Raw genomic sequence first — 72,089 nt, forward strand, 5'->3', positions numbered from 1 at the left:
CCTATGGGTCACACATTTAAGCAAAATAATGAGTCCCATGGTACGTCAATGTTCTTAACAAAGTTTTTTACAGACTTGACGCTGAGTGATGCAATGAGACTTAAAACATCAATCAATGGTTGGGTCACTTTGTGTTCTGAGAGGGAGTGTGAGATTTGACCATATTTTCATAGAGCATTAAAGCAATTAATAAATTATGTATATTCAAAAGATGCATGAAATAATAGAGTTAAGATTAAAAAATGAACAAAATTATTTTACATTAATAAAAAGAACAAGAAGATACAACATAACACCATAAACACCAGAAACAGGAAATTAAAGACTTTATCTTAAACAGATAAATAGTTAATTTAAATGGATAGAAAATCATCCACAGACTGTTGAAAGCCTTTTGATGATTAAACTTTTACAACATACAAGAAATATACAAGGTCTTTCATTATTATACATTGCCATAGCTATTTGATTGAACCAAACAAAGAAAAGATGTGAACTGTGCAAAGTGAAGATCGCCATATGTGTGCATACGGAAGTATGATATATCTATGTGGTGAGATGTTGAAGATGATGTATTGGGGTGGGCTCTTTTTCCTCCAGGCATAGTTGGAATTATGCAGTGGAAGGGAAAATTTCAAACTATGCAGTTGGCAAACAGGGCGGATCCACATAGGGGTAAGAGGGGTCAATTGACCCCTACAAGTCTAGAATTCACCATTGAAGACGAAGATGTTGACCCCTGCAAATTATCTACAAACTGTTGTTGTAAGTAAATGTCTTTGTCCTTTTACTTTCATTTATTTTTATATTACTCCATTTACTTAAGTTTACAATATAAATAAAGAAGTACTCTGCATTTGGATTCAAATAAAAATACTAGAAAATCAAATTCCCAAAAAATCAAAATATGAAAAATTGGTTTTAGTGCAAAATACGATTTAGGCTAAAAATGATGGCTCATTAAGTCAATATATACTCATGCTAAATCCCATAAAATGAAGTTTTCTTATTTGATATGTAAGGAATAAAAGCCGCCAAAAATTATCTTGAGAAAATGATTATTCCGAAAAACCATTTTTCATACTTAGCCAATATTTTTACATACAACAATTTTTCATGTATGATATAAATGCATGAAGGGACCTAAGGTCAATCTAGGTAAAAAGCTTAGATGTTCAATCCACAAAAAGTTTTACAAGAATAACCTAACTTTTACGTATTGAAGAAATATTTGCTTGAATGAGCTCCCCTTAAGACAGTACTCATAAGGGTCCAAAGTTTGAGAGCTAGAGCCCAAAAGAAACGCAGATAAAGCCCAAAATCACAACGACGACGGACCTCAAAAATAACATAAATGCCCTAAAATGAGCATGATTACGTTAATATATGCCAGCTCTTACGTCGAATAGGACGAGACGCTTGGGAGGCGAAGAGGATTGCGCTAAATTTTTGGAGTTGATGCAATGCTCTTTGATAATGAACATGAGTATTTGTTATGATTTTATCTATTAACTATGAATTAGAGTATTATTGTTTCATTTTGATGGGTCTATTTTGTATATAAATTTTTTTAACCTTTTACATGTTGACTCCTGGAATGAAAATTCCTGAATCTGCCACTATTGGCAAAAAAGGCAGTGCCGAAACCGCCTCTAGAACGACGACGTTTGGAGTGTTCATGGTAGTTGAGGTTGGAAGTGAAGCCAAGTTTGTGTTGGATGAGGTGGTAGAGTGCAATTCTTGCTGAAGTAAAGCCTTTAGTCACCCCAGCAAATATCACCAAATGTCACCAAGTAATGGTGACTGTTGCCGACTTTTATACGTCTGTGAAAGAGATATATTTTAGAAACACTCACGCAATCCCCTCACCTCTTGAGTTCTCTAAAAAAACCTAGTCACACTCTGGTCCTCTTTCTCCTTACCGACAACCAATCGCAAGGAAGCTAAAGGGGGAGGTGGCCACTGCTCTTCCTCCCCTCTGCCCATTTTCCCCTTCCTCTCCTCATCTCCCATTCTTTTTCTCCCATTCTTTCCCTTCCTCTTATCCCCTCTTCTCCTCTCGTTTCCCAACCCAGATAGTCTAGATCTGTTTGTCTGTTTATTTTATTTGATTATTTTTGCAGTGTTCTAGGTGGCTGGTGTTGTTTTCGTCTCAACAATGGCGACAGTAGTGACCCTGGATTATGTCTCTTCTCAGGAGAGTTGTGATACATGGTTGCTGATGTTTTGTCTATGTTTCAATAGTGGCGGCAGAAGCGATGCTGGTGGTAATTGTTAGGATGTGGTGCTCTTCTCTACTCTGCGCCGACCAAAGAACTATGCTTGGTCATAGGAGTTTTTTTATGTCGGCCTTTGAGTTGAAGTGGAGTGCTTCTCAGGGGTCCTTTTACTATTGTTTATGTGTTCTCCTGCGTGTTCTCTCCTGATTTCTTCTATGGTATGCCTTGTAGTTTGTGTAGATGTCAAAGAACTATGATTTTGCTCATAAAAGGCTTCTTTTGACAGTTGGGATGTTCTGCGGTCCTCTCATGTGGGCCTACTATGTTGGTCTATTGTTGCGGTTCTCGTCGGAGGTCTATGTGTTTGTTTTCATTTTTGATTTGTTCTTTTATTATAATGGTTCAAAGTGACCTGAATCTGACTCTCTTGTTAGGTTATGACATGTGTGGTACTCTTTTCTCTCACGGAGTTTGTTCTATGAGGTTGTCCTAGGAAGGTTTTAACGAAGCCACTGTATCACGTCATTCTTTGTACGTCTTTAATTCTATGAATGAATTCTCTTTCTGAAAAAAAAAAAAAATTTATACAAAACAAAACAAAATAGTGACTGTTACCAATTTTTTTTTTGTAGTCTTTCTGTTTGCCCGTTGTGATTATGCATTATTCCCATCAACTCTTTTCAAATGCTACAACCCACCATAGCCTTGGTTGTGGTAGGATTATTAAAGATTGTACGTCTCTCAGCTGGGAATTCAATCTACTAGCGACCAAGATGATGGATCTTATTTTTCATGTTCATCGTGAATGGGAATCATATGAATCAAGTGATAACTAGTTCGGATTTAAATAAGATCAGATTGGATTGGATTTAAACCTCTAATCTTATATATGATTGAATTAGAAAAATCACAATCCAATCTATATATATTGGATCGAACGCGGATTAACTAAATTATATTGATTTTGAATTGATATGCACATCCTACTGCTAACCTCCGTCAATGTTCATATATCAAATCGAAACTTATTTTGAACACATCAGACATGGAGATTAATAGTTCAATGGTACTAACATTAGTATATGTTAGGCCTGTATATATGTAAGCATTAAGTGACTATCATCATCATGATCAGTATTTCCATTAATGGAAATGCAAACTTAAAATAGTTTATCTAATCACACACACCAAGACTAATTCTGCACGTCTTTTGGCTGGCAGAGCTGGGTCTGGATCACCTACTTACTCAAAGTGTATTGATTCTGTAGGTTTACGAAATCAGATACTGTTGCTGGTATGACGGGCATTTTTCATTCGTATGGCTGTAAAGATCAGTCTATTTTGTTATCATTTAAATAAATTCTGTGCTTTTAGACTAATCAGAGTGTAAAGTAGTGGGCAACAAAATGTTTTTTTTATAGCATACTAATTGCTGCCAAATCGTATCGGGAATGACTGTTGATTATTTGGGGTGCGCACCGCTCGGTTCTGTTCGGTTTCTGTAAAGTTGGACCATGAGGAGAACCATTTCCTTGGCACTTGTTGCTGGATCCACGCATCCCCACTCTTTCTTGCGGCTTTTGTTTTTTTGGTGGTAATCAATTCAAGTTGATTCAAAATTCAAAAATAGGGAAGGAAACAAATGGAGAATACAAGAGTCGAAAATGCCAAATATAGGAGTAAAGCACCATCAACACGGGGAAAGTTAGACTTAAACCAGCACAGTTTAGTATAATAATCTTCTCCATCACAAAATCAAAACAAAATACAACACAAAGCCACCGTCAACATATAAAGGACCGAGACGGCACAATTATGGTTACAAAGGAGGGGATACACACCCACCGCACAGGTCAGAACCGCTGCACATAAAAATCTAAAAAGAGAATTTCCCAAAAAAACAAAAACACATCAGCACCAGAATATTCCTCCAAGGGGAGCTAGGGTTGGGAGTAAAAGTCGCTCCTCTTAGGATTGCGTGGTTATGCGACTTTCTTGCTGCTTAAGTTATGCCCCCAAGCTTCGACAAAAAACAAAAAACAAAAAAGTTATGCCCCAAGTTCCCAACAGGCAATCAATAACCATTTTCCGCACAGATAATAGTTGACTTGAGTGGCTTTTTAAGAGAGAGAGAGAGAGAGAGAGAGAGATGGCAGAAGAATTTCCTATGACGGGTGGAGATGGCCCAAACAGCTATGCCAAAAATTCTAATGCAGCGGTATCTTAATAGTTCATCTATTGCCTTTGAATTTTGAGTGCTGGAAATTTCTTCTTCTCAACAGCTACCTATATATTTCCAACTTTTATTAATTACTGCATTTTTTTAATTATGCTGCTGAAATTTTCTTAGTTTACAAATCAAATAAGGTTTTGGCAGATTATATCATGTAAATTATTTACGGTTATTATATATGCAAAACAATTTTCTATATGCATAATAAAGTTAATGTTAATCATCAAATTTCCTGTAGGCCAAGGCAGCAGATGGTGCAAAGGCAATGTTGGTTGCAGCAATATTCGAAAACCTTGACATTGAAACTCTGCAGTCTCGGCCAACAACATTCCGGATTGCTGATTTAGGTTGCTCTGTTGGACCTAACACATTCATTCAAGTGGACAACATAATTGATGCCGTATCTCAAAAATACCACAAGAAGAGCAAAGTCCAGTCTGCTGGTGAACTCCCAGAGTTTCAAGTATACTTTAGTGATCTGGTGTCAAATGATTTCAACTATCTCTTTTCCACTCTCCCTCGAGATAGGCAATATTTCACTGCAGGAGTTCCGGGCTCTTTCCATGGAAGACTCTTCCCTGAGGCCTCTCTTAATTTTGTTTACTCGGCATATGCTCTGCACTGGCTCTCTAAGATACCAGACGAGCTACGTGACATCAACTCACCTGCATTTAACAAGGGCAGGATTTTGTATGGCAATGCACCGTATGAAGTTGGCCAGGCATATTCAGCTCAGTATGCCAAAGACATTAAGTCTTTTTTTCATGCTCGAGGACAAGAGCTTGCTCCTGGAGGCCTCATGTTGCTTTTGATTCCAGGGCGTCCCCATGGCACGCTTCCAGCACAGAATTCTCTTGCTCCTTATTTTCAACCCTTGGAGTCTACTCTCGCTGATATGGTGAACAAGGCAAGTCGCATTTTGCAATATCAAAATAGGGTAACATTTGTGAAAATATTAATGAATTGATATGTGCAGGGCTTACTAAGCGAAGATAAATTTGACTCTTTCAACTTGCCCGTCTACTGCCCATCTGTGGAGGAGTTGGGGGCACTAATAGAAGAAACTGGGTGCCTTGACATATTGACATTGGAGAGCATAGGTCAGATGCCTTTTAGCTTGCCTAGTGCACAAGGATGCAGAGCTGGGACGGAGAGCATTCTCAGAAAACATCTGGGGGATGAAATTATAGAACCGCTTTTCGATCTATATTCGAAGAATAAAAATATTGCTGCAGGAAGTGCTTCCCTTGTTCATGACGACAGCATGGCGGTTGGATTCTTTGTTCTTGTCAAGCGCAAATTGCTCTGATTAACATTCGAACTAATAAAACCTACTTTACAAGTAACTGAGTAGGATGGAAAAACCTATAAGTGATGGCTTTCCTTAGCCTACAGATCATTTGTTACTGGCTAAGGTTGTTTCTTTATTTTCTGTCTTTTACTTTTTGCATGGATAAGAAATAGAAAAATAAAAAAATCAGATTATCAAAATTTGTTGTGGAGCTACGAAATCTCCAATTCTCCCTTGTTAATGACCTTCTTCAACTAATAATAGTATTCAAACTACTTTTACCACGTCCAACAGCAATGGTGTTGGGTGTATGATGTTGACCTTGTTTGGACCACTTTTGGGGTCCAATTAAGTTAATGACGTGGAAAAGATTCTTGGGCCTTTTCAAGTTTTAGAAACCCAAAATTTGTTCCATCATGCCCATTTTTCCTAAAAAGTGGAATTTGGACCAAGTAGATACTGAGAAGCCAACTCGCATACATTGCAAAACTTGGGCCAAGGCCAAACGTTTTGTCCAAAATCAAACCAAGGAGAAACCCTATGGCGTTGTTGGTTCATGGAAAATGAGGTTTGGGGATGGGAAATTAACTATTTTCCCATATTTGATAAGTTCAGGCATGAGAAATGATTGCCCGGCACATTGGAAAGTATGGGGGAAAATGAAGCTCTCCTCCCAACTTGGGTTTTGTTTTCCCTCATCGTGGGAAAGTTTGGGAAAATGAGTCAATATTAAATGTGCATTTTTCATGACCATTTTGTTCTCACTAACAATTTAGAATTACAATATATCATTAAATGCATTCTTTTTTTATTTGATTTAATATGGATATAATTGAAAAATTATACAAACTTTGGTTTCCATTCTTACTCAAAACAAATATGGAAAAAAATAAAATAAAGTGATATATCCCAGTTACTTTCCCGGCATTATCAAACGTGGAAAAAGAATCTTCCATTTTCTATCCCTGGAGAAATGACATGAAAAGTGATTTCCCCTCAAACCCGTTCCGTGAACCAAACTATATGGTGACAGAGGTGCCCATATACCGAGTATATCAATGACGTCAGAGCTATTAGCCATCAAACTACTTTTTGGCCACTCAAGAAAAAATTGAAAGGACTTGTATACCCCCGTCGAATCATCGAAGTGAACTGGTAATAGAAGGTAGAAACCTAGGCTTCCGTGATTGAGGTAAAAAAATATGGTTGAGGATTGATGACATGTCATATCGCTAAGCCAATAATATGAGGCCATGTGGGCTTCACGAAAATTGAAATGGTTATCAATTACAGGCCCTAAATTAATCAACTTTGAATCTTCATTGATTTGAGAGCTATTATTAGGGCTGACTTGAAAGCTTAAAAACCCAAAAAAAAAAAGGAAAGAGTAAGATAAATTTAGTTCATTCTTTCTTATACGCATACACAAGTGTATGAATAATGAATATTAAGAATAACAACCCAACAGGAGTAAGAATAAGAACCCTTATACATTAATACGATCATATGTAGCAATACATGATCAGAAAGAAACACAGGACATGAGATAATGATTACAAAGATATGTGTATGCCATAAACCCCGATATAGAAATAAATAGTGAAACAATTTAACTAAAAGAAATATTTAAGAATATTCAAGGATAGGTGGTTTTGTGGGGTGGAATGAGAGAAGGGCCGGGTGTGTCCTTGGGGAGGGTTGGGATGGAGGGCAATGTGGGCTTAGGTAGGTCAGCTGGGAGATGGGGAAGAGGTGGAATTTCAGGCAACTTTGGCAACTCAGGCTTTGGCAAAGTTGGGAAATTAGGACGTGGTGGCAATTCAGGCTTTGGAAGCTCAGGGACATGGGGCTCTTCTGCCAACTTGAGACCTTCAGGCTTTGGCAAAGTTGGAACATGGGGTACTGGTGGCAATTTGGGTTTCGGCAATGTTGGCAGCTCTGGCTTTGGCAATGTTGGTAGCTCTGGCTTCGGCAACGTTGGCAGTTCGGGCTTCGGCAACTGTGGCAGCTCGGGCTTCGGCAACTGTGGCAGCTCAGGTTTATGGAGTGGTGGCAGCTCAGGCTTTGGAAGCTCGGGCACTTGAGGCAAGGAAGTCTCGAGAAGAAAGCGAGCCCCGGCAACCATTGTTTTGGAGCTCATATGTGAGAAGGTAAAGAGCAGAAATAGTGGTATGACAGAAGCCGGGAGGCGAAGATAGGCCATATTTTGGACGAGGTATGAAATTCTGAAAGCTTTAGTTCTTGATAAGTTTATGAGTTGTGATTTTGCTTGATCATCTAAACCAGCATTTATAGAAAGAGAAACGTAAAGAGCTAGAATTGAAAAACATGGAGATCTCAAAACGTTTGGTCGAAGGGTATTGGTGTTGTTAGTTCAACTTCTGAACTACTGCATTCATATATATCTACTTCCCTTCTGTACTTGACAAGTAATCAATATTCCTTTTGTTTTTCTACCAAATTTTCAATTTTGTCTTCGATTACTTTTTAGAGTGATTATAGAATACTACGGTAGTAAGGTCACATTTTATAATATAAGTGGATATTTATTGATATTATTCTCTAAAAAGGGAGAAAATAAATCATGTCGTCCACTCATATTATAACACGTGTATAAGATGTACCATGTGAGATTTAATTTTTTAACTAGTGCTGTGGGGAGAACTACTGTCAATGATCCCAAATAAACACAACCAAAAAAATGTATCAAAATAATTCAAACTTGAGGGAGATCTAAATTCAAGAAACTATATCTTCAAAATCACCCAAAATTTCATGAATGACTGAAAAGCAAAAGGGAGAGCCAGCAGTAGATGTTGGGGTTGCTGCCAACCACCAACCTAAGTGAGTTATCTACATTAAGCCCTTAATTTAATTACTTAGATCTAATTAGCCACAGAATAAAGCTCTCAATATTATTCTTTTGTAGGTCCTACATTGCCAAGACAACAGATATACAAAAGCTTATATAGGAAACAATTGTCATATATATGGCTGTCAATTTGTCAAGATATACTTGTGGAAATTAAGTAAAGAAACAAAGAAGATCAATATGTATGCAGAAGTTGAGCTACCAACACCAATACCCTTTGACCTTGATGCTTTTCAAGTCTAGCTCTTTACATTTCTCCATCTATAAATACTGGTTTAGATGCAGAAGCAAAATCACAACTCATAACCTTTAAAACAACTATATATCTTTCATAATCTGATTCATCATCCTTTGTCATTAGCTAGCTAGCTCCAAAAATGGCATGTCTTCGCCTCCCGGCTTTTGTCCTACCACTACTTCTGCTCTTTGCCTTCTCACTTATGAGCACCAAAACAATGGTTGCAGGGGCTCGCTTTCTTCTCGAGACTTCCTTGCCTCAAGTGCCCGAGCTTCCAAAGCCTGAGCTGCCACAATTGCCCAAGCCTGAGCTTCCACATTTGCCAAAGCCTGAGCTGCCACAAGTGCCTAAGCCTGAGCTTCCACAACTTCCTAAGCCTGAGCTTCCACAGTTGCCAAAGCCCGAGCTGCCACCGCTTCCTAAGCCTGAGCTACCGCAGTTTCCAAAGCCTGAGCTACCGCAGTTTCCAAAGCCTGAGCTGCCACCATTGGCTAAACCCGAAATACCATCAGCACCTCATGTCCCAACTTTGCCAAAGGAAGGCCATAAGTTGGCTGAAATACCACATGCCCCAACCTTGCATGAGTTACCTCAACTTCCAAAGCCTGAATTGCCACCACTTCCCGCTTTCCCAACTTTGCCGAAGCCCGAGCTGCCAGCGGTGCCCAATGTCCCTACTTTACCAAAGCCTGAAGTGCCAAAGTTGCCTGAAATTCCACCTCTACCACATCTCCCAGCTGAGCTACCTAAACCCACATTGCCCTCCATCCCAACCCTCCCCAAGGCCACACCCCTCCCTTCACTCATCCCACCTCACAAAACCACCCTTCCTTGATTCCCTTAAAATATTTCGAATTAATTTGTTTCACTATTTATATATATCTTTGTAATCATCATGTCTTCTCCAGTGTTTCTTTCTTATCATGTACTGCAACATTTGAGTATTAATGTATAAGAGTGCTTATAGTTACTTCTGTTGGATGACTATTCTTAATTTATTCTTATACTTTAAATTTCGTCTGATATTATCTTTACTAGCTCATTTAACATAAATATTAAACTTGAAAGTGAAAACAATTTCAAATAGATTTCAGTTTATAGTTTTTGTTTTCACTTTTGTTACTCCTTCCCTCCTCCCCTCTCATCTTCTCCCCACTCTCATTCTCACTTCGATTCTCCCTCATTTCCTTCTATACTCTAGCACAAAAAATGAAAACTAAACACTAAAATTGAAATGGTTATCAAACGGGCCCTAAATTGTTACAACTCGCACTATTAATGTCAATCGTTGGCAAAAACAAAGTACTTAAGACAACTAATCAGTAAGTGTTTGAGCCCCTGCAAGGGTCCCCTGTTCATATTGATTAGATACATATCGTTATGCAAACCGATATTGCACATTCTTTAGAAATCTCCTCCCCTCTCAGTTTCTGTGACTCTTTCCAGTTTGTTGTTTTTAAGTTCTTCGGAAAGCCCTAATTCACTTTATTATGCTCACTGAAAGAGAATGCAGGCAGTGGTAAACAGTAATTTCTTTGAATTTCGTATTGGTAACCCCGAGGACTCGTTTGGTTGTCTAAAAACAACATGGATTGGATTACGCTTAATCTTATTAGACCAAAAGGTTTGACACTATGTTGGATTGGATTATGTCTCATCATACTAACCTATGTAAAAAGCATGTTTTAATTAATCCAGTCCTTTAATCATGTACACATCATTTGATTAGTGTTATCCTCTCCAATCCAACGTAATCCAATACGATATAATTCCCAATCACCGAACATTAGGTGATAGCATAGCAACGAAATGAAGAACAATGAAAGTCAAATCCTGAATTGGTCACCAAACATTAGGTGATAGCATAGCAATGAAATGAAGAACAGTGAAGATCAAATCCTGAATTGGTGCCCGCATCGCCATTTCTACGAATTGTGAACTTTAACATTAAATAGAACTCTATCAAGCGCAAAACACACCACACTACATTATTTTTTCAGTTTTACATTATTTTTTCAGCTCTCTTAAATTTATGCCCCTTTAATACAAACAACTTTTTAAATAACTTATCTGAGGAATAAGATACAACAAGGCCACACATGAAATCAGGACCAAAACAAATGATTTTTTACAGAAATTCTGCCGTGTTTCTCCTTCAAGTTGTCTTCCTTATAATCCAGTGTCCATTTTTCAAATGTACAGTCAACAAAGTCATAATAACCACCATGCACAGAAAGAATACCATTCTTCACTTTCTCTTCTATCCACGGGTACGTGAGAAGGTTCAACAACGAACGGTTGATCGACTCCTGCAAACGGATACCATTCAATATGAGAAATATTTTATGAACCTGGTGCACCATTTTATTATATAAAACAGCCTCTATTAGTTGCAACCCAAATTTATGCCACAACAGGAGAACTTTATCGTGGACTTAGAAAGAATTGGGTTTAATTCCCAGATAGGTACGAGGTCAATGATGACTAAAATAAATTACCTTTCAAAATGAATTCAATATCTGAAGGGATGTCATCAGATGCAATTCTGATTTGTTTTGTTTCAACCTTTAAAAACTAACCCCCCCAAACATAATTTTTCCAAACCGTCAATCAGGAGATTTACTATACAAATAAAACAGAATGCTGATATGAGTTTCAAAATATACGGACTCGAAGGATTCGTCACTTGAAGCAGTGTTGAACTTAGTAATAAGAGTAATTACTTTGAAGTTCATTTGGCTTATGCCAATGAAATGAAGAAAAATACAAATGGTGAACAATTACGTTACGGCAAGCAATTCCAAACACAGAGTTTTTTACTTAAGTTAGAAGGACAAAAGAAATATTAAACAATTAGAAAAGATTAATGTTACCTTCTCACAGTGTTTGCACTGCTGGTCAAAACTGAGCTTGGAGGCAGCAGCCTTTGTCCACAACCTTGCATCCCTCCCAACAACAACCCAATTTTGGATAAAGCTACTGCATAAAAGAGTTTTTAGCAAAGTGAGAAACCATTGCTTGACTGTTTCTTGGACAAAAAAATTTAAAGTCAAACATAGGCAATGACCGCATGCACTACTTGAAAAGTACAGAACAAGAAATTTACTCAACCTTTTCTCTACTTCATCATCCATACTCATAAGAGCACGAATGCCTCCACAGCAGCTGTGACCAACGACCAATATGTTCTCAACCTACAAAATAATTATTGCTTAGAATAGATTTCCAACCGGCTTATCTTCTTCCCACTCTTCTATTAAGAAGCACACTAAACCTCAGAGATTCAACTTTTCCTGATACAGCAAAGACTAGCCACCTTTTTATGCCCGAGGTTGATTGAAAATGAATGGCTATGTCATATGAAGATTTGTTAATGCTGTTCTTTTCCCACAACCCCATTCAGAATTTCATTTCTTACTCTTTAAGAACCTATACTAAAATACTTGGAAGACCCTTTCTTATCAGCAATGTGGGTCTCTAGTGCCTACACATTTCCTACCTCCCTATTGTCACTCAATAAGCAGGGATGTGTAACCAAAAATTTCAAGGGAGCTAGCAAGGAAATAATTGGCTATTTATTTTAAATTTTATTCACAGAATACTTACTTCCAGGGCATTCACAGAAAATTCTAATGCAGCATTTGTTTCTGAGGGTCCACTCTGCAAAAACGGAAAAAAATAAATTGAATAATATTACCTCATTTGATTGGCGAGTGTTCGCTTCTTGTGGCATTAATGTCTAGCCTTCCGTGAAGCAGAGATGAAGACAATAATTCAAATGTATTTATAATATACCTTGAAGGAGGGCACCAAATTCGCAATGTTGCGCACTATAAATGCTTCTCCCGGTTGGAATCCCAAAATGGTTGAAGGGCATACCCTAGAATCTGCACAAGAAATCACCATGAACTGTTCTAGAAACATCAGTACACATACATATTCTCCCTGACACTCAATACCAGATTGAGGCAAACATCAAATGAATCTATCTAGATGTCCTAGATCGCTCAATACATATGGACATACACAGTTAATGACTAAATTTGGGAAGATGGGGCGAAGAAAGGAAAAGTACACATTTATAATACAACCTTTGGTGCTTGACCCTCCGCAAGATTTTGATAATGTTCCAAGTTTTCCCTATTCAAAATGAAAGCCAAATTAGGGAACAGAAGTACTTTACTTTAAGCTGAAGAACCTCAAGACCTGAGTCCTTGGACACTTACATATATTTATGCTTTTTGAAGCTTAGAAACCGACGTTTCATATCTTCAAATAAACAGCTCCCATCATCAGTTTCTACTACGCTCTCTAGTTTGTTGTTTTTAAGTTCTTCAGTGAGCCCTAACGGCTTTCTTGAAGCCTTTGCAGTTAAATCTGAACAATTGCTGCAAATATCAAAAGGAAAACATTTCAGCACCAACCAACTACCTATGAAATTTCGAGTTCTACAGGTTACTTAGCTGATGATTTAAACAAAATTAGAGACATTCTTATCTCTTAGGACCAATCCGAAGGTTGCATGTAGTCGTAATCTTATATTGTAAACATCTCCTATATACAAACCATCAAACAAAGATAATTAGAGTCTTTATGATGCCACACAACAGATCTAAGTAAACCCATCATATTGATCTCACCAATATAGGAGCAGCCTTGAATTTCAGCAAGGTGTGAAAACCAAAACGAAAATCCCTCATTGTACCAGTTAATTTAGCCTTGATTCTGGATTTCTTTTTCTCACAGTAATTTCAAATTTCAAAATTCTCATGGGTAAACGACAGAAATTTAACGTTGTTTGTGCCTTAACAGTACTATGATCACAAAAATAGAACATTCAAACTAAATCCTACTTCGTCTCACTAACATTTTCTTTCTCAAATCAATCAAGATTAGTAAATTTGGAGCTCAAATGGCCACAATTGGAAAGAACATAAAAGGCAAGTCAGAAGATTGGAAATTACAAAGTAAATCAAGAAACCTGAAACATATATATAGATATCAATGCAAATTAAGCGAACTTAACAATATGTTCAGCAGCATAGGTGAGAAATGCAGCAACTTACTTGGAAGCAGTCAATAATCTCGACGGGGTCTGCTCAATCTTCCCTGATTTCATCTTAGAACCAAAGATCTGCAGCAAAAGATTCAAGAAATCAACAAAACCAACGAAATGAAATGCTTGAGAGAGAAAGAGGAAAACAAAAGAGAATTTACTCTTGGAGGGTTCAATGAGATTCTCTGGAGATCCGAGGAGGAGGAATTGGAGGAGGTGCGAAGGGACAAGGGGTCTTTTGAAACAGAGGTTGGCGCAAGAATAGCCATGGAAGAGAGAGAGAGAGAGAGAGAGAGAGAGAGAGAGAGAGAGCTCAAAAGGGAAATGGGGTTTCAGCGACAAAGCATAGAGAGTGCAGAAGAAGAAGAAGGTGTTTAATAGACGTTGGGTTTGGTTGAGTTGGTTGGACAGATCAAGAAACATTTCAGTCTCCCAGAACGACGGAGAAAACGAAGATAAAATAGAAGACAATGCCAATGGACACCCACATCTATCTCTATGCAACAGTAGAAGCTGTTAAAGTTTGATGCTGAACTGTCTTTCGAAAATGTAATGGTGGAGGACAGAAAGACAGTTGGGAGTTAAACAAGACCACCATGTGCCACTTCACTGTATTTTGTTTTTGTTTTCTTTTTTAAATTCTCTAACCCTCTTTTTCCTAATTTGTTTATTTGGAAATAATTTAACAATACTACCTCAACTTTTACTCGAATTTAGGAAGGGACTCGAATTTAGGAAGGGAGACGGGGTATTCTCACACAGACGGTGTCATAGAAGATTGAATCGCGGACCACTAGCATGTTGCATACCAACAACTCTACCACTTTCACCCAAATTTCACCGGCTCAACTTTTTTTGATGACCCGCACATGATTACTATTTTGTTTCCTTTTCTACTAAATTAGCCCCTTGACACATGCTCACGCATATGCCAATTGGTTTTCTTTTTCTTTTTTATTTTTATTTTTAGAATTAAGAAAAAATAACAGGGTAGTTATGTTCCATAAAAGTAGGACCTATTATCTTATTTTGTTTTTAATTTTAATTTTTTTAATATTAAAAAATATGAATTTACGATATTATCCTCATTTAATTAATAATTTCAATTCTTAATGTTTGAATTAACAAAGGGCATTTTCTGGTATTTTGAATGTTTCATCATTCTCTGCCTTTTGCTTTATATATATAGATAAACTGTATTTGGGAAAATTAAATAAAAATTCCTTCTTTTAGTTTTTATCAAAATAATCTTGAAATTTTGAAAGAGCATCCTTCCAAGTTCCAAAAACTTATTTTAGTTTCAATTCTCAAGGTCATTTCATTTAATCGAGTAATCAGGCATCAAATAATCAGGGCTTTGAATTTTGGGAACTTGAAGAAGTCTTGGACAATACTTGGACTTGATTTTCTGTCCTAGCCCAATTAGATCTATGTCTTTGTGGTTCAACTATATTAAATTGAATATAAATATGGAAAATCGATTAAATTTGATGAAGTTTTTGTTTGATTTGGAATTTGATGGATCATGGCAAAGATTTTAAATAAATTTTTTTTTTTTTTCTGTGAAAAGATACTTCATAAACAGCGAAAAGGCAAGGAAATAGGCAAAAAGCCAAAACAACAAACACAGTCAGAAGGCACCAGCTACCCCTAAGACATAGAGGGCAGCCAAACAAACAAACAAAGATTAAAGATACAAGTTAAATGTTTGTTTTTACTTTTTGCTACACTTTTGAAGGCACTAGAGGCTATCAAAGGTCAAGAACGGTCTGCTTTGATTGCTGAGGCACTAGTGACTACGAATGGCTGTGTGGAAAACAGGGCATGAACCTTATTTCTTCTGATCAATGAGATTAGAAGATTGGCGGCAGGTTTTCAGGAGTTGAGTGCTGCTGCCCATGAGGCGGCAAGGGCGGCAAGGATTGGGCTGAGAGCAGTGAACTGCAAAGTTACGCCGCCTCCGGTCTCTGGTTTGATTTTTGATTTCTGATTGCCTCCCTAACCCACCGGGGTAATTTGTTGTTAGAATGAGGAAGATCTTCTTTGCTAGGCTTTGGTTGTAGATTTGTTGTTAGATTGCGGAAGATCTTCTTTGCTAGGCTTTGGTGGTAGTTCAGCTAGATCTTTCTCTCGTTTTGTCTTTGTGCCCTTTTGGGTTTGCCCGTGTTGTTTCTTTGTTCCCACAAGTTACGAAGGTTTCAAGGAAAATTTGATTCCGACCAAAAGAGTGACTATGATAAGGCAAAGAGCCGGAGACATAATCAACATCACTCAAACTTAACGGAAACTCATTTTTCAAATCAATACAAGTTCCCACTTTCCCTTTATTTCATCTTATGATCGTCATTCTCATTTTGGTTAACAAGAACGACAGAATGCCTATTCGCTACTTCATGAGCTTCACAAGACGAGTTTTTGCTCTAAAGAGTACATCTCCTCCACAAATCCACCGGCCTTGTAGTATCTAAGAACATGAAGAATTGCATTCATAGAAAAATATTACACCAAATCCAACACCCTACAAGGCTACAAATCAAATCGAAATCATGCTCCCCGACTAAGAGAACAACTCGTTTTCTTTTCAAAACAATTCAGTTCAAACTTTTCCTCCATGAGTCTTGTTGGGACCTTTCTTTCAGTCAATAACTTCACAACTTACAATTAACTACTTAACCCAACTGAATCATTGCATGTCACCCCCATCTGAATGACAGGCAATGATACCGTAGTTAGGTCTAAGGGAAATGCAACTACTACAAACATCGATAATGCCGCTGCCATAACCATCCCCACAGCAAGTCAACAATATGAGGAACAATTTCACCGAAATCAATACGCATTTACCTATTTTTCTGCATAACATTGTACCACTAGGTGCTTTGTATCTCTGAATATTGCCACCAAAAATCTGTCTCCAGTTCTAATTTTACCACTGTGCATCCATTATGAAAAGACAAAATGACAAGGATGAACATATCACACACAAGATAACAGAAATATGCTAGCACTACGACTCAGTTCATAAAATCAACACTGCTTTTTTTATTTGGCAAGGAAATCTTACCAAAATAAATAAATAAAACAAGAAAACAAACTAACAACCAACCAACTTATTAAAGTACAAAGTCTACAATATGCACCAAATCAAGCTGGAAATTTAATGACAAATTCTAATAAAAGTTTAATTGCTGCTGAAGTACAGATTAATGGAAATTTCTAAACACTAAGATCTAGAAAACTTTATACCCTCATTGTTAACACCAAAATTCAATTTGAATCCTCAATCTGGTATCAACAATTTGACTATTATGTCGACTTCCATTAACTGACACCAGTGATCATGAAGACAATGAAAATGATGAAATGCTCACAAGAACATCATTTAATTTTTTGTTCGTTTAATAAAACGTTCAGATGCCCTTCAACTATCTAGACATGAAAAAGGCTGCTCAAAGGCATAAAGCCATTTCCAAATAAGCTAAATGTTGCCAGAGATCATTCCTCGCTTGCTATGTATTATACACCTATTGTACATAACAACTGGAGAGGAAAGTGGAAAAAAAATTAAAACTCAACTTCAAATGTCACAATGATGAAAAAAGAAGAAACAATAGTGAAGACAACATTATATATAAGACAAAAGGTACAACAGTAGCCATCAAACTCACAATAATAGGCTCAAGCAAGGAGAAGACCATGCTGCAAGTGCAACACAGTAAATAAGTTTTCCATGTTTCCTAGAACAACAGACACAAATTCAGAATCAAATTGCTGCTAAGCATCCAAGATTATCCTTGTAGAAATAAGATAAAAAGTAGCCAGTATTTTGTTTTAGCAAAGATAGTTACATATCTTTCCACAGAGGAGCACTAAACACAATTGAATGGTTAATCAATTATAGGTGAAAATTCAGAATAACGTAAAAGGGAGATCATGTTTTTTCCACATTCAAATTAGGGCTTGGGAAACTACAGTTAATCCTACTCACTCTTTGACGACTAAGGGAGGGTGTATAATTAGAAACTATAATAAATAATGATTTAAAAATAAAACATAAAATAAATATTAAAAAGAGGGCAGCGAAGCAAATTCTCTCTTTCCATGTGAAACCCCCATCCACAACAAACAAAAAATAACAAAGAAACTGTAGCAGGAAGAGAGTACATCAAATTCAGCCCTCTGCCACACATTAGCAAATAAGGAATGTATATGTATAATGTACGTAGAAGAAACGTATTTTATTAAAAAAAGCTTCCTAAAAGTATATATATAAACCTATCCACAAGATAAAAGCAAAAACAAAAACTTCAGCAAACAAATTAAGAAATTAAACTGCAGCTGTTTTCCAAACTAGGATAATAGTGGAAAGACAAAGACCCCTAAATAGAAAGCCATGGGAATCTCATCGTCTCTCAAAGCTTCTCCACCCCCCAACCTCTCCTCTTTATAATTGTGAAAATTCCTCTAATTCATATCCATCTGAATCACCAGTTTATTGCCGAACTCAAGAGCAGCGTCACCGAAGACTTTTCTGTGTCCTAAGTTGCTTTCCCAATACACACAGATTCTCTTGAGCTTGCTCCTTGTGTTGCTTTCTTCCATTAGCGATTGCTACCTTTTATGCTATAATATTATAGTTGATCCTGAACAATTTGTGGAATATAGGATATGGGTTTTTAAAATACAACTGGGTTGAGCCTAAATTGGTATATAAAGCAATCCAAATCGAGAACTTGATGGATTTCATCCATCAAGTGAGTGAAACAATCGAAGCCCACATGTTACATTCCCATTCTAATTCCAAAGAATATAAAATACTTATAACATATTAACATCAAGAAATGTAATGGTCTCCAAACAAACCCTAAAACCAAGCTTCAACCATGATTCACGAAGAAACCTCTACATTATAGTATACCAAAATTTCTTAACTTCAACACAGGGGAAAAATGAGATTATCACCAGAACTGATTCCCCATGTTAGTCCAAATTTTAGCCATCAATGCTAGCACCGAAAGATAATCTACAGAAATCAGACTAACATTTTTAAAAGCTACAAGCTGAATTAAGTTTACATTGCTGCAGATTATGTAACAGATCCAAAGAGTGAGAGCCATGAAACAAAATGCCTAGAAGCTCTACATCATTCAATACAACATGCATCCATAGAGCAAGTACAACAGCTGAAGCAGCAAAAACCAAAAGGAAAGAGTCTTACCCTTACTTCACTAATTAGCCTTAACCTTGTCATCACCCACAACATTGAGAATGGGCAGACTACTCAAAAACTCATCAAGACCCTCAAAAAACCCAATCCCTTCAATGTTATCCTCCTCCCCGTTTGCAGTCCCATTCCCTTCACTCATTGTCTGAGCTGCAGGCTCTTCCACTTCATTATTACTGAACTCCACATTCAAATCCAACTTCCCCAAAGCAGCTGCACCTCTCTTTCTTGCACTAGAACTTGACTTCTTACTCGACTCCGGCTTCGACAGAGACCCACCACCCAAACTCCCACCATTTCCTACCTTCCCCTGCCCACCCACATTTTGATTACCCTTCCTTATTCTATCCGAAGCCCTCACTGGAGTTTTAGCCACTGAAGCTTTACCTTTTGCTTTCACTGCCCTCCTCTTCCTCCTTTCCGTCTGCCACTCATCGTCAGATTCCTCACTAGAATCCGAAATATCAAGCAACGCCTCATCATCGTCAATATAGACCCTCGGTCCTGAATTAGCGTTCTTAGTTCGTCCAGCAATCTTCTTCTTCCCTTGTATTGGGCAAGCAAACATGGTCGAAAACGGCGTCCACTCAGCTGACCCGCCTGTATCTTTACCATTATCGGCAAACCCCAACGGGAAATACCCCCAGCAGCAGAAGTTGACCTCACCGTCACTCCCCGTCACAGGCGGTGCCTCTATCACCACCGCATTGAACGCCCTCTTGCAATTTTGACACCGAAGCATGCAATCCTCGTAAACGCTCGGATACTCAAAGAGATTATAACAGTAGGGACATGCAGTCCAGAAACTCTCCGTTCGGGGCTCCGATTCCGGTCGAGTCGACTCAGAAGGGGGAGATGCCTCAACGGGCCGAGTTGACTCGGAGGGAGGAGCAGTCGACTCGGTCACATTGTTAAGACTCGGCCTTTCCTCCTCCATCGCCACTCTTCCATCCTTACTCCTAGGGCTTTTCCTCACCGGTTGCTGCTGCTGCGGCTCCGGCTCCTGTGGTGGCTGTTGATGCTGCTGCTGCTGCTGCTGCTGTGGTGGTTGTTGAAGCTGTTGCTGCTGTTGTTGCTGTTGTTGTTGTTGCTGCTGCTGCTGCTCTTGTCTTAATTGATGTAGATGAAATTGATGTTGTGCTCTCTGTACTTCTTGTGATGGTGGTGGTGGAGGCTGGAAATGTAGTGTTTGTGGTTGCGGTGGTGGCGGTGGTGGCGGTTGCGGCGGCTGCGGTGGCTGCTGTTGCACATTATGCATTTGCAAGAATTGCCTCTCGAACAACTGAGTCGACCCGGAGGGGGCCGAGTCGAACCGGTTGAACATGCTCAACTCGTGGTCATAGAGGGCCTTCTTGGAAGGGTTAGAGAGGACGTTCCAGGCCTCGGAGACGAGCCGGAAGGCGTGATCGGCGTAGGGGAAGCGGTTCCGGTGCGGGTTGAGCAGGAGAGCGAGTCGGCGGTACTGAGTCGCAACGAGTTCGAGGTTCTGAGTGTAGTGGGCGAGTTGAAGGATCGCGTACCAGTCGGGCTGCTGGCTGTGGCCGCTGATCCGGGAGTCGCCGGCGAGAAGCGTGTCGGCAACGGCGATTATTTGCTCGGTGGCCTCCAATCTCGGGTCGGACTCTCGGGCTCGGATCGCGAAGCTCTTGGTCCCGTGCAGGTCACGTGTCGTCAGTAGCTTGACTGCCGTGCTCAGCCACCGCTCCGCTTCCGCTCTGCTTGTGTTGAAATGGAACTCCATTTCACTCTCTCTCTGTCTCTCTCTCTCTCTCTTCACTCTATCTCTCTCTCTCTCTCTTCTCTTTCCTTTTCAGCTCTCTTTGGTTTGGGTGGAGTTAGGACAGAGTTGAAGGGTGGGTTTTTTTGTGGTTGACGAAATAGGACCTGGGGTTTGACTGAAATGACGGGGACTGTTCGGTGGATAGGGTGGGAGTATGGGAACTGCAGTGTGGGTATTTTGGAGAGTTTGGAAAACTCTGATCTGATAAATCTGCGATGGACTTTATCTGATTGGGTTTTTTGTGCAGTGAGAGTGACACGTTGTTAATGGCTTCGGGCACTCGTAAAAAGGAAATTTACTATCCAACTGCTACGGTCTTGACTTTCATAAATGTGAAATGGGTCGGGTCATTCACCGCCAGCAGGACCCGTTTCGCAGCTTTAAGGACAAAATATTCACTGTTCATAAAACAGGCTGACATCTCTTATTTATGGATATTGAAATTATTTCAATTCATAGTTTTACTATGCTTACAAACACATAGGTATTGAAAATATTTCAATTCCTAAGTATTTTTGTGTATACTAACATATAAGAAATTTAAAAAAATTATGGATTTTACGTTAAAATCTGTAATTAAATACTCTCAAAATCAGGAATGTGATCAATAATTCTAATTCATTCATTCCCTTATTATTAAGTTTTTTGATTCATGGTTTCTTTTTTCTTTTTTTGTCAACCATGATTTCTCTTATTCCTCGTAAGTAAGTAAACATGCTTTGGAATGAGAAAAATATCAATTGGGATGTTTGGGATATTGGAAAAAATGAATTAGAATTGGATTAACTACTCCCCATAATCAATTTAATTCCTCTTTGTTTAGGTGTTATATTACGAACAGTGATGTGTAACCCACATAATGTTTTATTCACGCGTATTAGTAAATAAAGGGAAGGTCCGTAATTAGAATAATTTCAATACACAAGGCTAATTTGGTGTTCATAAGGTCGATTTGGCACGGCTTCTCCATCTAAACCTGTGACACCCCGACCCAATTTTAATTATACATTTAAATTATTTAATTTATTTAACTATGAAATTACAATTTTGCCTTGGGGGTAGGTTTATTTTGGTTACTTTTTAATTCGGTAGGATTTTGGGGAATTGAATGGCATCATTGCGTAGAAAGCGTCAATACAAGTTCGTAGACACGTAGTTGGCTCAAATCAGAGTTGTAGAAGAAATTACAATCAACAGAAGTGCAGTGGCACAACCGTAAATATTTTGAATTCAGATTTTAAAAACCCAATCAGATCTCTCTCTCTCTCTCTCTCTCTCTCTCTCCCCTCACGAACCTCTCTACCTCGCGCGAAGCCCACTCCAGCCGGCCACTGTTTTGGCTGGCAACACCCTCTTCTGACCACCATATGTGACGGGGCCAGCTTCCTCTCTCCGTCCTGCACCACCGCCGACAAAACCCGCAACCACAGCCGCCAGAAAATGCAAAAAAAAGGGCTAGTTTTTACCCAACTTTCTGTCGTTGTATTCGGTGATTCCGGTCACCAAATTTGTCGATCTAGGTACGCTTTCTCATCCTTTGAATGTGAGGATTGATTTTGAAGTTTTGAAACTCGTTTTACGATCCAAAGTGTTGGCCGGTTTTCGGCTCGAGTTACCGACAAGCTCTAGCCACTTTTTGGCCTTGGCCCAAGAACAAAAGTTGCTCTACTAGTTGTCCTGATCACGTAGGTATAGGTATTGTTGGGTGTTTTAAGAATTTTCTGGTCACCGAAATTTTCTTTAAACACCCATGTGCTGCCAACTCATGTGGCGACGCATAGGCCATGTTTGGCTTTGGTTCTAAAATGTTCCCCATGTTGTTCCGAGCACGACGGTATGCTCGGATTTGAATTTGGTTATCGTTTGACGGTCGATCAGATTTACGCATATTAGGTGTTATCCGGGTTTGATATGTTCGGACCATTAGATCGACTTCGTTTCCAAATATGTTGATCTAGGTACCTCTAAGATCGTGTAGAGAATCGAAGTCCCGAATGCTTTGATTCAATGACTCAAAGTTTACGTAAAATAGTGATTGTCTGATTGTTCGATCTCAAGCGATCCGACTGCTTGATTTTGACCAAACTTTCGGATTGGAGATCGGAGGTCGTGGGCCCTGAGGGCCCGGTTGACCACATTTGGCAAGTTTGACCACTCGGTTGACCGAGCGTCTTCTGAGTTATTCCACCATTCGAAACACGTAGTTGGACCTTAGGAACTTCTCGTTAGTCGTTCACACACTTGGAATCCCGGGAAAATCAGGAATTCATTTTAAAGTTCTTGTTCGAAGTATTTTATTTTAATCTAGTTTTCGTACTCTTAAATAGGTACTCCGACCCAACGTATTCAACAGACGGGACCCTCTCAAGGTCAAACAACTTTGGATTATTTGTGAGTTGACTTTGTTTTTAAATAATAATCATTAGTTTCAAAGACGCAAAATTATGCATAATGATTTATTTGATTATTGAGTTTATTATATATTTAATTGCTAAAATATAATATTTTTATGAAAGTATTGGACGTATATTTGGATATTTGCGGATTGTGATTATCTTAAATTGATATATACTATTTTTGGAGAGTACTATATATACTTGGATGTGTGTGGGGTGCATGGGTTTGTTGGAAAGGGATTATGGAATGTGAGTTGGGTTGTGGTTTATGTCAATTTGAAGTGCTATTAGCACTACCCTATGTACCTCCCCGGTTTTGGAATACTTAGATTAGATACTTGGAATTTTGAGATACTTGGATATGTCGGAACCCAGGCATCCTTGATGGGGTGTTTCATAGACCCTTAGCGGGGTTAGTCTGCGTGCGTAGGACTTATCACAGGCGCACGAGTATTGAAGATTCTACTGTGCTTGCTGGTGAGCCCAGTCCCTCTGTTGGACGGCTCGTTCTCTAGCCATATGGTCAATTCAAGATTCTTCCATGTGATCTAGTCAAACAATCCCCCGATTGGATTGTTTCCCCAGTACATATTTAGTAATGGTCGTGTTATATATATATATATATATATACCTTTGTTCTTGTTTATCGGTGAGGATCCTTCCTAACTCGCGGTGTCAACGAGCATGCGTTATGAGTGATAGTGGTTTAAGAAAAAGAGAAGGGTGTTGTGTGAATTTAGGTATTAGTAAACTATTATGGGATACAAATTATATACATATTGGGTTTCAATTGCATGTTTTCTGCATCGTTTTCCAAACGGCAGGTTTAGTATGTTGTTTTAAATTATAACAAAACTTTATTTTTGTCAACTCACAAGTTTTCTGTTTTGCACCCCCTAGGCAGTAACTAGACTTGAACCGAGCGGCCGAGCTAAGACTTGCGCTACCGAACCCTGAACTCCGATAGGATAACTTCTATTTGTTTCAATCTCAATTAAACTTTATTTTTGCTTGTAAACTGAAATTCTTTAGATATGCTTTATTATCACCCATGCTAGGGTTGGATATAAGGTCAAAGGCCTATTATGTAAATTGTGTGTTATTACATTGTGCTTGTTGTTGTTGCGATGATTTTAATGTATTTTTCACATGTTAAAAATTTTGAAAAATGTCCGTTTTTTAGAGGAGACTGCTGAAATTCCGGCAAAAAGTCTCGTCACTCTTTAGTAAGTGTGCCCAGCATTAGATTGATGTTGGAAAAATCACATATTTGTTTACGAATTCCAAGAAATTCGAGGAAGATCCTGTCAAAAACTTTCTACAAAATATAGGAATGTAGAAATGAGAGCAACTTGACGCTTGTCTTTGAGATAAAGGATTAGAGCAGATTACAATGATTTGGTAAAAACGTCAGCAATCTCACTTTGAAAAAAATACATATTTGAACTAGAGTGCTTGGTTAGAAGCTAGCTCCTAAAAAAGTGATATTCCAATGTAATGTGTTTGGTCCTTCCATTGAAAATTGGATTAGAAGCTAAAGACAAAGCACTAATATTGTCACATCATAGAGTAGGAGATTAAAGTGAAAAAAATGCAAATCGTCAAGCAATTGACATATTCAACGAATTTCACTAGTGTTAGGTTTACAATTTCATATATTTTCATGTTAATGAATACTTAACTTATAGTTTAATTCACAAAGGACCCACTAGTGTAGTGGTTTGGATTATTTACTCTTTCAGACAAGGTCCTGAGTTCAAGTCCTAGCATCTGTATGGTGTATGTGAGTTTAGTATAATATCGTCCTTTTCAATAAGAAAGATCCTAAAAAAAAACTTATAGTTTAATTATATGCTGTATTTTCTTCGTTTGATTGATCATCTTAGATTGTATGCATCTAGCTATAGTTGAGAAGTGTGTAGGATAACTAAGAACATAATTTCTAATTGACAACAAGTAGTATGAAATCATAGTTCTCATAGTTTCTAAGTAATATGGATTCATGAGGTAGACATGATGTTTTATATATTTATTTATTCTCACAAAGCTTAATGGAATCTATACTTGTTAACTTAAAGGATAACCAAGATTAAGTTGCAAGCATAGGTAATTGGCTAGTAACCCTAACAAGGTATAATTCTCATTGACTGAGGTTAAGATAAACTTCATTAACTGTTTCAATGGCTATATGCTTGTATCCATGATTGCTTAGTTGCTACATTAGTGGTGGATTTTAGGCCAAAGTTCTCACCATCATTGTATTCATAATAATTCAATTCTTTGTTAGTCGTTACCAGTACTTGTTTACTTTCCTCGCTGAAGTTTGTTTCTGGTTTCAATATATAATCAAAACTCATTTTCGCATCTGTTTATTGGTGTGTTTTCTAGTAGTTCTTGCATATTAGGGCAATACATTACATTAGTTACAACTGTCTTTATAGAATTGTTGTGAAATTATTGTAAGCGCACAATCTGCACAAGTAATATAGAGATAAATGAAGTGTTGTTCTCACAAAAACTATAATTTTCTCTTAATTACCAATTATGATTCATGCAAAAGTTTATTTGAACAGTTGATTAATAAGATTGATTGATTTAACTAAATTAAAATAGTTATGAGAAATAACAATTTAATTAACGATGGAAAATCAAGTTGATGAGACACTAGAGCATCCGATTTCATCATAACCAATTTCACTTAATTCTTATAGCCAATTAACCGTAATTTCTACTCATGTTAACAGTTGGTTTCTCTTAATTCATTCGATATCCCCTCTCGGGCTCAACCAAAAATATTCTTAATTAACAATCTATTCCCTCTCGAGTAACGTATTTAGAAAATCAAGAACCCTATAAGCTCTATGAGAATCTGCAAGAAAATTGCATGAGTCATGTTAGTCCCTCTTGAGCACTCATTCAAGACATGGTATTTGTTAAGAGAAGCAAACACCAAACATCTCTTCTCAGTCTCCGTTTGGATCATCAATTAAATATTAGCTAGATATTTAAGGCATTAAGAACAGTAACAAATACTCAACATGTAATAGTAATCAGAAATTAATATAACTATAAAAATTAAGTATTCATGGCTAGGCTACATCATAGCTCTAACAAGAGAAATTAGTTCATGACAAAAGAAAAGATAAACAAAAGAATTGTTGTCATAAAACTGATTTGGTAGATGGATTTGATCTCTAGATTCTTCACATCAACACCTTCGTAAGCTCCAAAAGCACCGCGACAGCAACTCTTGGCTCTCTCTCTGATATATTTGTGAGTGTATTAAAGTTGTATATGGGAAGATGATGGCTCTGGCTCTTAGGTTAAAGCTTTATATTTATAGGCCAAGGGAATCTTCCAAAAATAAGGAAAATATATTTTATAGAGTATTTAGGAAATATAGGAATAATGGGAATAATGGGAAAGTGTAACACCCCGACCCCAAATTTAACCCTTATTTAATTATTTAATTATTTAATTATTTAAGAGCATTTTGGTCATATTTTTAACCGGAGAGAGTTTGGGGCAGTGACTAGTATTTTTGGATAGGTCGTACTGAGACGAGTTCATAGACACGTAGTGGGCTCGAATCGGAGTTGTAACGAAAGAGATATGGTCAAAAGAAGCTCAGTGGCAAAATCGTAAATATTTCGAAATGAGATTTTTATAAAAACTCAGATTTTTTTTTTTCTCTCTCTCTCTCTCTCTCTCTCTCTCTCTCTCTCTCTCTCTCGCGATCTCTCTCTCTCTCCAGTCGGCCTCTCCTCCCTCTCTTCTCAGAACTCCGGCCACCGGCCGCGGCTGCGGACGGGGCCGGTGTCAAAAGAACCGGCTCGACCTCAGTGTCATGACCCAGCCCATCCCCGCCATCGGCCGCCGCTCCAGCAGCCGGAAAATGGCGATTTTCGCCCGGATGTCGCCGGATCTTCACGGCCGCCGATCTCCCTCCTCCGGTCGCCATTTCTGGCGATCAAGGTATGGAAATTCATCCCTTCTGTATGCTCTAGCTGATGGATGGGTAGGATTAGATCGATTCTTAGCGTAGACAATTCGATTTTCGAATTGAAAATCGGCCGAACTTTGGCTGCCGTGATCGGCCATTTCCGGCCACTTTTTGGGGTAGGTCCAAGAACAAAAGTTGCTCCAAATAGGGTGTTATACCTAGGGTAGGAGTTTGGAGCCCTGGTTTTGAGATTTTCCAGCGAAGCGTTATCGCTTTGGGCACTCACGCGCTGCCAGCGAGTTCGGTGGCGCGTGGGCACTGTAGAAAAAGTTGCAATGTGTTCTGATGAGATCCTTAGGTTGTCACGAGTGCGTAGGATTTCGCGGATCTCAATTCGGACGTCGTTTGACTATCGAACGGATATTCGCATATTGCGCGTTATCCGAATTCGATAGGTTGGGACCGTTGGATGATCCCAAATTTAATATATGTTAATCTAGGTATTTCTAGGATCGTGTAGGAATTCACGGATCGTGAATCGGAGCTCCGGATGTTCCGAATAATAATTTAAAGTTTATATTTTTTTATTAATTGTCAGATCGTGCGATCGTGAACAATCCGACCGTCCGATCTGAACTAAACTCGCAGGACAAGTGTCCTATACCTGGTAGAACCCATAGGGACTTCCAGATCGGAAATTGGAGGTCGTGGGTTCCGCAGGTCCGGTTGACCAGGGTTAGAGTAGTTTGACCCTTGGTTGACCGTGAGTCTCCCGGAATAATCTCACCTTTCTAGGGGGGATTATCGGGTGCTAGATGATTGTGGAGAGTTACACAATATAAGAATTAATTTATATAACTATAACTATATATGGTTGTACAAGGGTACAACAGAGTCTAGAGTGTCAGTTTGGAGTGCTATACGCGCTACTTTAGGTACTTCCTCGGAGGTTGGATTCACTACAAGTACCACCAAGTGAAAGTTAGGTCCCGCGTGGCGTGGGTTATCCGGCGTTGGGACAGGCCCCATACGTGGCGTTGGTTGTACCGGCGTATGGGGAGCTATGTAATATTGTGTTGAGGTCGCACGTGGCGTAGGTTATCCGGCGTGTCGACAGACCCCATACGTGGCGTTGGTTGTACCGGCGTATGGGGAGATTTGTGAGGTGATATTGAGGTCCCGCGTGGCGTAGGTTATCCGGCGTTGGGACAAGCCCCATACGCGGCGTTGGTTGTACCGGCGTATGGGGAGTTATGTGATATGATGTGCAGGTCTTGCGTGGCGTAGGTTATCCGGCGTTGAGACAGACCTCATACGTGGCGTTGGTTGTACCGGCGTATGGGGAGATATTATGATAAGTATGGCATAGTCGCACGTGGCGTAGGTTATCCGGCGTGTTGACAGGCCCCATACGCGGCGTTGGTTGTACCGGCGTATGGGGAGATTATATGAAATCAAGAGAAATGCAACAAGGTATCGCCCAAGTGTGGAATTGAGTTTTATTGGAAGAACTACGTGTGGCTTGATCCCTCAAAGAGGGTACGTAGGCAGCCTAAGGTTATTAGGTGCAGCCGCAGACTAAATGTTAGTCGTAATTTAGATTTGAATTGTTTGCCTTGTTTAAGGCATGAATTACTTTGTTAGCATGTTTGGTAGTTTTCTTGAGAATTATTGGAAGGCCGAAGGCCGTTTGTGTGAATTGCATGAAATTATATTGTGCATGCTGCCAGTTGGGAATATTAAATACGTTTTCATGCAGGTATAATTTTGAGAAATGTCCAAATTATAGGGGAGACTCTGCCAAAATTTCGGCAGGAAGTCTCGATTTTTAGTAAGTGGGCCTGACATCGGGGTGATGTCAGGAATTCCAAAGGGTTCGTCTCGGATTTTGAGAAAATTCGGGGCGGGTCCTTTCAGAAAGTCCTAATTGGAAAAGGAGAAAAGGAGCGGCTGAGGCTCTTCTAATTCTTTTATAAGTCTAAGGCTGGACTTCTCCTATTAGTTGAGAGAAAAAGTAATGTGGCAAAGAAAGCCCAGTCATATAATATTGAATCTCATGATTAATAAAGCCTAGTTGTTACTTCAACAAATGCCAACACTTCATTCTGCGACAACTCCTTCTCTAGTTCCTCAAGTCGTGGCACAAACACTCCACATAAAGAAGAAAGCATGCGGATGCCTAGCTAACATTTGGCTTGGAACCTCCGCCTAGTTTTTCACATACGCACAACAACACATTAGCCCTTTATCAAATGGGATGGCAACAGCTGAAGTCTTGCTAAAGCATCCACCAACACACTCACACAAATCAACACAGCCCAGCCAACACGCCTTCTTCAGCTCCACCAATTAAATACACATGGTTCTTCTCCAATTTCAATAGTTGCAAAATGATTTCAGTTCCAAAATTGATGGTAAACTTCTCTAACTCTATCTTTCTGGTGTTGGTCACTGTGACCAGTTGTGGGTATATCTTGACACTTGCACAGATGCACTCGATAGGTTTGATGAAATGACAGAGTGAGTTTTTGAGATTTCGCTAAGTTGATAATTCCACCCATTTTGCTCCCTTAAGCTTCCAAAATTATTGTTTTTGCTCCATAGCCTTTCTAGGACTGATTGTTTACAAAATCCTCACTAAACACATTAAACTAACCAATTTCACACGAAAACAATGCAATTAGAGATAAATTATATATGCAAAATATGAATCTATCAAACTACCTTAAACCTACCTTTGCTAGTCATTGAGCAAAATTATAAACAAAAATAAAAAGAAAACAAAAAGCTAACTAAACCACTTTCGCAGGAAATCTTGATGGCACTTAGCATGTGCCACAAGCCATTAAACCTCTAAGTGTCCCTAGTAAGAGGAGTTGTGTCTCCTAAGGATTTACCAGTTATGATACCCACGAACGTTTTACCACAAAACAAAGTCGTTAAAGACACCACTTTAAACAAGCTAACATGTGGTGGCAACATCTTAAAAACAACCACACTCGAACGCCATGGAATTATTTCAGCTTGACTCTAATCCTCACTAGATATCAATCTATGATTTTGTCTCGGAATCCTAAGCTTACACTCAAATGTCACATACGTGTATGAAGTTATGTAATGGGTATCAAATATTAACACATATGCTTAGCTTGAAGAATGTCAATTTCTGAAATAATATCTCATGAAAAGAATCGAATACTAAGAACTAGAGTACATACCTCACCACCAAGCAAGATTTCCCAAAAGATCAGTTAGGTCTTTTACTTCGGTTGTAATGAAAGGCTAGGCTCGGGGTAAGAAAGAAAGGAACGAAATAACAAAAACTTCAGACATACCAAAGCATTATTCATGATCACATACATGGCCAACTCTTTTTGAACTTTATATAATACTCAGCATCCAGGAATTGTGCAACTTTCCTACTCTATTTGGAGTGATTTTGAACTTTTATTCTTTTGAATTGCAAAATACTTTTCTTTTCTTTTTCTTGCAATTTTGCACAAACACCTCGGTACAAGCCAATTCTTGGGTATAGAGCTCGACCTTCTTATTTTCATCACTTTGGCACATCCTAAGCTATAAGATATAGCTTAGAAACAGGTTGTATAGGTTATAGATAATAAAGGTGGTGAAAGAAAGGCTAAGTATTTGGTTACAAAGGGGTTAATGGCCCACTTAAAAGGGTAGGATGAAAGGTCTTTTAGTGTGTGAAAATATGCATAGCCTAACATCATCTCTCATGGTCCATCCAACTCGGAAGTGACGTACCTACAAAAATAAGAAAATTCTTTAATATTCAATACAAACATAATGAGAGCAATCTAATTAAGAACAAAATCGAAGAATGTTTAAGAGTAGAAATAATAAAACCCCTCTCAAAGAATGGCTTTTGGCTCAATATCTCACAAGGGTAGTCTCCACTAATATTCCAAAGTCATTTGAATTCGACCATAACAATTTGTCCACCAATATATTACGAGTATGGTATTGTGAAGTGCAAAAATTATAATGCTATAACCAGTGGTGGATCCAGGAATTTTTTAGGGAAGAGGCAAATTTAAAAGGCTAAAAGGTCCATCAAATTATTTAGACAATATCCAATACCCTTGAATTTAAACAATACTAATATCATTCATAATTCGTAGAAAGAATAAAATTACAAACAAATCTTCGATGAACTCGCTTTTAATATATAAAGTGGGAGAGAGTATCTCATATTCTCATATATCTAAAGAGATCTCATCAACTTGCTTTTAATTTGTTTTGCTATGTTTGGAGTTTCTTCAATATAAAGTGACAATAGACTGACAATATTTTGAAAGACGAGGTATAGAGGGTATGCGTTTTTGGTCCCTTAAAGTGAGGCATAAGCCTTGAGACATTGAGAAGTAAATCTTTTGAACTTGAATTATTTTAAAAATGAATATATAAAAAGATATGTTACTCATCTATTTAACACTACAACATGAAGATGACATAACTATTAAAAATAAAAAATAGAGATGACCTTTTTTTTTAAATTAAAAAATTTAGAAAAGAAATGGCCTATTAATAAGTATTATATATGTTATTAAGTGGGCGAGTCTTTTGCTCCAAACCAAACAAAAACTTACGCATATTTATAAGAAGGCCCATCTTTTTGGGCTTTGCCACCACCAAAACCTACCGCTTGGAGAACTAAACTTAAATGAAATGATGTGTTTCATTTAAAGATATCAAAGAAAGAGAATATTGTCGTTCTATCAAAAGAAATTAGGTATAGTAAGTCTTCTTCTTCGCAAAACCTTACGCCTGACTCCATATCCACTGGTTGGCTGTGCCTTTTTTGCGCCTCAGACTCTATGGAATTTTCCAGCGAACGGACGTGCAACTGCACCTCCTTGCACCTCCTCCACTGGCTATAACCCTTTATGGAAACATGTTAGTAAAGCATTCATAATCAAAACATGACATATACATCTCTATTAGCAAGAAAAAGTGATAGCTTTAACTAGAATTCGCATTTCGGTAAAACTGCGACTTTTCAATATCAACCTAAGATAAGTTTTCAGTAACTCTCGCACAAAGTACTGCATGAAATTTGGCAAGCCTTATATACTCAAACAATAGACAAAAATGTGCACAACTTTTATACAAAAAATATTCCACAAAATAGAAATGAACTGCATGAAAGCTGACATTAAAAACAGATAACAGTGCAAATCGCATAAAAACTTTAGTTCTAGACCCTTGTTCAGAAAAATAGCTATAACTTCCAAACGAAAAGTCAAAAAATTACGAGCCTTATATGGTTGGATTCAGTACAAAAAATTTAAGAAGTAGCGCAAGCCAAATCTTCAAATATGATACAGATGAAAACAATTTCAATGAAACATAAACCCCAATGTTTTGCATGACTCGAAAAATACTAAAAACAAATTTTTTTTTAAAATAAAATGAATGTTACCCACCTCATATCTAAACCAAACATTGTCCTAATGTTTAAAAAGAAAATAAAAGCAAGGACAAGGAATAGTAAAAGGAATGAACACGAGAAATACACAAATAAAAATTAAAAAGATAAGGAATGAAAGTACCTAGTTGGGTTGCCTCCTAACAAGCGTTTAGTTTAGAGTCAATAGCCCGACTTTTGGATGCGTTTACTTGGGATTATCGAGGAGGATGGTGGTCTCCTCCTCAAGAAATGAAGCTGCCACATATGATTTTAGTCGATGACCATTAACTTTGAAAGTTGTACCGTCACGATCATTCTTGATTTCAACTGTCCCATAAGAATACACTGTTAACAATGTGAATGGCCCGGACCAACAAGAGTGAAGTTTCCTAGGAAAGAGTTTCAACCGTGAGTTGTAAAGGAGAATGCTTTTACCCACATAAAATTATTTCTTCAAGATATGGTTGTTATGCCATTTCTTTGTACAGCCCTTATATATTTTCGCATTCTCATACAATTCATTCCGCAGTTCCTCTAACTCATTCACTTGCGACTTCCTTCTTTGAGCGTTTTAATAGCCCAAAAAGCTTTATGTACCAATTTCTATATAGTGACATCCCAATTGGCGTCTTGAATGCCGTTCTATAAGCCTATAGTGCATCATCCAATTTCAATGACCAATCTTTCCTAGATGCATTCACCGTCTTTTCCAAGATTTTCTTCAATTCCCTATTCGAAACTTCAACTTGCCCACTAGTTTGCAGATGGTAGGGTGTGAAAACTTTGTGGGTAATGCCATATTTTGCAAGAAGAGACTTAAATTGACGATTACAAAAATGAGTTCCATCACTAATAATTGCACGCGGGACCCCAAACCTTGTGAAAATATTTTTTCATAAAAATTTAACCACAAGCTTGGCATCATTAGTGGGTAAGGCAGCCGCTTCGACCCATTTGGATACATAATCCATTGCAATCAAAATGTACAAATTTTCATACGATCCCGGAAACGGACCCATGAAGTCAATAACCCCAACGTCAAACAATTCTACCTCCAGAATTTTATTCAAGGGCATTTGGTTTCTACTAGAGATATTTCCCGTACGTTGGCAAGGATCACACCTTGCAACAAAGTCTTGAGCATCTTTAAACAAAGTAGGCTAGAAAAACAAAGATTATAGAACCTTGGCTGCAGTCTTGGAAGTACCATAATGGCCTCCACAAGCCAAAGTGTGACAATGCAATAATATGTCAACCATCTCTGTCTCAGGTACACATCTTAGAGTTGGATGTGGAAGTGGTGGTGGTGTCATTTTTTAAAATGAATGATGGTATTTTGGGAATTAAAAAAATTCATTAAAGGTTCATCTCTGCTTTTTTTGAAAGCAGCTTTGAAAAGCAACCAGAGCTTGCTTTTAAAAGCTGCTGTCAAAAGACCACTGCTATTAAAATAATCAGGATATTTTATTTTTACCAAACACCTTAAATTGCTTAACTTTAAAGTGAAGCAAGTCTTTGACCAAAAAAAGCAATCCCAAACGGGGCCTAACACTCAAAGAATAAACTTTTGTAGTAAGGTTAGAAATTTTTGCTGTTAGAAAAGCCATAGCATCGACTTCCAAGACCCCAGCTGGCTGGCTTCGAATTCATTCTCTCACTTGGCTATTGGTAACTGTTGGATGCCATGGTCTCTAATAATTCAAATGCTTCAGTAGCTGTTTTTGCCATTAAAGCTCCTTTAGCTGCTGCTTGTTTGACTCAACTCATTGTAAAAAGTCTAAACTTGAATCCAAGTTGGTACCTCATGGTGAGGACACTTGCGCAATGAATCTTTGAATCGTTCACATGCTTCATATAGAGGCTCCCTATCATGAACAACATAACATCTTGCCCGAATTTTGTAGTTTTGGCTGGAGGGAAAAATTTAGCAATAAATTTTTTGGATAAATTATCCCAAGTACGGATGGAATCTTGTGGTTGTGACAATAACCAAAGCTTGGCCTTAAAGAAGAAAGGAAATAGCCTTAAACAAACTGCATCGTCAGTTACCCCCAATGAACTTGGATATGTCACAAATCTCCAAAAATACCACAAGATGTATATTTGGATCTTTATTCGGCAAACCACAAAATACGGATGCATTTTGTAGCATGGTGATCACTGCTAGTTTGATCTCAAAATTGTTGGTAATGACTGTAGGACATTGGATTGGTGAAGGAGTTGCCACTAGTACGGCAAATTCCCTTAGTGCTCTTTCTGCTTCGTTCACCATAGGTAGGGTTCGTGGTTCCACCAAAGTGTGCTATTTTGTTTCCTATGTTCGGCTTATGAAACGTACGTTCGATTTTTGGGTCAAGTGGTTACGAGAACGTTGCATACACAGATCAAAGTACCTAGAGAAAAAATTCAAATTAAACTCAGAATTAAAATATATTGATATAATAGAAAATAAAACAGTCTTAGGCAGAGGCACCAAAAACTTATTGTGAAATTATTGCAAGCGTACAATCCGCACAAGTAATATAGAGATAAGTGAAATGTTGTTCTCACGAAGACTGTAATTTCCTTTTAATTACCTATTATGATTAATGCAAAAGTTTATTTAAACAGTTGATTAAGAAAATTGATTAATTTAACTAAACTAAAATAGTTATGAAAAATATCAATTTAATTAATGATGAAAAATCAAGTTGATGAGACACTAAAGCATCCAATTTCACCATAACCAATTCCACTTAATTCTTATAGCCAGCTCTCATGATGGAAGCTAAAGTCATTCGTGATGCTCTGACGGCAATAATGGATATAGGGGTTGACAAAGTTGAGGTAGAAACTGATTGTCTACAGCTTATTAAAATGCTTCAAGGCAAAGACAAAATTGAGATGACCTTGGAAAGGTTTATTCATGATATTTGGTTTTTATGCAAGTCTTTCAGTTCAGTAGAGTTTTTGTTCACGGCTATGGTAGTGTAACGAAGCTGCCCATTTGGTTGCTTTCTTTGTATCTCGAGCAGGGGTTGTTCACTGGTGGGATGAGGTGGGCATCGATTGGCTCTTTGATTCTCTAGCTAAAGATGTAAACCTTATTACCATTTGTTATCAATAAAATCTCTCTTATCATTTGGCCAAAAAAAAAAAAAATCTAATTACTACCCATGTTGACAGTTGGTTTCTTCTAATTTATTTGATATCCCCTCTTGAGCTCAACCAAAAATATTCTTAATCTCTCTCGAGCAACGAATTTAGAAAATCAAGAATCCATTAAGAGGTGTGGTGCTAAAATATCTTATTTATAAGCCCACATTTTGTCATAACTTTGTGACGCATGAGCATAATGCCCTATTTTTGCCGTACCCCCATCCCTTTGCTATTTTGGGCTACTTTTGTCTACCATATTAATCTCATAATGTGTCACATTTTGTCTAAGTCTATAAGGTCCATTTTCTATCAATATTTTAAGTCATGTAGGACTAATATTAAAATTCCATAACTTTAATTAATTAATTAATTTAATCTAATTAGTTTAATTGATTTAATGACTTAAATAATTAATTCATTAACCTTATGTTGACCGTGTCAAGTCTCAGGTCAACGGTTTTGACATTTGACTTTGACTTTGTCTTTGACTTTGTCCAAGCCACAAAAATCATTTATTCTCTTTTTAATTCTCGATCCATATCTTTTCAGTGTGTAATCTTATAAGTTCTAATTGGCAAGGTCGTGGGTAAGAATGGTTTCTTCTAAATCGAATGTGAATTATGTCCCTCTATACAATTTTCCCTATTGGCGAAGGCTACTTGTAATTAGTCCTTACAAGGCTTCCACATAACATAAGTGACACCTAGCAGTATATCATGGTTACCCAAGCTAAATAGAATTCATTTAGAGAACCTAGTCAGTTTGTGATTACAATGCAATTCGGTCATTCTCTATTATAATATTGTATGTCATGTTGTTGGGATATGGTTAACTTGTGTCAAATCCCTAACATGACATCTACAGGTTATATGATTCACTTGGATGCAATTGCAAACTTTCTTGTTTCAATTCCCATATTTGGCCAAAGATTTAACGAATCATATCTTTAAAGTATTATCTCTTCCTACTAAGAGTAGAGATTCCTTGTTATACGTTTACATGCCTCTGTGCACATACTGAATATCCTGAGAAACATCTGTAGGTAAAGAAATTTTGGCGAATTAAATTCCGCTAAATGAGAAAATAATTAAGGTTTGGTGGATTAAATTGCCGGCCTCATGATTCACCCACGTGGCATATGACTCATCAAAATTGAACTAGTTGTCAAAGGTGACAAGTGTCGACATCCGGGGGAGTGCATCAAACAATTCAAAGTGAAGACAAAATTAAATGGAAGAATATTCAGTGATTGACTTTGATTTAAATCAAATATTAATCAAGTCAGTCAATTAAAGATAATTTGGTTAAATTGTCTAATTATCGGAATTGATTTTAAATCAAATTAAAATCCCACAAAGTAAGGTTTTAAAGAAGGAAAGCTATTTAGATCAAGCATCCTGCATGAGCCTATGAATAGAAGGCCTCAAGATAAAGGAAAGAAGCTTAGCCATACCAAATACGACCGCCAACTCAGGTACTTTTTCTCTTCCTCTCTCTTTCTTGACCGTTTTGTCTTCCTCAAAACTCAAGCTCTTTTCATCCATCCTAGAAAAATCCAGTCTCCAAACAAGCATTGTACTACCCGTTTGATCAAGATCAATTATCTACAACCCTTGTATCAAACAAAAATTTTCTTTAAAACACTTTGGAGATCAAATCAAAGGATTTCATACAAAGATTGTAATATAGAGATCGTAACCATAAATTTCATTAATACAAAAATTACTTTGTACACGTGTTCTTGTTTCATTTGTCTGAGAATTTTCGTGTTCTTCTTTCCTTAGACCTAAGACATCACGGTTGTTGACAGGATCTGCCCTAAATTTCCCAAAACCCGAGACGAATCCTATGGAATTCCCGACATCACCGATGCCGGGCCCACTTACTAAAGACCGAGACTTTCTGCCGAAATTTTAACAGAGTCTCCCTTATAAATTGAACATTTCCCAAAATTTCAACCTACACAAAAACACATTTAATATCTCAACAGGCAGCACGCACAATATAACTTCATGCAATTCACATAAACGGCCTTCGACTTTCCAATAATTTGCAACGAAACCACTAATAAATTCTAAACACAATTATAAACGCCAAATGCGATTTCCATTATCTGAATTCCCAAATATTAAACGTACAAAATTTAAACCTCCTAACAAGACTGCATCTTATTTTCACCTAAATTTCAGGACCAACAACAAGGTCCGAACCAATCTCCATAAAACAACATGACTAACATTTAGTCTGCAGCTGCACCTCGTAACCTTAGGCTGCTTACATACCCTTACTGAGGGATCAAGCCACACGTAGTTCTTCCCCTAAACCAGATTCCAAGCACATACAATACCTTTATTCATCTATGTTATTCATATAAACTCCCCATACGCCGGTACAACCAACGCCACGTATGAGGTATGTCAACAGGCAGGATAACCTACGCCACGTGCGACCTCACCATATTATCACACTATCTCCGCATACGCCGGTACAACCAACGCCACGTATGGGCTCTGTCAACATGCTGGATAACCTACGCCACGTGCGACCTCACCATATTATCACAATATCTCCCCATACGCCGGTACAACCAACGCTACGTATGGGGTATGTCAACATGCTGGATAACCTACGCCACGTGCGACGTCACCATATTATCATAATATCTCTCCATACGCCAATACAATCAACGCCACGTATGGGGTTTGTCAACATGCTGGATAACCTACGCCACGTGCGACCTCACCATATTATCACAATATCTCCCCATACGCTAGTACAACCAACGCCACGTATAGGGTCTGTCAACAAGCCGAATAACCTACGCCACGTGCGACCTCACCATATTATCACAATATCTCCTCATACGCTGGTACAACCAACGCCACATATGGGGTCTGTCAACATGCCGGATAACCTACGCCACGTGCGACCTCACCATATTATCATAATATCTCCCCATACGCCGGTACAACCAACGCCACGTATAGGGTCTGTCAACATGCCGGACAACCTACGCCACGTGCAACCTCACCATATTATCACAATATCTCCTCATACGCCGGTACAACCAACGCTACGTATGAGGTCTGTCAACACGCCGGATAACCTACGCCACGTGCGACCTCACCATATTATCACATAATCTCCCCATACGCTAGTATTACTAACGCCACGTATGAGGCCTGTCCGCACGCGGGATAACCTACGCCACGTGGGACCTAACAATCACAGGGTAGTACTTATAGTGTAATCAAATTTCGGGGAGGTACCTAGGGTAGTGTGTATATCACTTCAAACTGACATTCTAAACTCTTTGCACACAATTATACCTATATTTAATTATATAAGTTAAACTCTAATATTGTATAAACCTCAACCACATCCCAAGTACCCCACCCATCACCATTACTTTACCAAAAATGCTAAATTAACTATTAATTCTAAAAATGGATTTCCATAAACCAATAAATTCATATGCCTAAAAATTCCATCACCAACCATGCTATTCATTTAAAAATAAGGTCCGAGAGTTTCCTGCGATAATAATTAAACACTCTAAAAATCTCAACCTAGTCAACATGTCTCAACAACACTCAAGACTTGTCACTAGGGTCATTATAATCCTCCTAGGAAGGTAAACTACCTCGGAAGACTCAAGGTCAACCAAGGGTCAAACTACCCACACTTGGTCAAACGGGACCCTGGGGCCCACGACCTCCAAATTCCAATCCAAAAGTTCCTATGGTTTCTACAAGGTATAGGACACTCGTCCTACAAATTTGGTCCAGATCGGACGGTCGGATCGCTTACGATCGCACGATCTGACGGTTATTACAAACATAAAATTTAAATTAGTACATCGGAACATCTGGCGCTCCGATTCACAATCCTAGAAATACCTAGATTAACATAAAATGAAATCAAGACCATCCAACTGTCCCAACCTATCGAACCAGGATAACGCTCAATAGGCAATGTAGGTTCGATAGTCAAACGACGTCCGAATTGATATCTGCGAAATCCTACGCACTCGTGACAGCCTAAGGATCTCAACCAGACAAAGTGCAACTTCACCACCCTCGCCAGGCGCCTCCACATGGGCAGGCAGGGCTGGGTGCCCAAAGCGATTATGTATTGCCAGAAAATCTCAAAACCATGGCTCCAAACTCCTACCCTAGGTATAACACCATATTTGGAGTCACTTTTGTTCTTGGACCTACCCCAAAAACTGACCGAAGGTGGCAGGAATCGCGATCCCAAAATCGGCCGAATCTAAATTCGTAAATCGAATTACCTACGCTAGGAATCGATTGAATCCTACCAAACAGGCAGCTAGAGCATGAAAAGTAGGTGAGAAACCATACCTCATTCATCGGAATCGGTGGCCAGAAGAGGGAGATCGACGTCGGAGAAGTTTGGGCGACACCGGCCGCTTCTTCTCCATTTTTCGACGAAACCGCGGCGGTTGGCGACGAGACCTGGCTGAGGTTGGAAGAGGACAACGGCCCGGTCATTTTGGTACTAGCCCCGTCGTCATCGGTGGCCGGAGGAGAGAACGGTCGGCTGTCGCTGCGCGCGAGAGAGGAGAGAGAGAGAGAGAGAGAGAGAGAGAGAGAGAGAGAGAGAGAGAGTTCTGATTTTTATCAAAACCCTTTTCTCCAAAATTACGGTTATGCCATTGAGGGTATTTTGATCGTATCTCTCTCGTTACAACTCCAATTCGAGCCTACCATGTGTCTACAGACTCATCTCACTGTGCTCTACGCAACAGTACAGCTGAAATTCCCAAATTTCTCCCCGATCAAAAAGTCAACTTAAATCCTAATAAAATATTTTAGGGGTAAAACGATATTTTCTCTCAATAAATTAATATTTACTAATTTATTTAGGACCGAGTCATTACAGATGTCTTGTGTATGGTGCTCCCAAAGACAAACAACTCATACACAAGACAACCGTGATGTCTTAGGTGTAAGGACTAATTTGCATTATCCTAACTTAGAATTCTTTGTTTGACACTTGTGAGTAAAACTTAGAGTATCTTATCACAAGTATCTTATCCAATCAACGCCATCTACTTTATAAAGACTTCACTGGACCAAACTTACAAAAAATTGAACAAGTAAAATAGCAACAATTATAAGAACATCTAACAGACTCCACCCACAGAGCGAAAAAAAACAACTAAAAAATAGGAGCTAACAATTATTCTGCAGAAAACATAAATAAAATAAATCTCAACCCCATATATACTTACCTTGATTAAAAAAAAAAAAGCAAGGGTTCCCAAAATCTAATAAGTCGTTTGTGGGTTTAGACTAGTTTCTCCGAATTGGGTGAAACCCTAGAGAGAGAGAGAGAGAGAGAGAGAGAGAGAAGGAAAAAAAATTATCAGCAAAAGACCAAAGCTAGGGAAGAAACCAATCAAACCCAAAATAAAAAAAACAAACACAACCACTCCAGATCAACCAACCAACTTCAAAAAAAACCTAATCAGATAAAATCAGAAAATTTAATAACATGCCTTCATCAAAGCTGTGGTTGTTGATTGAGGAAGGGAAGGCTGCTTTGGGGTGGGATTTTAGTCTCAGAGACGGGAGAATGAGGGGTTGTCAATGGTGGGTGAGATGTGGGATTTTATTTTCGATGGCTGGGTGAGGTCGATTTTGGTTGGGTCTGTGGTGGGATTTTGGATTGAGCTTAGACATTAGACTTTGGAAGATGGGTGGGTTGAGAACTAAGAGAAATTGAGGGATGGTTAGAGTTTAGATTTCGTGGGTCTTGGATGGGATTTTTTTAAGAGTTGAAGAAAAATATGGGGACTGGGTTTGTGGCGGTGGAGAGAGCCAGAGAGAGAGAGAGAGAGAGAGAGAGGATATGAAAGTTTAGAAGATGTAGAGAGTTTGTCAAATTTTGAGAGAGGGAGAGCATTTCAGATTATGAGAGAGAGGGAGTTTCTCCCGCAAAAAAATTTGGCTTCTTTTTCAACAATTTTTTATTGAAGGAAATGGATACAATTTTAACAACATGCGATGTGTGTTGTAGAACTAAACATACAACAACAGGCCAAGGGTGCGTTGTAAAAAAATCTCTAAATTTCGTTTTGACAACGTGCAATAAATGCACATTGTTAAAAGTGGTATACTTCAACGCACAATTGCAGCACGTTGTGGAAAGTCTACTTCCACAACGCACAACATATGCATGTTGTTAATAACGTGTTGTTGTAGGCTATTTTTCTTATAGTGAAATATAGCCAAAAACCCACATAAATAGACGAAAATGCCCTCAAAATTTAAATCACCTAAAAACATAGTTCATCTCCATGAGGACCATCTGTTCACGCCATATCAGTTTTTATTCGATGTGTCTTCTCTGCTTCACAAGCTTATATTGCCATCTTGCTTATAAACTGAATTCATATTGAGATTCATAATGGGAAGAGTGATAAAGAGATTTATAAGAAACTTGAAAAGGATTTTGGGGAGACAGTTCTTTGTTCCCCAAAGTTTGATCTGCAAATTGTACTTGTGGTACCACTGCTTTTGATTGCTGCTTTTGCTGGTGTTAGAAGTGTTCCATTAACTCCAAATACGAAGCAAACCATGTTAGACCTCCCCACACTGCCGCCTTCACGAGGTAATAGTCCCTTGTGATGGATAGAACAATGATGTGCCTTCTTCCACATGCTTTCTTTTCATTTTATACTTTGAACTTAGGGATGAAACTAAGAAACTATGGAACAATGGTGTGCCTTCTTCCACATTGGACATTCTTTGTATCAATTTAAGGAAGGTCAAAATGATTTGTTTTATTTATATTTGTGATTCATGACCAGCGATACAAGCTATAGATGTAGTTTTTAAATTTTTTAAATTTATTTCCTTTTTTAATGTAGATTTATTTGATTTTTAATTGAAAGGGCATTTGAGTATATTTAAATGGGGTTTTGGCTATATTTGAGAGTTTTTTTTATAAAAACTGACATTTATGAATTTAGGGGTTAATTTTTGGCTATTTATGATAAAAACTCAAGTTGCCCACCCATGATAATAGAAGATGTAGCCAATAGAGGGAGAATTTGACCCCCCAAAAAAAAAAAAAGAGTGAGAAACTTCTTGTTGTCTGGTAGCAAAGAGAGAGAGAGAGAAATAAGAAGTCCGAGGCCATCTCCAACCCACCCTGGCAAAACCCAAAATTTGAATTTTTTAGCCTGAAAACCTCTCCAACCCTTGTATAGGAGCATGCTAAAATTTCCACAAACTGGTTTTTGGGGACAAATAGTAGTCTGTGTTTCAGTCGGATTGATAATTTAGTGGAGCCGACACCAATATATGATGCAGCTCATGTGAAGCACCTACAGCAAGGGGCCGTGTTGTCAAGACACATGGCATGCTGGGATGAAGGGTAGTAGGAATCCAATGGGTTCCTTCAAACTACTGTTTCTTTTTCCTTTCCAATTTATTTTCAAAGGTTATATAATATCTAATGGCTAAGATTTAATGTGAGCAAATCCAACTATAAAAAACAATCTTCAAAAAATTGTATTATGTTTTGGATTTTTTAGATTAAAATATTTAGAAAATTAATTTATCAAAGTTGAAACAAAAATAATGTCAAGAAAAATTAATGAGAAAATAAATAAATAAAGGATTAACCTTTTTAAACAATTTAATAAAGTTGTAAACTCAAATTATGAATCTGCATATGGTTGGAGGAAAAAACTTTTTGAGTCCGGTCAATACATGAATAGTTGTATTTTGAATGGGAGAAATTTGAGTTTAGCTCCATTTGGGTTAGAGATGGCCAAAGGCCATCTCCAACCCTTGGACTCAAACCTAAAATATCCCCCCAAACCTCTCTCAACCCAAGAAAATGAAGGACTCAAAATTTGAAAAAACCCAAATTTGGACCCAAATATGGGTCCAAGTATTGCCTGGACCCAATACTATTCACTAAAGCCCACGCTGAGGTGGCAGAGCCCATGTGCTTTTGAAAAATGGTGGGACCCGCACTGGTTATATGTTCTGATGGGCTTGTCTGTGGCATGGGCCACGTGTCGGGTTTAGGTGAGAGAGTTGTTGGGCTTTGGCTGTCTCCCTTTTTTCTATTTTTTATAAATTTATAAAAAATCAAATAGTATCGATTAGGCCCACATGTTGGCTATTTCTAGCTCAAAGAGCCGTTGGAAAAGAAGAATCTCTTTTTTTTAAAAATAAAAAAATCTAATAGTAACTTTAAATTAACGATCTAGATTAAATCTAAGCTATTTTAACGGTAAAAAAAAGATCCAACGACTGAAATTTAAATCCAACGGTCAAAATAGTATTTTAAATTAATCCAAATCAGATCCAACCCCAAAACTCACTCCAAACTCTATAAATACCCATCCATTTCTCAAATAATCTACCCAAAATATTTTATCTATTTCTCAATTTATTTTTCCTTTGTCAATCTCATCAATCTCCTTTCATTCTTGTTGAAGATGTCCACAAAACCTCAAAGAGGTGTGAATTGGAGGCCCGAAGAAGATGAGGCATTGTGCAAAGGGTGAGTTTCTGTCAGTTAAGATGAGGCTATTGGCACCAATCAAGCAAGCGACACATTTTGGAAGCGTGCATATCAAAAGTTTCTGGAAAATTATCCGACATTAGTGGACTTGAGCGATGAACATATCAAGCCATTGTTTCTCGGTTCAAGACTATCAACCAACAATGTTCTCTTTGGAAGGCATGCTTGACTAAGGCCAATACGAACCCACAAAGTGGCTCAAATTTACATGATGTGGTAAGTAACCATTCTTATTAAAGCTTTAAATTTATATTTGTAATTTTATTCAACTCCAAACTTAAATTTATTTTTTCATGCGTAGGATGTGTATGCAAAAATAATATTTCTTAATGATAATAAGCCTCCAAATAGGCCTTTCAAGTTGTACCATGCTTGATAAATCTTAAAAGATTGCCTAAAGTGGAACGATATAAATGAGCCTCCCGCACAACGTTCTTTTGGAGCTAGTGCAAGTATAGTGAATTTGGATAATGATGCAGACGAAATCACTATGCCTAGTCCAAGGCCTAAGAGGCGAGATAAACAAAAGGCTGCAAAAAAAAAAAAAGGGAAGATGGCTGACCATTCTCAACAAAAAAGGGATAAGTACTTGAAAACATTGGTGGAGCAAGGTATTGCTTTCAAGGATGATAGGAGATGAAAGCTCAACATATTGGACAAGTTTGTCCAAGATCAAGTTGATGCTTATGCGTATCAGAAGCAACAAGATAAGGAAGCCCAATAACAAAAAATAATGTCCATGGACGTGTCCAAATTTACTTCAAGAAAGAAGAAGTATTGGGGGGATAAACAAGATGAAATTATGCAAGAACATGCAGGGGTCAACGGTCTACCGTTAATCCTGAAGATAACTCAGGGGACTATTATCCAACCCCTATGATGGTGGTTATTAGTTTTTTCCTATTGGCATTCATGTATGGTGAATTTGAAGTATTGTGTGTTTTCTTTTAGAATTATGTTGTGTGTTTTCTTTTGAAATAAAATTATATTTGTGAAATTTTAATTTTTTCAGGTCAAATTGTTCAAAAAATTTAATTATGAAGTTATTTAAAAAGATTGAATGAAGAAAAGTTATCTATAAAAAAAAAATTAGACTTAAACCATTCTTAAATAATTTAATAAAGTTGCGGACTTAAAATTTGAGTCCAAAGGGTTGGGAGGAAAAACAATTTGAGTTCGAGCAAAATCCAAATAGTCACTTTTTGAAGGGGGAAAATTTGAATTTAGCCTTTCATGAGTTGGAGAAGGCCTAATAGCCAAAGAGAAGAAGATAAAAGAATCATAGGACCACATGGATGGGCAACGTATGGGTAGGTTTGTTTTAATTTTTTTAATTTTTGGGCTGGGCTTATAACCCATGTAGGGTTTGTTTTTTTTTTTTGAAAATTTTTGGGCTGGGCAAGCACTCAGCCTGCACTGTGCACAGCCCCGCCACTCGCAGCTCAAAGCATACAAGCAGTGCTGCTAGGTTTTCTCAGTTAGGCTACCATGGCGATAGATAGCGGAACCAAGGAGCAGTCGCACAAGGAACATCGGTCCAGGCAGTCGGGGGCCAAGGCCGACAAGAAGAAGCGTGACACTTCCCAAAATGGGAAGAAGCAAAACCCTAAAGCATTTGCTTTTAGCTCAACTGTGAAAGCCAAGCGTCTTCAATCTCGCTCGGTCGAGAAAGAGCAGCGCAGGCTTCATGTCCCAACCATTGATCGTTCCTATGGCGAACAACCTCCATATGTTGTTCTGGTGCATGGACCTCCCAAGGTATATATAGTATATCTAATCAGTGCAATAACTTACCTGCATCTCACTCAAACTGCTGTTAATTTGTTCGAACTAATATTTTTTTTTGTTCAATTCCTTATTTTTGATTTCTAGGTTGGCAAGTCTTTGTTAATTAAGTCGCTTGTAAAGCATTATACCAAACATAATTTACCAGAGGTTCGAGGCCCGATTACCATTGTTTCAGGTGCCATGCTTCATGTTTTTCTGATATTGCAATAATTTGATTTAATTTAATATTAGGTTGAGCACTGTTCGTTAAATGCTTGATTGATTGCTTGTGTTAGGAAAGCAAAGGCGGGTACAGTTTGTGGAGTGCCCAAATGATATCAATGGTATGATTGATGCTGCAAAGTTTGCTGATTTAGCATTGCTTCTCATCGATGGAAGCTACGGTTTTGAAATGGTGAGACTTGTGACAATTAATTTTGTTATTTTTTCTTCTACTGTTTTCACGTGGATGGCTTAAACTTCAATGGAAATCCTGACGCTAACAAAATGTTGTACCCTTTTGTCTGTTAAAAATGTCTATGAATTTAACTCCTGTCATACATATCAAACAAACACACGTGCTCGTGTGCAGGCACAACACCCACACTCATAGATTTCATTATTATGTATCGGGAGATGACTCTGCTTGAATATTTATTTGGTGGATGTTCTGGATTTCTTGATACATTCTTTATTGGTCTGATTTCTTTTTCAAGGATTTATTAGTCTGATCCCTTTTTTCATCAATATGATGTCAAGACATTTATATTATAATATTGTATTGCCTTAATTTCCTTTTACAGGAGACATTTGAATTCCTGAATATTTTGCAAGTTCATGGGTTCCCAAAGGTTATGGGAGTTCTTACTCACCTTGATAAGTTTAAAGATGTAAAGAAATTGAAGAAAACAAAGCAACACCTCAAACATCGTTTCTGGACTGAAATATACGATGGAGCTAAATTGTTTTATTTATCTGGTCTCATTCATGGAAAGTAAGTAGCCACTTTCTGCACTGGATGATGCAGTCACTTGTGAAAGTTGACAACTGTTATTAGTTGAATTTTTATTTTATTCATTATATTCCCCCTGGTTTGATGAACAGGTATGTCAAACGTGAAATTCATAATCTGGCACGTTTCATATCTGTTATGAAGTTCCATCCTTTATCTTGGCGAACTGCTCATCCATATGTTTTAGTAGATCGTTTTGAAGATGTGACTCCTCCTGAAAAAGTGCGTTTGAATAATAAATGTGATAGAAATGTCACACTGTATGGTTATTTGCGGGGCTGTAACATGAAAAAAGGAACAAAGGTATGTGTTTGACTTATAAAGTTCTTGTCTTATTGCCTTTAGAAATCTATATATTACAAATGAGTTTAATTGGAAGAAAAGACCATAACTCAGGTTGATGTACGGAGAGTTCCTTTTAGCTCCCCATGAATTCCAAATGCAGGGATGAAGCCATAAAATTCTTTTAGTGGGCAACTCCAAACAATAAAATTAGATTGAAAAAATGTTCAACAAAAGAGTTAAAAACTTAAGGGTATTGATTCATAGTAATTTTCATGCAGTACACGTACAGTTGTCCCCAATATATATGTTTTCTTGTTATCAAAGCATCCTAAGAAAATTTTCAGTTGAATATATTTGGGAGAACATATAAATAAATGAACAAGTTTGAATAAAAAAATGTGAAATTGTGACATCAATAACGGGTTAATTATATATAATTGTAATAGCAAATTAAAGATGTATAGAACAATCCATGAAGGATGAAAAAAGGAAACCAATTTAGAATGCGAGCATCCAACCTAGAACCAATTGGCAATGGGTCTAGAGGCCCAAAATAATTTAAACTATTAAGGCAATGCTTACATTTCCAGTGGGATAATACTCTCAGCATGTGGAAAGAGAGGAAAGCTTTGACATCCTTATAACAAACTAGGCTTTGTCGTGACTTGTAGAAGCCGATCTTTAAGTGAAACTCCTTCAAATTTAGCAGTTAAGATGACTTACATTTTCGGGTTGGTAACTTGGTGCCGCTTCTGTAATAGTCCCCTCTCCGCTAAAATAAAGAAGAAAGAATACATTGGATTATATGATTCATAGATGCATTATCTTGCTGTTTATTTTTTAATGATATATTGTTGTCTGATTTACATTGTGTATCAGATTCATATTGCAGGTGTTGGGGATTACAGTTTAGCTGGTATGACAGGCTTAGCTGATCCTTGCCCTTTACCCTCAGCTGCCAAAAAGAAGGGACTGCGTGATAAGGAAAAACTGTTTTACGCACCCATGTCTGGACTTGGGGATCTCCTGTATGATAAAGATGCTGTCTACATAAACATAAATGACCACTTTGTCCAGTTTTCCAATGTTGATGAAAAGGGCGAAGCAACAAATGAAGGTCCAATTTATTATTATTTATTTTTAATTTTATAATTTTAAAAATTTGTTTTCTTATTCATATTTGTATGTGTGGGTGAGGATTTGAAAGGATACATTCATTTAGTTTGATTCCATGTTGTTTATCTGTTACGAATATTTTTTTTTCTTAGACATCTTTTGAGCTTTCCTTATATAGGAAAAGTTTCTATTTCTCTTTCTGCAACTGCCACCAATTTTAAAAGTTGATACTCATGTTCCCGTGTAACAGGAAAGCACGAAGATGTGGGTGTGGCTTTGGTAAAATCTCTTCAGAACACAAAATATTCAGTTGATGAAAAGTTAGAGGAGAGCTTCATTAATCTATTTAGTCGGAAGCCTAATTTATTGTCAAACGCTCAAAGTGATGGAAAAGATACCTATGAATCTAGAGAAGAGATCCGTATGATAGAGCCCTTAGAGGAATATCAGTCTAGGGAAGCAATCAAAGGAGATGGTTCTGCTGAAGAAAGCAATGCGGAGGATTCTGACGGTTCAGAATCAGAATCTTCAGATAAGAATGAAGCAGCTCGTAAAGATGCATCAGATCAAGATGCTAATCTTAAAGATCACTTGAAGGAACATGTGGAGTTTCATGGTGGAAGGTCAAGGAGAAAAGTTATATTTGGAAATGACCTTGATCATAACGATATGGAGGTGAACAAAGCTAAACTCATTATCTCTGTTGAATAGAACCATGATTTGGAGAAGAAAAAATATTTTGTTTGTGTTTGAGTGTGTGTGATGTTACAGGATACTTGAAGTTCACTTGCGGAGGCTCATGCACATTAAACAGCTTTGATGTTTTCGTTACTTTGGTGTTTGCATGTTCATGTTATTACTCACATGGCTTAATAGTGTTTTAAGATAACTTCAGTGACTATTAAATATAAATAATCTAATGTGCTATTATATTTCTTGTTTTTTCATGTCTGATCCTCGTGGGTTACTTGCTCATGATTCACTGATACTAAATGCTACATTTTTGCTTTTGTGGACTGTACGATCTGTAGATTCTCGTTAAATGCATAATAGATGTTATAACTTTTACTACTTCTACTAGTTGTCATATCCTCTTCACCTTTCAGGTTATGAACAGTATAAGTAGTGGAAACCAGAAATGTGTATACATTGAGCGTCCATGCTCTTCTTTAATATTACTCAGGTTCTATGCATATTCTTCCATTATAGGATTCAGATTTTGAGGCTGAAGATGATGGTGATGACAACAATGATGATGATATTCAGGCATCTTCTGGTTCAGATTCAGAGGAAGATGAAGATGTTCATGAAACAGATGGTACATTTACTCCCAATTTGCAAATTTGTTGTAGGTTGTAATATTCTTATTTTCTGAGCAAGAAGTACTCTGCTTATCTTTTGTATTAGATGCAACCTTCTATGGTGAACGGTCTGTGATGCCAAAACCCAATATTATATATGTTGATAAAAATTAAGTATGTATAAGAAAATGGTATATAACTGTAAATGTTATCCATCGATTGCTTACGCGTTTTAATGTCTCAAATTATAGATTTCCCAGTGACTTCCCATTGATAAAAATTAAGTATGTATAAGAAAATGGTATATAACTGTAAATGTTATCCATCGATTGCTTACACATTTTAATGTCTCAAATTATAGATTTCCCAGTGACTTCCCATTATCTAATTTTATCTCCCCCTTTTTTTGTGGCCTCATACTAGATGAGATAGGGAACATTGCAAAGTGGAAAGAATCTTTGGTAGAAAGGACTTCCTCAAGACAAACTATTAACCTTATGCAACTTGTATATGGGAAATCTACATCAATGCCAACAACATCTATCAATGAACATGATAGTAGTGTAGATGATGAAAGTGATGGAGATGATTTTTTTAAGCCAAAAGGAGAAGTAAACAAGGTTTGTTTGGACACTACTTTTCATATCTCGCCGTAAGCGGCGCATTCTTTTTAATGTCAGGGGGATTTATGTTTCTTTCCAATCTGAAAATAAATTATTGGGGTAACCTTCATAACTGAAGTGAGCGCTGTCATATTATCATTTTTGTTTGTTTATTGCAGAAACATGGAGGAATAGAAGGTGGAAATTGGAATATCGAGGACTGTTCCAAATTCACAAATTATTCAAATCTCAAAGACTGGAAAGAGGAAAAGCTTAGGGAGGGTATTCGTGATCGTTTTGTTACTGGTGATTGGTCGAAAGCTTCTCAAAGAAATCAAGCTGCAGAGGCTAAAGTTTTAGATGATGATGCTGTCTATGGTGACTTTGAAGATTTAGAAACTGGTGAGAAGCATGATGGGAATCATACAGATGATGCAAGCAGTGATGTAAACCACAAGGAAGATGATTTGGCCAAAGAGGAGCGGAGGCTGAAAAAGCTTGCTCTTCGTGCAAAGTTCAATGCTCAATATCCTTTTCACCCGAATATTTTATATATATATATATATATATATATATACTTTTTCGAAGAATTACATATTGCTCTTCCGCCATAACCAAGGAAGAATTTTTTGATTGTTTTTTCTTTCGAGTTTGGAATTGGATGAAGCCGGGATATGATCTTCATTTAAGGTTCTGGGTTGTATTTTGCATTTGTCCACATATGACGTTCTAACAGTAGTTCTGTGTGTGAACATTTTTATTTTTGGTTTGGTCATATCTACTCTTTTGTATTTGTAGAGAATGTCTGAAATTACTTTTGTGCCCTTAATTTGATCTACATTTGATGGAGCTGAGTCATCTGAAGAGGAGCTTGAGAGTAAACATGAAGGCAAGTCTGGTCGTGATCAATCCAAAGAAAGTGGCTATTTTGACAAGGTAAACTTTCTCGCATATATTTAAGATTGTTTTGCACCATACAAGGTAGTGAGAGCTCATGCCTAGTTCTTCCAGCTGAAGGATGAGATTGAACTTCGGAAGCAAATGAATATAGCTGAACTCAATGACCTGGATGACGCCACCCGATTAGAGATAGAGGGTTTCCGGACAGGGACTTACCTACGGTTGGAGGTTCATGATGTCCCTTATGAGATGGTTGAATATTTTGACCCCTGTCATCCTATTTTGGTTGGAGGAATTGGTCTTGGTGAAGAAAATGTCGGACACATGCAGGTTAGTGTACATTATAAATATTCAATATTTATTTATTTTTTGTTTTATACTAGCCTGCCCATTTCACGTGTGAGATAGCTCCCATATTTTATGATATTGAATAGTCAGTGGGTGGTTGTATTTTAGTCAGGCCATTATGTTATTTATAGGGTGGTTTTAGTAACTTAGACACCAAATACAGTTATTGGGTGAAATAGAGTGACACCCTATCAGGTGTTCACTTTATATAATAGATAGATGGATAGCAATGATGTGCTATTATGTTATTAACCACTGGTGTTGCTAGCATTTATGTCACGAATGTAAAATTGCATTAAATAGACTAGGGTTTAGAATATATTTACAAATTTAATAGACTTCTTTGCCATTTGAAATTTACTTCAAGTTAGCACTAATGCTCTTATCAGCTGGCTGGCTCCATAAATTTGGCAATTTTGTTTTGTTACATTATTTTTCATATTAAAAGCAAATGACTAGTCATTTACTCCACGGGTCCCAATTAATATATTTACAATATGATAAAGCTTGAAGTGAATGACGCTGCTTCTCTGATAGATGCTCATGGTTCCTTATGGGCTCAATGTTCTCATATATTTGAAGAATTTTCATCTCATCAGATGTTGTGTTCCGTCTATTTCAGGCCAGGTTAAAGCGGCATAGATGGCACAAGAAAGTACTTAAGACTAGTGATCCTATTATTGTTTCTATTGGGTGGAGGCGGTACCAAACAATACCTGTTTATGCTATTGAAGATCGCAATGGAAGACATCGCATGCTTAAGTACACTCCCGAACACATGCATTGCCTTGCAATGTTTTGGGGCCCTCTTGCCCCTCCTAATACTGGTGTGGTTGCTTTCCAGAATTTATTGAACAATCAGGTTTGACAAGTTTCCTTTTTTTTTTTTTTTTTTCCTTCTTTCTTTATGTTTCTTACATCTCTTCGAAAGTTTTAGGATTAGCAAAGGGAAAGCTTTGAATTTTTTCCATTTAAGATTTATCTAATGAGGCCCAAGTTGAGGATTAAACTTTAGGATCACATATGAGGCCCACCTTTCAATGTGGTGCCATGATTTGAACCATGCATTTTATGGGTTCTCTTCCAAAAAATTTGCCTACAAAAAATATCCAAATCAAACGATTGTTTAGTTATTTAATTGTGTGATCTAATATACGGAAAAAGACAATGTGACGATCATGCAATGATAAATGATATTCAAATAGATTAATCATTCATGATATGGCTGATTTTTTTTTTTTTTTTCAGATATGAGATTGAAAATGAACGGTTTGAAACGTGGAATATTTCTGTAAATATTCAGAATTCTAAAATCCTTGTTGTCTAACTTGTATTAGATCTGATTAACTCAGATCAATAGATTCTTACTGTATATTGGGACATAATGGCATGAAAATGACATGCCCTCTATTTTTAATTTTTTTTTTCATGAATAGGGCTGCATCAGGCTTTAGCTTCTGAAGGAAGAAAAATGAGAGCTTTGAACAGGTCACTAGGAGCTTAAATTCATTTTTGTCAGTGGCATTGAGCTCCTGATGCTTATTTAAGAATTGAACATTAGTGCCTTTCTCCTGTGTGCATAAATTGCTAATGTGTAAAGAATTATTTTTAAATATTGGACCTTTGTACATCTGATGGCCATTAAATAGCATAAGCATCCTATGCGCATTACCTTTATTCATGTGCTTAGGAGAACGATAAGGTCAGTCTTTAGGAAATATGGAGCCCTGTGCAAAAATAAAAAATGTGGCTCTTTTAAACCTCCTCACAAAAAAACCACAATTTTTGTTGTCAGGTTTTGGTATCATACTTTAACAAAACAATGAACAAGATAATTCAATGTAAAGGCAAAGGGTTAAATTAAGGAATCAAAGTTCAACTTAAAATTGACACACACACACACACACACACACAAAATGACCAAAAAAATGGCTAGCACGCCACAATCGCTGAGCACCTTGGCTTCCTAGTTCCATGCCCCAGAAAATTTCTGTTTTGTATGTCTCTTTATAATGAATTTAATCCAGTTTTCTGCTCTTTATTGAGCTACAGTACATTTAGGTACATGATTTATTTATTTTTGTTTTGAAAGCGATAATCGGTAGAAAAAAGATACGAAAAGAAGTCAGGAAGGGACACATAATTTATCCTTGGTGTTTTGCGGAAGTGCTGGTTATGCTAGTTTCTCTCTTGTAAAATACAATTTTTAGTTAACCAGCCTAGACTTTGAAGTTGGAATGCTTTGGATTTGATCCTTGTGATAACAATGTATTTCATGTAAGTAGATTTTGTGGAGACCACTTTGTAGATCAATAATGTGTTTCCTTTTATTGCTTAAATTCTATATTGTGTGTGTGTTTTATTTATTTATATTTTGCTTAGTGGGTCTACTAAGCCTTTGGTAAATTAGTCTATTTTAAGTGCCCATCCCCCTCTCGTTCTGCCATCTCAAAGAAAAAAGACTAGTCATTTAAAAAAGACCATGTGCTCGTTTATATTTCCCTTTTTGTTTAACTTTGTCAAATTTTATGCTTATACCGTGTTCTTTGTTCTTAAGCTAGTTTCTTTGGTCTGGCAGGCACAATTTAGGATCACAGCAACAGCAGTTGTGCTTGAGTTCAACCATGCATCACGAATAGTGAAGAAACTCAAACTAGTTGGTCACCCCTGCAAGATATTCAAGAACACTGCACTTGTAAAAGATATGTTCACCTCAGATCTTGAAATAGCTCGGTTTGAAGGAGCTGCTGTTCGAACTGTCAGTGGCATTCGGGGGCAGGTGAAAAAGGTATGCTTGTTTGATGTTGAAATTTATATATATATGTGCGTGTGATTTTTTATTTGTCCATGTGGATTTTGGCAGTCGAATATTCATTCTGGCAATTAAACTCAAATATATAAAAGCATGAATTAGCTGTCTTCTAACTGGAATGATTTTCATTTCATCTTTACTCATGAGCTGGTGTTGGTACTGAGTTGTGCATACTATAGGTAACAGAAACATTTCTGATGCCTTCACTGTAATTATTGTTCTGAGCATGGATAGGCATATTTGAATATTTCCTTATATGACCCATGATGCTAATTTAATTGAATTTTAATAATTGTAATATTGACAGGCTGCAAAAGAAGAAATTGGTAACCAGCCGAAAAAGATGGGTGGACAACCAAAAGAAGGGATTGCTAGGTGTACCTTTGAGGATAAAATTAAGATGAGTGACATTGTATTTTTGCGTGCTTGGACCCAAGTTGAAGTTCCTCAATTTTACAACCCATTGACAACATCACTGCAACCTCGTGATAAGACGTGGCAAGGGATGAAAACTACTGCTGAATTGAGGAGAGAACATAATATTCCTATTCCTGTTAACAAAGATTCACTTTACAAGGTAATCTATGATGTGTGGGCCTCAAAGTGAGGCTGCTTACTGCAGCAGTACATGGTTTTTCTCTCAATTCTGCCCATGGAGTACTGCATGTTTTCTTTCTTTAGTTTTTCTTTTTTTTCAATGGTACTTAATTTTAATTTTAATTTTAATTTGTTTGTGTCAACAGCCAATTGAAAGGAAGCTGAAGAAGTTCAACCCATTGGTGATTCCTAAGTCATTGCAGGCTGCTTTGCCATTTGCATCAAAGCCTAAGGATATACCCATTAGAGGAAGGCCACTTCTTGAAAATAGAAGAGCAGTTGTCATGGAGCCTCATGAACGGAAAGTTCATGCTCTTGTTCAACATCTTCGATTAATTAGAAATGAGAAGGTATGCACCTTAAGACAAATATTCCGTTTGAACACTCGTGCCAAATGCATGATTGATGGTTAAATTTGTTGGAAAGCCAAATTGGGTATGTAACACCAATACAGAGTCACAACTTAGAGGTGTTTGTTTGAATAACCGCACCATTACTTTGGAAGAGGATTACTTTTGAGTTTTGGCAATGGAGCTTGCATAAACACCTTTGAGGCAAACCTCAGACTATCCCTGAAGTGTTGCACCAATTTAATGTTACCCTTTCCTGGACTTGCTTTTATACTAGTGTTAGTGTATATGAATTTTAATATTCTATTTTGCTGAATTTTTTTTTTTCTTTCCGTTTGATGGCGCTTCTATATTGCTGATTTTTAAGATGGCTCATACTATATCATACTCTTCACTTCACCAGGCTTTTTATTTATTTCTATTTTTACTTTTTGTGGAGAAAACTTGTAGGCCTAGTGTAGAGCACATACATTATGTTGGCTTTATACTAGAGCGCATATATAGCTGAAAGTATATTTCTTTATTTTTATTTTGAAGACTCATTTGTGCAGTTCTGTAACATTTTCCGATGGAAATTTTCCTATTATTTTGAAAGTATTTTAACTTCGCTTTGGCTTTTGCAGATGAAGAAGCGCAAGCTTAAGGATGATAAAAAAAGGAAAGAAACTGAAGTGCAGAAAGCCAAAGAAGAGCAGTTGTCAAAAAAGCGTCAGAGGGAAGAACGGCGGGAGAGATATCGGGAGCAAGACAAACTGAAGAAGAAAATCAGGAGAAATGCAGAGGACTGATGGATGCACAAATTTTTGCAAACTGTTTATGTGGCTTGGGGAAACTGGGTCATTGTGCTTGCCGAAAAGAAAGATAAGTGGTAGAGATACTCTAGGATTTGATACTATCTCAGAAACATGACCCAGATTACGGTTCTGACAGCCCCATTTGAGATAAATCGACGTGTGGGAATTGTCAATGTGCAATTTTGTAGTCATACCCTTCAACATGTATCATATGTTTGCTCTTGGCTTCTGAGCAGGTGTTTTTCTGGGTACATTGGAGGGATGGGACCATGAACTTAAAATGTCATTTTATATCAGTGTTCTAATTGCTACATTTATGGAAAGTTTTATTGCAATTAAATACAAAATTGAGATATTTAGTTATATACCCATTTCTAGCATTTGTGTTATGTGTGTGAGTTTAATATGCTATCGTCCATTTTAATAGGAAAGGGCCTAAAATATATATATATATATATATATATATATTTATAGGTAAATTCTATTCCATTTAATTTCTATAAACAAACTCAAAAAATGACCCTATTAAATTTAATTTTGATTATTAAATTACTTTGATGTCCTATTGAGTGTTTTGGATTTTTTTAAAGAGAAATTACATAAAACCCCCCGACTTAAAGGGTCATTTATGAGTTCATATCCGATTTTAGTGACATTTATCAGTACATATTCAACGTCACGAAAACTCTACGATTTGCTCTCTCCATTGGCCAAACTGTTAGTAAGTTTGTTAAATGCTGACATGTTAAAAATGGAACTCATAAAAAAACTAATAAAATATTATGCACATGTTAAAAATAATTTTTAAATCATATTAAAATCATTAAAAAATGAAAAATAAAATCTCATCTCTCTTCTCTAACCCAGCCAACCCTCTCTCCATCCCGACTCAAACCCACCTCTCAGCCACAACTCTCTTGTCGCTGCCCAAAGAACCACCCAGCCACCTCCCAAAACCCACCAACCCAGCCACCGCCCAAAAGAATCCGGTGCCAATTCAAATGATGAAGACTAATTGGAGGGAAAAATTTGCAGACCTATGTCCGCCACCTCCTCCTCCCTCCGTTCACCATGAATACCCAAAAAACCAAAAACCCAGAAAAAAAGCTGCACGAGGAGTGCGGCTGTTGAGGAGCTAACTCTAGAAATCCCATATCCCATTTTGCAGAAAAAACAAAAAATCAAGTTGAATTCTCATATGGGTCACCTCCATTTCCTCTTAGTCCAACGTTTTTTTTTTTTTTTTTTTATAATCAAGTTCATAAATTTAATGATCCATAACTTATCAAATTCTCATCTGGTTTTGAAATCGATTTGAGTTTGAGTGGGTTATGGTCCAAATCAAAACATTGTTGAGAGCGTTTGTCTTCGGCCAGCAATTCCTCCTTCAAAGACTTGACCTCTTCAGCACATACCCGACTAGCAAGAATCTTGGCGTTGTTCTTGATACCCAATTGGGCCAACTTCTCGTTTCCATCGTCGTCTTTCAAGACTTTGCCTGCACATATCAAATTGATTGAGTTGCTCTCGCAGTTTGATCGCTTTGCAACCTCTTCTCTCAACATGGGTACGATCGCAGTTTCATCAGAACCAGCACCCATGAGGAAAAACAGAATCCCAATTCTCCAAATTCAATGAAATTAAATAAATAAAAGCAGAGTTTGAGAGCTCACTTGCAGAAAAAGAATCAAGAATCACAGTAACACAACCAAATCCCAGCGTCATCCCTAAATCCTCTTAGCACAACCCACATCCACACTCCCCAGCAACCCACACCCCACATCTAGCCGTCCCCTTGAAATTCGCTAACCCATCGCCTCTCATCCAAAATCCCGACCCCAGCTTTGGATTTGGTTGCAGTATTCGCTTGAGAGAGAGAGAGAGAGAGAGAGAGAGAGAGAGAGAGAGAGAGAGAGAGAGAGACAGTGGTGTGGTTGCAGATATAGCAGCCCCATCGTATGTCCAGATGTGTCAACGCCAATCAGAACAACCACCGCCGGTCAGAGAAATTGTTGAACGGAAGTGACAGCGCCGGCGGGATTTGGGCGAGGGAGAGGGGTGGCTGGGCGCAAGGCAGGGGTTAGGGTAGCTGTGTGGGGAAGAGAGAGGGCAAGAGAAATATATATTTTTTAATTAACACATTTAATTGATTTATTTAATATAAATTTAACTTTTTAAAAAACATTCGAAAAAATAAATATTTTTTAATTAATTTTTCGTCCACGTGGAAGTCCATGTCATCAAAAAATGGGTCTCACTTTTGACACATCAGCATTTAACAGACTTACTAATAGTTTGGCTAATGGAGAGGGCAAATTGTAGAGTTTCCATTATGTTGAGTGTAACAACCCGATCCTAAATTAATAGTTAAATATTAAATTATTCAAGAACAAGACAATTTTACCCCGAGAATATTGAAATGATTTAAGAGTTGACTTTTTATTCGGGGAGATTAAATGATTAAAATAAGAGGAAATAAATTTACATGAGAAAATAAAGTGAAATAAACAATAAAATAAAATAATTTTAATTAATTTAGGCTTTTGAAAATTAAAGATATTATTTAATATAAAAAGGGGCAAAAATGTCATTTTAAGTTTGGGAAGAAATTTGGAAATTTCAATTGTACCGTTAGAACACATCGAGATGAGTTCGTAGACTCGTAGTGGGCTTAGATACAAGTTGTAACGAGAGAGATACAATCAAAATTCAATTAGGAGCAAAATCGTAATTGTGCCAAACTGGTTTTTAAAACCAGAATCTCTCTCTCTCCCCTCCCTCGGATGTGACGACAACACCCCCCCAAAAACAGCACCTTCGGTTTTTATGTTTGCCATCTCCTCCACCGGCCACCAAATTTCATGATTTTGGTACCAAAACGTCAAGCTCACTTCCCTCTTCCCATCCTGACCAACCTCAACCGTTGGAACCACCGGTGCTGGGAGGAAAATGCAAAAATCCGAGCTATTTTTGATAGATTTTCTCAATCTTTGTTCGAACGATTTCAAGCACCAAATCTTGCGATCCAGGTATGCCTTTCCATCTATTCTTCGAGCTCTAACTGACGGTTGGATAAGATTTGATTGATTTGTATCATAGATAACCCGAAATGCGACTTGAAATTTGGCCAATTTTCAAATTGAAATTTCAGCCATTTCCGGCCATTTTTCGGGGTAAGTCCAAGAACAAAAGTGGTTCCAAATAGGGTGTTATACCTAGGATAGGAGTTTGGGCTGGCGGTTTGGAGTATTTTCGGTAGCCAGAAATTGATCAAGCCACTCACTTGCTGTCAGTGTGTGTGGCGGCGCGTGGGCTACATAGTGAGATCACTCTCAGTCCTAGAATGATCCTCGTATTGTCAAGAGTGCGTAGGAATTCACGGATATCAATTTGGACAATGTTTGAGCCCCGATAGGATCTCGCATTTTGTACGATTTTCGGGTTGATACATTTGAACCATTGGATGTAGTTATTTTCGTATATGTCAATCTAGACAATTCTCGGATTGTGTAGGATTCAACGGATCGGGAATCGGAGTCCCAGATACTCCGAAAAGGCCAACCCTAGGGCTAGGTTTACAGTAACCGTGCGATCGTGCGTAGTCCGACCGTCAGATCGAGACCAAACTCTCGGGACATGTGTCCTAGGCATGTTACAACCTCTAGGAACTCTTGGATCGGAATCTTGAGGTCATGAACCCTACGGGTCCCGGGTTGACTTTTTGGGACTTATCGCTTTTTGGGTCCTGAGGCACTTCTAGACCATTCTAATCATTGGAAATGCTTAAATAGGCTTGAGAATGACTTCAAATACAATGCACGCACTTCTAGGAGCCCAGGGCTAGGACTTTGGATTAAATCATGAGGATGAGCTCCAGAGGATATGGTTGAGCTTATAGAAAGCTCATGTGTGTGCGAGTGTTCATTTGGTTTAGTTATGGTTTTAATTTCATAATTTTATGTGATTTTAGGATGAGTATTTAATTATCTGTTTATTTATCACCTGTTTATAGATATATATATTTATATTCATATGGTTAATTGTGTTGTAAGATTATAAATATAATATTGGAATGACATGTTAATTAGAGATCAAGATGGTTAGCAAACTAGTTAAGTATTTAATACATCTATTCAATAGTTGAAAAGGATGAATTATAGTCCTTGGCTTTGATCAGATTGTGGCATGTATATGTATATTTATATTTTAAGTTTAGTTGAGAACAAATTTATTGAAAGTTGATATACATGACGAGTTATAGTTTTCAAACCCACCACGAGGGTACCCCCTAGTTACTTTGAAACAGTTTGGTTATTTTGATAATGCCCCACGAGTTTTGGGGACGCCTGAACTGTGTGGTGCGAGGATTGCAGCTTAGATTGAAGTGTTATCTCTGAGACCTGCTAGGAATGTGGCTCGGATGGACTTGGTGTCTCCGGAACTTGCGAGGATTGCGGCTCATATTGAAGTGTTATCTCTGAGACCTGCGAGGAATGAGGCTCGGTTAACTTTGTGTTTCCAAGGCCTGCGAGGATGGAATTAAAGGACTAACATTGGAATTGACGAATTATTATTGGAATTGACGGATATATGGAATTGACGGCACATATAAAATTGACGATATTAAAGGAATTGACGGATCAGGAATAAGAGTACGCCTAGGTGGAGAGAATTTAAGTTCTGAGATGCTTTTAAACTAAATTGAGGATTTTATACAGTTACCATTATTTTCTTAACCGTCACATTTGTGTTACAAGCGATAGATGGAAATATATATAGATTCTAATCAAGTTATTGATATATATATTTATTTATTTTAATTCATTTATTTATGAACTTTATGTGAGTTTGATACAAGGGTGTTCGGAGCTTATAATATTTAACTTATGTTATTTTATTTTATTATGTTAATTTATCTTTATCTTGCATTATTTTATATAGTATTAAATATCTTGAGTTTTTTAGCATATTTTGCCCCACAAGTCTTAGAGTTATACTGATTGTGGGAGCGAGGATTGCGGACCAGGTTGACCAGATGTCTTCTGAGTCCAGCAAGGATTATAGGTCAGGATGTGTCACCATTGGTGTCACGAGGAATTGATGGTTATGGCTTTCCAAGCATGATTACTTGATAGAAATGCTTTTATTTCTTCGTTTGATTATATATTGCCATGTGAGAAATGCCAGGAAGCTTGAAACAGAAAGTTGAGATGAAATTAGAGAACTACGTGTGGCTTGATCCCTCAATAAGGGTACGTAGGCAGCCTATAGTTATAAGGTGCAACCACGAGTTAGAATGTTTGAGATTACCAACGCAGTATTATTGTTTTGAAAGTTTAGATGAATTTTATTAGCAGATTGATTTATTTGATTATTGCGACATAAGACCAGAATATTATGATACTTAATTTGTTTGGATATAATTGAATGCATGCTGAACGATTTAGTTATATAAATGTTTGATAACAAGTGGAAAATTTGGAAAATGAGTAAATTACATGGGAAACTTTGCCAAATTTTCGGCAAAAGATAATCTTATTTTAAAAGTGGATTTTTAGTTAGAAGGGCAGTTTGGTCTTTCTGTCCAACATTAGCCAGGTGTCAGACGCTCACAGGGTTCGGCTCGGATTCCAAAGTGGAATTTGGGTTGGGTCCTATCATTGAATATGTACTGGTAAATGTCCCTAAAATCAGGTATGAACTCGTAAATGACCCTATAGATTGGGGCGTTTTATGTAGTTTGTCCTTTTAACTAATAAGCCAATTTGAAATAATGATAGGTCATCATATTTGATGTTGGTGATGGGGTGGTGAGGATGGGCATTAATGGTGGGGGGGGAGTGGTGGCAATGACCATGTAAAGTGGCGGCGGCAGAGGCAACGGAGTTGGTGGGGGTAGGGATGGCAGTGGCGGTGGCATCGGTGTTTGTTAAATGCCTTGGGACAAAGTTATATATATATATATTATTATTTTCCCTTCTATCCAAGGTCTAAAATATCGATGATATTGGAAATATCGGTAGTCCAAAAATATGGAAATTTCGATGGAAATATCAGGATATTATCGATATCGATAAAAATTGAATAAAAACCACGGAAATTGTAAGAAAAACTTGGAAATTTTTATTGAAACTTTGGAGAATGTCAATTTAGTCAATTATCTATGAGTTTATCACAAAAAATTAGAAGGAAATGCATTGCATGATGGATTTAACTAATTTAAGTTGATTATACAGCAAGCGGGCAAACACTATGAGTGTAAAAAATATGTAATAATTAATGAAAAAAGATTAAATACACTGTAATCATTCATATATAATGATTTACTATAATATTTTACACTTTATACATTGCATAGTAAGATACATGAATGACTTAGTACCACATAGAGTTCATACGAGGTTCAAATTTTTCACTATCTTCATCATCTCTATGTGTAGAGTAAGTGTATTGTGAAGAGTAGTCATCAAATGATAAATCCCCAAAATAGTGTTGCATGTAATTGTTAACATACCACCCATATAAATATAAATATTTTAGCATATTATCACAAAATCATAAGTGATATGGTGTTTAAGGTGTTGGAGGAGTAAAATGGGAGATGGTTCATATCCCCTTTGTGCTTTTTTCTCCCCTTTTTCCCTTATTTTATTTTATTTTTTTTAATAACTTTTTTTTTCCTTCACATCGATATTTTCGATATTTTCGATATTTTAGCGATATTACATCGATATTTTGACAAAATATTGCTGAAATGTGAGCGAAATTATCGACATCGATATTTTCCGATATTATCGTCGATATTGTCGATATTGTCGATATTTATACGATATGTACATGGATATGTTCCGAAATATCCGTGATTCAAAAAAACTGAAATATCATCGATATTTCCTCGATATTATCGATATTTCAGACTATGCTTCTATCTCATATCTTCCGTGAAGGTAATAATATGGTGCTGCTTTTGCTTCTCATCCATCGCATCTCATTGCCATCTCCATAACATGAGTCAATCGGGTCATACGAGCTGCCCCGCTAAGCCCATTTCTTTAAAGAATTTTTACATAATAATATAATGTAAGGGGTGATTGCAAAGTAGACCTAACCCATATTCATAGGACATGACACTTTAATGACACGCCCAAATTCGTTAGGATTTTTCCTTTCCTTCTTTCCAACAATTTTATTTTATTTTATAAATATAAGTGATAGTCTAAACTACACGGGAATGAGATTTTCTCACACACACACTACCAGTCCTATGTCTTGGAGGCCCTAAGCAAACAACTTAAATAGGCATTTCTACTTTATGTTAATATTTATGAGATTTTTTTCAGTAAGTTAAACAAAAGTTTTTTTCTTCTAATTTATTTATGTTATAAGTGGGCTTTTATTGAGTTTCTGTTATAAATCCATACGTTATGGGTTTATAGATTATGGATGCCCACCATAATAGCCATTATTAACCTATCATAATACCCATCATTATATATTTGTAACCTACCAATTATGGGTGGTAAATGATTTAGGCCTCTCTACTCCTATAAATAGTGCACCAAATATGAATGGAATACAAGTTGATTTGAGCAAATTATACTGTTTTTCTCTTCCTCTTATTTCTCCTACAAATTCCCTAGTTTCACAACACGTTATCAGCACGAAAACTCTTGGCATGGAAACAATCATGGACGCTCTCGTTTTGGGAGAAATGACAAAGATATTTGTCTTGCGGACTACGCACACAATTCTTTGAGATAAAAAATATTGACAATTTACATTTATCAAAAGCAAAGGTAACTACCATACTAGGTTATGCAAACCTAATTGACGGCTCTAGAAGAGCTCAATTTTTTTTTACCCAATGGGACTCAATTCTCCATTGATAATGCGTTGTACTCCTTGAGATCGAGAAGAAAGTTACTCAGTTTTAAAGACATTCGAATGAATGGATACAATATTGAAACTAGAAAGGATCACAATGTGGAGCATCTTTGCATTTCCACTAATATCAACAGCCAGAGGCGTATATTGGAAACACTTCCTACTTCTCTTCTAGGTTGTATTATACAATCATCAAAGTAGTTGAAGTCCATGCTGTCATGAATTAGAAGTTCATTGACTCAACAACTTTCATGCTTTGGCATGATCGTCTTGGGCATCCTGGATCCACAATGATGCATAGGATTATTTCAAATTCAAACGGACATCCTTTAAAGCCTTACCATAGTACTTTGTCCATTGACCAGTCTTGCAAAGCTTGCTCCCAAGGGAAATTGATCATGAGACCATCTCAGTCAAAACTTGGTTTTGAATGTCCATCTTTCTTACAGAGAATTCAATGGGATATTTGTGGGCCAATTCACCCATCTTGTGGACCATCTCATTATTTTATGATTTTAATTGATCAATCTACAAGATGGTCACACGTTTGCCCATTGTCAACTCGTAATGTTGCTTTTTCTAGGCTTCTTCTTAGATAATTAAATTATGAGCACAATTCCCTGATTATCCAATAAAGTCAATTCGACTTGATAATGCTGGTAAGTTTACCTCCCAAACTTTTGATGCCTATTGCATGTTACTTGGAATTGATGTTGAGCACCTAGTTCCCCATATCCATACTCAAAATGGTTTAGCATAAGCTTTTATTAAGCATCTCCAGCTTATTGCTCGGACTTTGTTATTGAAGACACAGTTGCCAATTTCTTCTTGGGGACATGCAATTTTACATGGAGCATCTTTACTTCGCTTGATGCATGTTGCCTACCATTGATTCACCCCTTTACAACTCCCCTTCATAAGACAACCCAATATATCACATTTAGTGTTTGATTGTGCCAACATGAGATACTTTTACTGCATGTTTTGCAAATTGTCACTATGATGAAACATTATACCTGCCGTTAAGTGGAGAAAAGACCATTCCTAAAGAACGGCGTGAATTGGGATAGAACATATCCATTATGTCTCATCTTGACCCTCGTACAACTCAAAGTGAACATGAAGTACGAAGTCCACCTTCAGCAAATTGCTAATGAAATGCCAGATGCATTCACTGATACAAGAAAAAGGACAAAATCACATATACCTACAGCAAATACACTAGCAATGATTGATATCCCAATTGGATTAACCAATGTTGTAGCAAATGAATCATCTACTGCAAGCCTGAAGCGAGGTAGACCCATTGGTTCGAAGGACTCAGCTCCTAGAAAGCGAAAATCGAAAGCATATTCCAAATCTAATGAAAATGCTTATGAAGATATTATTGGGAAAGAGATTCACCTTGAACCTACAATTCATCCAGAGAATGAAAGTGTCATTCAAAAGACACAAGCCACTTAAGAGGAAAAGATACCTAATACAAATATATGTAAATTTTGCATGCAATGATGAATTGTGTGACCGTAGTGAAATGATTATCAATGATATTTTTTCTTTCACAGTAGTTGCTGAAATTATAAAAGGTCATGAAGATATTGAACCATGATCTGTTAATGAATGCAAAGAGAGGTCTGATTGGCCAAAGTGGAAAGACGCAATCCAAGTTGAGTTGAATTCCTTGGGAAAACATGGTGTATTTGGACCTGTGGTTCAAACACCACAAGGTGTAAAACCTATGGAATATAAATGGGTATTCACAAGAAAGCATAATGAGAAAAATGAGATTGCAAGGTATAAGGCACGAATCGTTGCACAAGACTTTTCTCAAAGGCCTAGGATTGATTATGAAGAAACATATTCTCTTGTTATGGATACAATTATGTTTAGTTATTTAATAAGTCTTGCAGTTTCAGAAAACTTGACATGCATCTTATGGACGTCGTTACTGCATACATATATGGGGAGTTAGATGCTAATATTTATATGAAAGTCCCAGAAGGACTCAAGTTGGCAGAATCAAACACTAAATCACATAACATGTACTCCATTAAGTTGAGACGTTCACTATATGGGTTGAAACAATTTGGACGAATGTGGTATAACCGTCTTGGTGAATATTTGATTAAGGAAGGTTACATCAATGATCCCATATGCCCTTGTGTTTTTATAAAGAAATCAAATTATAGATTTGCAATCGTAGCAATGTATGTGGACGACATGAACTTAATTGGAACTTCTGAAGAGATCATTAAAACTGCTGAATATTTAAAGTGTGAATTTAAGATGAAAGACCTTGGAAAAACTAAATATTGGTATTCTTGTCCATCAATTAGCTTACACTGAAATTTTTTTGAAGCGATTTATATGGATAATGCCCACTCATTGAGCACTCCAATGGTAGTTTGTCCATTAGACACAAATAAAGATCCATTTCATTCTAAAGAGGGTGATGAAATGATACTTGGTCCAGAAGTACCATATCTTAGTGCGCTTGGTGCTTTATTATATTTAGCCCAATGTACTAGGCCAGATATTGCATTTCCAGTAAATTTATTAGCCAGATATAGCTCGGCTCCAACACATAGACACTGGAATAGTATAAAGCATATCTTGCGTTACCTTCGCGGAACAACTGATATGGGCCTATTTTATTCAAACGAACCTTCCAACAGTCCAAATCCTGTTAGATACGCAGATTCTGGGTATCTCTCTAATCCATATAAGGGTCGCTCCCAAACTGGTTATGTTTTCTTGTGGAAAAACAACGATCTCATAGCGATCTACCAAAAAAACTTTGGTTGCTACCTCTTCTAATTATGCAGAAATTCTTGCGCTCCATGAGGCCAATAGAGAATGTGTTTGGTTAAGATCCCTAGTTCATCATATTCGGAAAACATGTGATCTTTCTTCACCAACAAAAGCTCCGACAATTATGTATGAAGATAATGCTGCTTCTATAGCTCAAATTAAAGAAGGGTCTATCAAGGGTGACAGAACCAAACATATACCACCAAAATTCTTTTACCCACATGAGCTTCAGAAGAATCAAGAGATTGAAGTCAAACAAATTCGTTCCCAAGATAACCTAGCAGTCCTCTTCACAAAGCTCTTCCAATGTCTATATTTAAGAAGTTTGTATATGGTTTCGGGATGTGACAATTTTTCAAGCAATCATACTGTTGAAGATCAGGGGGAGATATCAATCGAGGAAACTCCTCAGTTTTACTACATTGGATGTATGTGCAATGTACTCTTTTTTCCTTCGATCAGGTTTTTATCAAATGTGGTTTTTCCTGACAAGGTTTTTAACAAGGCAACATTTAACACGTCCAATATGATGTCATTGTATGGTGGACATCCAAGCGGGAGTGTTATAAATCCATATGTTATGGGATTATAGGTTATGGATGCCCACCATAATAGTCACTATTAACCTATCATAATACCCATCATTATATATTTGTAACCTACCAATTATAGGTGGTAAATGATTTAGGCCTCTCTACCCCTATAAATAGTAGAACCAAATATGAATGGAATACAAGGTAATTTGAGAAAATTATACTATCTTTTTCTTTCTCTGATTTCTCTCTACAAATTCTCTAGTTTTACAACAGTTTCCTCTTTTTAGTTTTGAATTGAGTAATTGGGCAAGCTTGTTTTTATTTATTATTTATTTATTTATGAGTGGGCCTTTATTGAGTTTCCACTTTTTAATTTTGAATTGAATGGTTGGGTAAATGATTTTGTTATTTACAATAATTGGTTTGGCCCTAACATAGTATTTATATAATATATATATTTTTAAAAATAAATAGGTATGTATATATAGGGGTTTATACAAATTAGGGGCCCTCCCAATTTAGGGGCCATAGGCTGCTTTGCCTGCTTGTGCTCAAGGCCTCCACCAAGATGCTTTGTGGGTTCGAACCTGAGGTCATCGGTCTGCAAGTCAAGGCCCTTTTCTACTAAGCAAACTGCGTTAGCTTCTTCCCAACAATCTTAATGATCATGTATGTATTGAGCTATTATTGATTGAAAAATTACATTTTTCTGAATGCTTAATGATTATTTAGTGACATATTGTTCAATGGACTCCAATGGATTTCTAGGACTCCAATTCTCTTTCATTTTAGTGGACATGATGCCTTAAGGAAAACTTTCTTTCAATGTATGATAACTATCTTTATGGGAGGCTATGTGTGAGTGGTTGGGTTTCAAATTGTGTTTCTCTCTTCTTCTATAGAGCTTGGGATTCATATATGTCAAGTCCTCTCATTCAGGTTAGGATTTCAATTTACCCGATTGTAACTTAAGCACTTTGTTATCAATCTTCCAGATCTATCTCACGACTTGTAATGCATACCACAATATAAGCCAGCATTTAGGTGTTTGCAAAACAGAATTTCATGTTAAGTAATTATGTACACTCATAGACTTGAGAAAAGATAGGTGTTGAAGGGTGCTTCTGGGTAGTTAGCGTAGGACCTTGGCATGCCGATGACCAGAGCTTCTTCCGAGTCGATATGGAGTTCAGTGGTCCCATCTTTACAAGAATGATCACCCAAGAGGTACTGGTGTGGCACCAGCCAAATCCTCATAGAGAGTGTTTAAGAGAGAAAGAAAATGAGAAGAGCTTCTGAGTGATAAGAGTTATTATACTAGTCTAAGTCTAGGTGTCTTAGTATAGGTGAAGCGTATTCTTAGAGAGCTTGACGGAGCAGGTTCCCTTGATTTAAGGGAGGAGGGGTGTCTAGCCATGTTGTCATAATGAAGAGCAGTAGTCCTTAAGCATGGCTAGATCATCTGATTATAGGGAGGACCAACCAAACAGTGGGACATAGCTGAGATTAGGAATGCATTTAATTCCAGCCAGGGTGTGACAAATTGTCCAAGTGCATGGGTTTAAAGGAATTAATGACATATAACCAAGTCCCAACTGGGCCTCGTTTGAGAATTTTTTTTTTTGTTGCCAAAAATCGGTATCACTTTAAAATTAAGCAGTTTAAGGTATTTGGTAAGAATAAAATATGCTGATTATTTTAAAAAGCAATGGACTCCTGATAGCAGCTTTTAAAAGCAGCCTATAGGTTGCTTTTGAAAGCTACTAATTTAACAAGAAGCAGAGAATAGCCTTTATTGAATTTTTTTCAATTCCCATAATACCATCATTAATTTTTTTTAAATGACATCATCTACTTCCTCCACCACCATCACCACCTCACCTCCACAACTCAATCACCACCACCACCTCCACCTCCACCACTATCACTACCACCACTGCCATCACTACCCACCACCTCCATCTGCACTACATCCACCACCACCACCTTCATTACCACTACCACTACCACTACCACTACCACCACCTCCACTACCATCAGTACCACCACCTCCTCCACCACCCACATAAGGAAACCTTAGGATATTTTAGATTCATTAAGCCACAAAGATGAGATTACACTTAATCTCTAGGCAACAGAAGCAAAGATTAAAACTTTGAGCTTAAAAATAAAATCTAACCTAAGTATCTTTAGGCCTAAAGGGATTAAAGCACTTAGATACCTTTACAAACTACTAGAGAGAGAGTAGAGAATTATTTATACCTTTGTAGTACTACCTTGAGCAAAGCTCAAGGTTGATCACCCATGGAGGGCCTTCACCAAATGATTCTCCAAAAGAAAGCCACCCAAATATTTGGCCTGTAACTTCATACACACCAAATGAAGAGGATGGAGGAGGAGATGAAGGACCACAAGGAGGTGGAGGTGTTAATACCTCTTCTTGTATGGCCGGCCATGGTGGAGGGGAGGGAGGAGCATGGTGTAGCCTCCTTAACCTCCCATCATCCAAAACCCTAAGATGACTCAATCTCATAGCTATGTATTTATGGGCAATAACATTTTAAGTTGGGTCACCCATGACCTATATTCAACTTAAAATGACCCATGTGTGTCACATAAATGGGTCAAACCCATTAGCTTCACCATATGGACGAAATTGCCTTCTTATTGGGCCTTTTGGGCCTTTGTGGTTATGTTGACACATTCAACTTATGCCACATGCCCAATGGGCTTTGAGCCTCTAAAACTAATTTTAGGCTCAATACAATTCTCGAGCCTTGATTAATTAATTAATCTCTATTAACTAATTAATCATTGCTCATCATCTCTTAATTAATTTTCCATCTCTTACCTTTATGGGTGCATGATCTGTTAGGTTCTAATCGGCGAGGCAATGGGCGATTCAGACTTTTCCTTAATTGATTGTGATTTAAAATCCCTTTTTTAATTCTCCCTATTATGAGGACCCATTTATGACATGTCCTCAGGGCTTCCACAAACCGTGAGTGATGTCTAGCAACATGTCACGGTTACTCAAGCCAATATAGAATAAGATGGAAAACCTATTCAGCTGGAATTACGATGTAATACGGTCATTCTCTAACTTATTGCTCTTGGTCACATCATTAGGGTACCAAAAACATGTCAAGCCTAATGTGAACTCCAAGCTTATATGACTCATACAAGTATGATTAGAATCACCATTCTGAATCATACCTAGTGTTTCGGCCGAAGACTCCCGAATCATATCGTCAGAGCATTCTCCATCTTTACTGAAGGTAGAGATCCCTTGTTGTACACTCACCTGCCTCCATGGATTGATCATGAACCCGAACTATACCATAGAGTCATGTCCTTGAGATAACCCAACTATTTAGTATAATTCAAGATCCACAATGTTTTCACAAGACAACTGTGGTGTCTCAAATCGAGGAATAATTTTACATTATTGCAACTATGGAGATCTTGTTGACATGTAAGTAAAACTTCCATACAAGATCTCTCGGTTGATCGCGTTCAGTGAATTCACTATCTAATGAACACTTATACACTTATCTTAGTATCTCTACACAAATAACTTGAGACTAGTCATCCTCCCAATTAAGTAGATACAATGTATACTGATCTTTACGGATTGTCAGTGCCTAGTTAAACGATCCTATGCTTAGGAATTGTTTAGGGTGTGAGTTATAGGGAAAAGTCTCATGGACCTAACTTATTTAGATCGCTTTTTGCATCTCACCGCCCATGGACTTGTCGTTTAGGTAAATAACTATTAATGAGACTATAACCTAAATCAACATAATTGCCCTTATCATTTATCGTAAAAGGTAATGAAATATCTTTAAAGTTACATCACATGTTTGGCTTTATGGCATATTTCCAACACCCACAACCGCCACCACCACCACAACCACAACCACCAAATCCACCTCCACCTATACCACCACTACTACCACCAACTCCACTACCATCACTACGACGACGACCACCACCACCACCACCACACCGCCATTACCACATAGTTAGCAAATAACACTTTCAATATCATGTCCATTTTAGTCATTATCAACTGTTACAATAGTTTTATATTAAAATTTACCAACAACATCATGTCCATTTTAGTCATTATTTATAGTTACAACAGTTTTATATTAAAATTTACCAAATGGCTTCGACATTGCTTTTTATACTAACAGCACTTTAAAAATATTGTTTACCAAACATGAAATTGCTTTACTTTACAACTCATTATTTTCAAAGCAAGCAGCTCTTTTAAAAAGTGACAACAATCGCTTACTGGCCTAGGGAATGTTGGGCCTCGCCAAAGAAGGTTCATGTTGGTTTTGCCAAGTGTTTTGGTCGGTTGTTTATGCTAACTTGATCATAAAGGGTGCAACTAGTGAGTTAAAACATCGGGTCGATCATCAACTTGGTCAGGTATGATGGGACTAGGTGGCGAGGTCTTTGCTGAAGTGTTATCTATGTGGCATCATGCTAATGGTCAATTGGCTCGGATAAGATTATGTCTCAAACAATAGGGGTAAAATTTACAAGTTAATCCAAACTATGGCCTCTT

At 37.4% G+C, this 72,089-nt stretch overlaps 6 protein-coding genes and 1 long non-coding RNA gene across 7 annotated transcripts; 3 read left to right on the forward strand and 4 right to left on the reverse strand.

Moving 5' to 3' along the window:
- Nucleotides 4,369-5,761, forward strand: LOC18767884 (probable S-adenosylmethionine-dependent methyltransferase At5g37990). Its single transcript, XM_020570990.1, has 3 exons — nt 4,369-4,437; nt 4,691-5,359; nt 5,429-5,761. Exons 1-3 carry the CDS (start codon nt 4,369-4,371, stop codon nt 5,759-5,761), a joined length of 1,071 nt encoding a protein of 356 aa, XP_020426579.1.
- Nucleotides 7,141-8,012, reverse strand: LOC18768894 (protein app1). Its single transcript, XM_007200698.2, has one exon. It carries the CDS (start codon nt 7,944-7,946, stop codon nt 7,380-7,382), a length of 567 nt encoding a protein of 188 aa, XP_007200760.2. The 5' UTR covers nt 7,947-8,012; the 3' UTR covers nt 7,141-7,379.
- Nucleotides 8,917-9,834, forward strand: LOC18766671 (periaxin). The gene has a single exon (XM_007199030.2). The coding sequence runs from the start codon at nt 8,993-8,995 to the stop codon at nt 9,686-9,688; it is 696 nt and encodes a 231-aa protein (XP_007199092.1). The 5' UTR covers nt 8,917-8,992; the 3' UTR covers nt 9,689-9,834.
- On the reverse strand, nt 10,748-14,484 carry LOC18767681 (beta carbonic anhydrase 5, chloroplastic). The gene is made up of 9 exons (XM_007200382.2): nt 14,071-14,484; nt 13,920-13,987; nt 13,080-13,241; nt 12,945-12,993; nt 12,649-12,762; nt 12,460-12,513; nt 11,965-12,047; nt 11,727-11,832; nt 10,748-11,162 (listed from the first exon to the last, which is right to left on the reverse strand). The coding sequence occupies exons 1-9, from the start codon at nt 14,176-14,178 to the stop codon at nt 10,959-10,961; spliced, it is 948 nt and encodes a 315-aa protein (XP_007200444.1). The 5' UTR covers nt 14,179-14,484; the 3' UTR covers nt 10,748-10,958.
- Nucleotides 18,797-21,103, reverse strand: LOC18768800. Its single transcript, XM_020570452.1, has one exon. It carries the CDS (start codon nt 20,872-20,874, stop codon nt 19,138-19,140), a length of 1,737 nt encoding a protein of 578 aa, XP_020426041.1. The 5' UTR covers nt 20,875-21,103; the 3' UTR covers nt 18,797-19,137.
- LOC18768181 (ribosome biogenesis protein BMS1 homolog) lies at nt 45,566-56,647 on the forward strand. Its single transcript, XM_020570120.1, has 17 exons — nt 45,566-46,153; nt 46,268-46,358; nt 46,459-46,577; nt 46,966-47,156; nt 47,267-47,477; nt 48,339-48,576; nt 48,826-49,250; nt 49,785-49,893; nt 50,300-50,496; nt 50,658-51,004; nt 51,318-51,414; nt 51,490-51,708; nt 52,349-52,588; nt 54,305-54,514; nt 54,846-55,115; nt 55,282-55,485; nt 56,109-56,647. The coding sequence occupies exons 1-17, from the start codon at nt 45,884-45,886 to the stop codon at nt 56,271-56,273; spliced, it is 3,603 nt and encodes a 1,200-aa protein (XP_020425709.1). The 5' UTR covers nt 45,566-45,883; the 3' UTR covers nt 56,274-56,647.
- Nucleotides 57,492-58,519, reverse strand: LOC109950714. Its single transcript, XR_002273013.1, has 2 exons — nt 57,953-58,519; nt 57,492-57,777 (listed from the first exon to the last, which is right to left on the reverse strand). It is a non-coding gene; the product is annotated as an uncharacterized LOC109950714 (long non-coding RNA).

Source organism: Prunus persica, chromosome G8 (assembly GCF_000346465.2).
Source record: "Prunus persica cultivar Lovell chromosome G8, Prunus_persica_NCBIv2, whole genome shotgun sequence".
Classification (NCBI taxonomy): Eukaryota; Viridiplantae; Streptophyta; class Magnoliopsida; order Rosales; family Rosaceae; genus Prunus; species Prunus persica.

Coding starts and splice junctions, on each gene's coding strand:
- LOC18768894 (XM_007200698.2), bottom strand. CDS start 7,946: ATGGCCTATCTTCGCCTCCCGGCTTCTGTCATACCACTATTTCTGCTC.
- LOC18768181 (XM_020570120.1), top strand. CDS start 45,884: ATGGCGATAGATAGCGGAACCAAGGAGCAGTCGCACAAGGAACATCGG. Junction 50,497..50,657: donor CAAAAGGAGAAGTAAACAAG/GTTTGTTTGGAC, acceptor TGTTTATTGCAG/AAACATGGAGGAATAGAAGG. Junction 55,486..56,108: donor GATTAATTAGAAATGAGAAG/GTATGCACCTTA, acceptor TGGCTTTTGCAG/ATGAAGAAGCGCAAGCTTAA.
- LOC18767681 (XM_007200382.2), bottom strand. CDS start 14,178: ATGGCTATTCTTGCGCCAACCTCTGTTTCAAAAGACCCCTTGTCCCTT. Junction 13,988..14,070: donor TCTCATTGAACCCTCCAAGA/GTAAATTCTCTT, acceptor CTTTTGCTGCAG/ATCTTTGGTTCTAAGATGAA. Junction 12,048..12,459: donor TTTCTGTGAATGCCCTGGAA/GTAAGTATTCTG, acceptor ATTATTTTGTAG/GTTGAGAACATATTGGTCGT.
- LOC18767884 (XM_020570990.1), top strand. CDS start 4,369: ATGGCAGAAGAATTTCCTATGACGGGTGGAGATGGCCCAAACAGCTAT. Junction 4,438..4,690: donor CCAAAAATTCTAATGCAGCG/GTATCTTAATAG, acceptor AATTTCCTGTAG/GCCAAGGCAGCAGATGGTGC. Junction 5,360..5,428: donor TCGCTGATATGGTGAACAAG/GCAAGTCGCATT, acceptor TGATATGTGCAG/GGCTTACTAAGCGAAGATAA.
- LOC18766671 (XM_007199030.2), top strand. CDS start 8,993: ATGGCATGTCTTCGCCTCCCGGCTTTTGTCCTACCACTACTTCTGCTC.
- LOC18768800 (XM_020570452.1), bottom strand. CDS start 20,874: ATGGAGTTCCATTTCAACACAAGCAGAGCGGAAGCGGAGCGGTGGCTG.